The sequence below is a fragment of the Trachypithecus francoisi genome, unplaced genomic scaffold (genome assembly GCF_009764315.1).
Source record: "Trachypithecus francoisi isolate TF-2019V2 unplaced genomic scaffold, Tfra_2.0 Lachesis_group8, whole genome shotgun sequence".
NCBI lineage: Eukaryota > Metazoa > Chordata > Mammalia > Primates > Cercopithecidae > Trachypithecus > Trachypithecus francoisi.
Genome location: NW_022681473.1, coordinates 99,787,967 through 99,860,055, shown reverse-complemented (window position 1 = coordinate 99,860,055; position 72,089 = coordinate 99,787,967). Strand labels below are relative to the sequence as shown.

The following is a 72,089-nucleotide window of genomic DNA, read 5'->3' as shown; positions in this document are numbered from 1 at the left end:
GTAGGGAAAGACATATCTATAGTGTTGAGTAGGCTCTTTGGCTTTGATTCTAGGTGGGCACAGTAGTAAAATCTTATGTAATTTCTTTAGCTGTAGTCAGCATCAGTGGTGTCTGTGAGTTCCACAGTGGCTTATGCTATGATTGTTAGTGGAGGCTGTGGTGAGGCCTTGCTGGAGATGGGGACACCAGGCAGACAGATCCTTGGGACCAGTGATGGCAGTGATAGGCTGAGCATGCTGCTCTTCAATCCCCTGAGTGGTATACATGGGTGTTAGCTATGGCAAATCTGTGTGGGCCAGTCCTTGGGCTTCCAGGTCACATGCTCGGGTGCTGTTGATGACAGCCGCAGGCCATCCTTGAACCTCTGAGTGGTGTGCATGGTATCAGCAGTGGAAGTAGTGGCAGCAGGTCATCTTTTGGGCCCTTGAGTAGTGCATGCAAGTTCCAGTGGTGGTGATGGTGGACTAGGTAGGCTGCTTCCCCAGCTTCTAGGTGGTGTACATAGGCAGATGGAAGTAGTGGCAGTAGCAGGCTGAGTGCGCTGGTCCCATGGCCTGCCACCACCCTGGGAGAAAGACATGCATGCTGGCAGAAGGCGAGATAGGCTCATCTTTATGCCCATGGGTGGCACACATGTGCACCAGTGGATGATGAGGATGGTCAATTCCCAGGCGCCCAGGTGACACATATGGGCACGAGTGGTGGCTAAAGGGGTAAACCTTTCTTCAGGCTCCCGGATGGTACACATGGGCACCAGCAGTGGTGGGTGGGGTGGATCAATCCTTAGGCCCTTGGACAATGTGTGTGAGCACTGGTGTCTGTGGCAGCAGGAGGGCAGTCCCATCCTCACGTCCTCTAATGGTGTATGTGAGCACCCACTGTAGAAAATTGGGCAGTTCAATTCCTAGATCCCTGGATAGCATGCTTAGGGGCTGGGGGTAATGGTGGAGGGCAGGGCATGCTTATCCTTATGCCCCTGGATGGTGCACATGGGGACCAATGGCAGTGGGAGGGGCAAGCCTGTACTCAAGCCCCAGGACAACATATGGGTAGGCCAGTCCCCAGGCTTTCTGAAAGTGCATGCAGGTGCATGTCAGCCCTGTTGCTGGGGTGGGGGTGAGGGATTGCTGCTGTGGCTGTGGCCCCAGGCAGGTAACTAGCAGGCTCTGGAGTCCATGTATTTTGGCTCCCTTTGTCCTGGGAGAAACCACCCTAGTGTGCCATCCCACTTGGTCCCTGGGGTATAGGACATAGCGTAGGCTAGAGTGCTGCGGACCCAGCGACACCACTGGGAACAGCTGGCACTGCAACGTTGCAGTCCTCTGGCTGGACACGGGAATGTCAGTAGGGCTCCAGGGATATGGCGCTACAGGGGCTTTTGAGACCCAGAATATGATGTAGTCTGGTCTGAGCTGGAGTTTCAAGATGGTGTTACGTTGCAGCTGCTTGGGTCTCAGGGGGTGCCTGGGACCTGGTGCGAATTCCCTGTCTGGAACAATGCTTTTTTTGGGGACTCCAGGTAGCTCTCTATACTTATCTTAGGGTCCACAAAAGTTAAGGGGTTCCCTGTGGCTAGGATTGCAGGAATCCATGGTGGGAGTTTGAGCTGTTGTATATCTATCACTTACCTTTTCCCCACAACAGGGTGTGGCTCTTGGCTCTGAACCCTGACAGCTGCTTGGTTTTCCTTTCCTTCTGTGCTTCAGACGGTCCCTGTCACTTCCCTGCTGAATTCCAGTGTTCTCTGTTAGATGCTCTGTTTGACATGTGGTTTTCTCCTCACTGTTTTCATCCTTCGTCGTTGAGGGGGCAAGTACTGGATGCCTTTAGTCAGCCATCTGGAAGACCCCTTCTGAACTCGATGGCTTATTTTCTACCTTTGATACTTTTAGTTTTTACAGTATGCATTTTTCTACTAAATTTTTGCCCTTTTAAAATTCTTTTAGTTCTAAATATTCTAAGAAAGCTTGTCTAAATATGGGTCTACTTCTACTGCCTGGCCCAGGAAATATACTTTAAACATATTTATATAGAGATAATTTCTCAAAGCTAAAGGACTTGAGTCTCCAGAATGAAAAAGCCCATCAAGTGCCCAACAAAATGAATTCATTCTGGAGACTTTTATCTATTATCTGGGAAATTATCTGTACTTTAAAAAGACTTTCTGTTTTCTTACTTCTCTTTATCAGGAACTCCTGGATTTGGTCTCCTAGATCTCCTATGAATGCGTTTCTTATATTCTGTCTTTGACTTTTTGTTCTACCTTCTGGAAGATCTTCTTGGTTTTAATCTTTAAACCTGTAGACGATGCTAGCCTGTAACTTAGGACCCCCACCAGACTGAGGTATTCATTTGCTAGGGGAGGTTGATGCTGAAGGCTCACAATTGAGCCTCACCCCAGGAATTGCCCCCGTTGACTTTCCCAAAGTTATGCCCCATTTTGGGGGCAGCCTGCGTCCATCAACTGGTCAGTGTAGGTCTCTAAATACCAAGGATATTGCCTCAGTTGGAACCATTCTAAGGGTCATGTCAACTATAAAATTCTCTGAAGCCTCCAACCACATCTATTGGACAGGTCTTTCTCTCTTCCTGGTCCCACTTTCTTCACCCCTCAAAGGTCGTCTTCCCAAAAGTATTCCCCAGGAAACATGCTGCTTGTGAATTTCAGAGTCTCAGTGTCCATCTCATTGGGAAGCTAACATATGACAAAACCCTTTTGTAAAATCTTCCAATTTCTTAGTTTTCTCTTTCTAGGTATTGAATGTCCTGTGTTGATTTCCTATGACTTTCACATTTGTTTTTCCCACATTGTTTGTATTTTTGTTCTCAGTTTTGGGTGATTTCCACAATTTTGGATTTCTAGTTCTTGATTTTTTTGGTGGGGGGGTGGAATCATTCGTTTCCAAGAGCTCTTATTCATTCTCATTATTCTTTTAAAAAATAATACTTTGCCCTTGTTTTATAGTTACACCGTTTTGTTTTGTTTTGTTTTGTTTTGTATTACTTTAGTTCTCTTATCTTTATGATACCATTTTAACTCCAATGCCTCTCATGTTGGAGACATTTGTCAAATGTTTGGTGACCCTTAGTTTTGCAAGGAAATACACACAATTGTGGGCTTCATTTCTTGGCATGTTTTATTTTTAAAGAGAGGCAGGGATGACTTTTATTATTGTGCACTCTCAAATGTTAGGAGTTTATTTTCCTCTGAGGTCATTTAATCTCCAGAAGAACCCTCTGTCTTCAGCCTAATGATGATGATATGTGGTCAAGTCTTCAGCAGAGGGGAACAAGCTGAAGAGGGGAGTATGTGTGGGTCTAGTGTTTCATCTATTGAATTTTAACCTTGCATTACATTCTTTTCTATTATTATTGTATTCTTTTTGTCTGATCACTGTAAGGTCTTCTCATGGTTTTATTTTTTAATAAAAACTTTAAGATAAAGTTCACATAAAAAACTTTAAGATAAAATTTACATATCATAAAATTCACTTTTAAAGTGAACAATGAAGTGTCCTTAATATATTCCAAGTTATACAACCATCACCATCATCACCACTATCTAATTTTAGAGTATTTTCACCTCCCCCGCCTCCCAAATTACCCATGTGTACATTACCTATGTACGTTAACATTCACTCCACATGCCTTTGTCTCTCCAGACCCTGGCAACTACTTATCTGCTTTCTGTCTCTATGTCTATTCTGGATATTTCTTATAAATGGAATCATACGATATGATGTCTGTCTTCTTTCACATGGCATAGTGTTTTCAAAGGTCATACACATAACAGCATGCATCAATACTTCATTTCTTTTTTCTGTTACATAGAAAGAAATGAAGAATGTTGTATTTGCTTTATCTATTCATCTGTTGATATACTTTTTGGTTATTTACACTTGAACTATTATGATTAACACTCATATGAACATTGTATACAAGTTTTTGCATGACATATGTTTTCATTTTTCTTGGGCATATACCTAAGAATAGAATTGCTCGGCCACATGATAACTCCATGATTAATATTTTGAGAAAATGCTGCACATTTTTCCAAAGTGGCTAAACCATTGTACATTTGCACTTGCTGTATATGAAGGTTCCAATTTCTCCACATTCCCACCAACACTTGTTATTTTCAGTCATTTTAATGGTATCAGTCTTAGTGTGACATGGTATCCCATCATGACTCTGATTTGCATTTCCCTAATGATTAATGATGAGCATCTTTTCATGTACTTATTGACCATTTATATATCTTCTTTCAAGGAATGCCTATTCAAAAGTTGTCCATTTTTCATTGGGTTGATTATTTTATTAAGTTGTAAGAGTGCTTTATATATTCTAAATATGTCTATTAACAGATATATAACTTGCAAACATTTTCTCCCATTCTGTGGGTTGCCTTTTCACTTTATTAATGGTGTCCTTTGAAGGATAAACTGTTAATTTTGCGGATGTCCAGCTTTCTTATTTTTCTTTTTCTTTTTTTTTTTTTATTATACTTTAAGTTCTAGGGTACATGTGCATAACGTTTATATCATGTATAACTCCCCAATGCAATCCCTCCCTCCTCCCCCCTCCCCATGATAGGCCCCAGTGTGTGATGTTCCCCTTCCGGAGTCCAAGTGATCTCATTGTTCAGTTCCCACCTATGAGTGAGAACATGCCGTGTTTGGTTTTCTGTTCTTGTGATAGTTTGCTAAGAATGATGGTTTCCAGCTGCATCCATGTCCCTACAAAGGACGCAAACTCATCCTTTTTGATGGCTGCATAGTATTCCATGGTGTATATGTGCCACATTTTCTTAATCCAGTCTGTCACAGATGGACATTTGGGTTGATTCCAAGTCTTTGCTCTTGTGAATAGTGCCGCAATAAACATACGTGTGCATGTGTCTTTGTAGTAGAGTAATTTATAATCCTTTGGGTATATACCCAGTAGTGGGATGGCTGGGTCATATGGTACATCTAGTTCTAGATCCTTGAGGAATCGCCATACTGTTTTCCATAATGGTTGAACTAGTTTACAATCCCACCAACAGTGTAAAAGTGTTCCTATTTCTCCACATCCTCTCCAACACCTGTTGTTTCCTGACTTCTTAATGATTGCCATTCTAACTGGTGTGAGATGGTATCTCATTGTGGTTTTGATTTGCATTTCTCTGATGGCGAGTGATGATGAGCATTTTTTCATGTGTCTGTTGGCTGTATGGATGTCTTCTTTTGAGAAATGTCTGTTCATATCCTTTCCCCACTTTTTGATGGGGTTGTTTGTTTTTTTCTTGTATATTTGTTTGAGTTCTTTGTAGATTCTGGATATTAGCCCTTTGTCAGATGAGTAGGTTGCAAAAATTTTCTCCCATTCTGTAGGTTGCCTGTTCACTCTGATGGTAGTTTCTTTAGCTGTGCAAAAGCTCTTTAGTTTAATTAGATCCCACGTGTCAATTTTTGCTTTTGCTGCCGTTGCTTTTGGTGTTTTAGACATGAAGTCCTTGCCCATGCCTATGTCCTGAATGGTACTACCTAGATTTTCTTCTAGGGTTTTTATGGTATTAGGTCTAACATTTAAGTCTCTAATCCATCTTGAATTAATTTTCGTATAAGGGGTAAGGAAAGGATCCAGTTTCAGCTTTCTACTTATGGCTAGCCAATTTTCCCAGCACCATTTATTAAATAGGGAATCCTTTCCCCATTTCTTGTTTCTCTCAGGTTTGTCAAAGATCAGATGGCTGTAGATGTGTGGTATTATTTCTGAGGACTCTGTTCTGTTCCATTGGTCTATATCTCTGTTGTGGTACCAGTACCATGCTGTTTTGGTTACTGTAGCCTTGTAGTATAGTTTGAAGTCAGGTAGCATGACGCCTCCAGCTTTATCCTTTTGACTTAGGATTGTCTTGGCAATGCGGGCTCTTTTTTGGTTCCATATGAACTTTAAAGCTGTTTTTTCCAATTCTGTGAAGAAAGTCATTGGTAGCTTGATGGGGATGGCATTGAATCTATAAATAACCTTGGGCAGTATGGCCATTTTCACGATATTGATTCTTCCTATCCATGAGCATGGTATGTTCTTCCATTTGTTTGTGTCCTCTTTGATTTCACTGAGCAGCGGTTTGTAGTTCTCCTTGAAGAGGTCCTTTACATCCCTTGTAAGCTGGATTCCTAGGTATTTTATTCTCTTTGAAGCAATTGTGAATGGAAGTTCATTCCTGATTTGGCTCTCTGCTTGTCTGTTACTGGTGTATAAGAATGCTTGTGATTTTTGCACATTAATTTTGTATCCTGAGACTTTGCTGAAGTTGCTTATCAGCTTAAGGAGATTTTGGGCTGAGACAATGGGGTTTTCTAAATATACAATCATGTCATCTGCAAACAGGGACAATTTGACTTCTTCTTTTTTTTTCTTTTGTTGCTGTGCTTCTGGTCTCAAATCTAAGAAATCATTTCCTAATACAAGATTATAAACATTCTTGCCTATGATTTTTCCTAAGAGTTTTGTAGTTTCAGCTCCTACATTTAAGTATTTGATTCATTTAAGTTTCTATATATAGTAGGAGGTAGGGTTTCAACTTCATATTTTTACGTGTGGATATACAGTTGTCCCAGCTCTATTTATTGAAAAGATCATTCTTTTGTCATTAAATTGTCTTAGCATTGTTGTTGAAAAATCAATGGACCATAGATATATGGGTTTATTTCTAAATTCTCAATTCTATTCTCTTGATCAATATGTCTATCTTTATACTATCACCACACAGTCTTCATTTTACTGTAGGTTTGTAGTGAGTTTTGAAATGGATGTGGGAGTCCTCCAACCTTATTCTTTTTCAAGATTGTTTAGGCTATTCCAGGCCCCTTGCATTGTCATATGAATTTTAGGATCTATTTTTCAATTTCTGCAAAAATGGCAGCTTGGATTTTGATAGGTCAAATGGGGTTTGCATTGAATTTGTAGATTAATTTGGAGAGTATTATCATTTAAACAATAGTAAGGCTTCCAATCCATAAACAGAGGATGTCTGTCTATTTATTTGGTCTTCTCTAATTTTTTCAATGATATTTTATAGTTTTCAATGTAAAAATCTTACACTTCTTTTGTAAATTTATTCCTAAGTATGTTATTTTTATGCTATTTCCATGGCACTACTTTATTAACTTCATTTTCAGGTTGTTCATTGATAGTTGTAGAAACACAACTGATTTGTGCACATTGATCTCGTATCCTGAAAATTTGCTGAATTTGTGATTTATGTATTGGCTCTAACAGTGTTTTTTTTGTTTTTTGTTTTTTGTTTTTTTGGTAAATTCCTTAGGATTTTCTAGATACAAGATTATGTCATCTGCAAATGGAACTGGTTGGTTGTGCTGCTTCTTTCTAATCTGAATGCCTTTTATTTCTTTTTATTGACTAGTTGCCTTCCCTGGGACATTCAGTACAATGTTGAAAGAAGTGGCAGAGTGGGTATCCTTGTCTTATTCCTGATCTTAGGAGGAAGGCTTTCCATTTTTCACTATTAAGTATGATGTTAGCTGTGTGTTTTTCATAGATTCCATTTATCAGGTAGAGAAAGTTTCCTTTTATTTCTAATTTGATTCATGCTTTTATCATTGCATCTCATTCTTGCCCTCTCTAATAACAGGGGATGCAAAATTCTATTAATGTCTAGGGTTCTGTTAGACAAATAGAGCTCCTCTTAATTACATTCTCTTCTTCATGCACTTTAGGCTGTGGAATTCCCTGCCTTGCAACTGCTGTCATCTTTAATACTGTGTAATGTTGATGTGAACATGTGGCACTTCAAAGAATATCACAATTATTTATCAGTAAACACACACATCACATACTAACAATAGGCACTTTTGGGGGGTTTCCTTTGATGTTTCTTTGTGTGTTTTTATTTTTCCTTTTTGAACTTTTACATTCAGGGGTACATGTACAGGTTTGTTAAATAGGTAAACTGGTGTTACGAGGTTCGTTGTACAGGTTGAGTCTCACCACACAGGTATTAAGCCTCCTACCCATTAGTTATTTTTCCTGATCCTCTCCCTCCTCTCATCCTCCACCCTATGATAGGACCCAGTGTGTGTTGTTCCCCTTTATGTGTCCACGTGTCCTCATCATTTAGCTCCCGCTTATAACTGAGAGTATTTGGTTTTCTGTTCCTACCTTAGTTTGCTAAGGATAATTGTCTCCAGCTCCATCCATGTCACTGCAAAGGATATGATCTCATTAATTTTTATGGCTGTGTGGCATTCCATGGTATATATGCACCACATTTTCTTTAATCAGTCTATCATTGATGGTCATTTAGGTTGATTCTATGTCTTTGCTATTGTGAATAGTGCTGCAATGAACATATGTGTGCATGTGTCTTTATTAATAGGACAATTTATATTTCTTTCGGTATATACCCAGTAATGGAATTGGTAGGTCAAATGGTATTTCTCTCTTTAGGTCAATAGGCACTTTATTGTTCTTCCTCTTTTCTATAGTGTTTTGACTTGATGCGTCATAGTTTGCCTAACTTACTACCTTCTAAAACTAACTTAGTCATGATTCTCTTTTTAATTTGCCTTTTAATCATTTAAACTATGCATTATCCTACTTTTTCTCTTTCTTACATCTTAATTTCTTCATCCTAGTTTTTTTCTTAGCATTTTTTGTTGTTGTTGTTCAGCAGTTTCCCATTAAACAACATTAAAAAGAACCCTTGGCCCTTCATGCACATCATTGCATTCTGAGCTTAAAATTTAAGTCCTTTCTGGACTATAAATCAGAAAGTGTGGTGTTAAGACACAACTCTGCCACTTAAATTTTGACCATGCGTGACTCAAGAGTCTCTGAGCTTCACTTTCATTATCTACCTCACATGGCAGTTGCAGTAATTGAAAGGGCTTTTATTTACAAAGTTTCTATTACACTGCCTTCCATGATCAAGTGCTCCATTAAATTCTAGCTTTCTTCCCTTTTTTAACTGCTAGCATCCAATATGGACTGGGGTGGTGTTGTATGCTTCTCTCTCTACTGAGTCATAACTGCAAAATTTAGATGCATTAATTTATCAACTTACTGTTAAGTTAATTTAGCTTTTCTCTAGGAAAGTTTAGAATGTTTGCTACAGCTATAACTCATGTAAGGAAGTAGCAATAATCTTGATGGTTGGAAATAAATTACATTTGGGACATTTTCTGAGTTTAACATTCATGGCTAATTCTAAACTTATTATATCCAGGGTGTGTTGCTTGACTTAGAAATTCACATGAATATTTATCTTATAATGTGTTCCTTGCTTTTGGTCCTTTTATTAAAAATGTAAAACAATCTTTTTTTTAATTAAAAATGCTCTACTTATTTATGGGAGAAAAGTGAAAATATGGGTAAGTAGAATAAAGTACGGACTTTTAAAAATCCACCATTAATCCTACTATCTAGTGCACAATCTTCCCAGATGTTTTTCTATGGTTTTTCACTTGCTTGGATCAAGGACTGGGAGTCTCACACATCTGTGTGGATACCACCTAAATATGATATGTAAATCAAATTATCTGCCAAATATTCAGAAGATTTGGTAGAAGGGAGTTTGAGACTTATTTTTCATATACTTTTCAATACATAGGTAAACTGAGAACTCTGCTACTGTATAGTGTGAATCAGGTTGGCTGTTTAAGATTCTTTTCTAATAATAATGTGTTGTTTATAACACATTTAATGGGTTCTCAATGTTCCAGTAAAATTCCTGTAAATAATAAATATTATACTTGAGAACGTTTATAGCAGAATTCTCAAATTAGGCTTACATTTCACGAATGTGGAAAAGATCAGAACTGTGGACTAGACATTTGTATTAACTACTGGGACTTGATTTGTAGAATCAATATAATGGAGTATTTCTTTCCTCCAAAGCACCATTCTGCTAGCAGATGGATAGTAGAGCCTGGCCCTGTAACACAATGACAACCCTCTTGCAGGTGTAATGATATGAGTCAATCTGATTCCATTGAATTGTTATGTTTTCTATTAAAATACTGTGTTGGCCGGGCGCAGTGGCTCACACCTGTAATCCCAGCACTTTGGGAGGCTGAGGTGGGCGGATCACGAGGTCAGGAGATCGAGACCATCCTGGCTAACACGGTGAAACCCCATCTCTACTAAAGATTAAAAAAAGAAAGAAAGAAAATTAGCCAGGCACAGCCGCGGTCGCCTCTAGTCCCAGCTACTCGGGAGGCTGAGGCAGGAGAATGGCGAGTGAACCCGAGAGGCGGAGCTTGCAGTGAGCCGAAATCACTCGGCTGCACTCCAGCCTGGGCAACAGAGGGAGACTCCGTCTCAAAAAAAAGAAAAAGAAAAAAGAAAAAAAAGGCTGTGTTAATCTTCAAAACAATGGACATTACTATATATACATTTGAATGCTATGTGCTGTGTATGTGTCCTATTTTGAGCATGATCTTAAGAAAAACACCTAGGAACATTTAGCTTTAATCTGCACTAAGTTACAATATTTTTTCATCACTCTCTAATTCCCTTGACTTTTTTTCTAAGACTTAGGTAGGAAACTGCCTTCTTATCTGCTTCAAACATTTGGAGTAGTGGGTCTCGACTATGGCCCTGCATTAGAATCACTGTACTTCAAAACCCTTAGGCTATGCCACAGAACAATTAAATCAAGGTTTCTGGAGGCCAGACACAAGTGTATTAGTTTCCTAGGGCTACCAGAATTGCCACCAACGTGGTGGCTTAAAACAACAGAAATGTATTCTCTCACAGTTCCAGAGGCTAGAAACTGAGATCAAAGAGTCAGCAGGGCCATGCACCCTCTCCAGCCTCTGATAGAGGATCCATTCTTGCTTCTCCCTAGCTTCTGGTAGTTGCCAGCAATCTGAAGCATTCCTTGGCTTGTAGTCGCATCATTCCAGTCTCTGCCTCTGCTGCCACATGGCCATCTTCTCTATCCCTGTGTCTCTGTATCCAAATTACCTTCTTTCTCTTATAACTAAACCAGTTAGATTTAGGATCCACCCTAAATTACCCTGATGACATTGCAAAGACTTTATTTCCAATCAGATCACCATCATAAGTACGGGGGTTAGGACTTGAACATAAGTTTTTTGAGATGACACAATTTGGCCCGCTACACCAGGCTTAAGAAATTTTGAATTCCTAGGTGATTCTACAGCACTGTAGCTAAGGCAGAGAGCCGCGTCTTTCAGAATAGTGCTTCTCACATTTTAATAGGCAAATGAATCACTGGAGGATCTTATTAAAATGTAGATTTTCATACATTAGTGTTAAAGTGAGGCCAGAGACCCTACATTTCTAACAAGCTCCTAAGTGGTGCCAGTGCTTGGTCCAAACCTCAAGGAGTGAGTACTTAGAGTAAAGGCTTTACCACCTTCTTTGTGGCTTCACCTGTGACTTCCCTTGTAGACTCAGGAGGATGTTGGTATAAAAAGCCTTTGCAAGAAACTTCCATTAGGTCAAACATTCAGTGCCAGGTGAGGAAGAGATGAATTTTTCCTTCTAAGTTACATGCTCCAGCTCCTGCATCCTCTCTCTTCTTTATGGCAAGAGGAGAATTTTCTGGGAACCAACTTGCAAATCACTCTGACTTCACCCTTCCTTCCCTTATCCATTTCCATAATAAGAATCAAGATGTTCCAAATTAGCACGTATATTTTAAAAATAACAGCTTTATCAGTATTTCAACCTACCATCTAATTTTTAACCAGACTTTTATGCTCAGGCTAAAAAATTTAAAAACACATTTAATCAGAACAAAATGCAGCTTTATGAAAGATACAAATTGATGAGAACAAACCCTGCTGGGATTTGCTTCACATGTCCTTTTAAAATAAATTTAAACTTTTCTAACTGGGCTTTAAAAAAACTACAAAGTATCATGACTTGCTGGGCACAACAAAGACACAACATAAAATAATATTTTGACAGTTTTTTTTTCCGTTTGGATCACAGATGCCATTTTTCTCTTGACTCTTCTCTGTTATTTAATCAGAAACAATCTTGTAGGTTAATTAAAAACAACTTTGGCCAATTAAGGAGAAATCACAAAATCTGCTTAAGTGTCTTGTGAAGGATGCTGACACATAGTATTTTTTCGTGAGCTGAAATATAGCTTACCATAATGAAGAGTTGAGAGTTATTTCCTCTTTTTATTTTGAAAAATGTCAAATCTATAGACAATTTCAAGATTAGCACAATGAACATCCTATACTCTTCACCTAGATTCCCCAATTGTTAACTTTTTGTCACTTTTGGTTTTTCTTTCTCTTTTCCTTTTCATTTTCATTTTTGCTGGGCCATTTGAATATTGCAGACATCATAACACTTCACACTGAAATGCCTATTCACCTAAGAACAAGGACATTCTCCTAAATAATCACATTACTATCATTGCACCAAAGAAATGTAACATAGATAAATATTATCCAAAATACAGTCCATGTGAAAAATTCCTTTTCTTCATAGTTGTGTTTTTCTTTCTCTTTTCTTTTAATTATTGTTTTATTCTTGTTTATCCAACCAAGAATCATGCATTACCTCAGGTTGCCATGTTATTTTACTACCTTTAGTCATTGTTTTAAAGCTTCTTGTAGGTTCAGGGATACATGTGTAGGTCTGTGATACAGCTACATTACATGTCATAGGAATTTGGTGTACAGATAATTTTGTCACCCAGGCAGTGACAAAATAAGGTAATAAGTACTTGATAGATAGTTTTTCAATCCTCACCCTCCTTCCACTCTCCATCTGTAAGTAGGCCCTGTTGTTTCCTTCTTTATGTCCACGCATACTCAATGTTTAGCTCCTACTTAGAAGTGAGAACACGTGGTATTTAGTTTTCTGTTCATATGTTAGTTTGCTTAGGATAATGGCCTCTGCTCTATCCATGTTGCTGCCAAGGACGTGATCTTATTCTTTTTATGGCTGTGTAGTGTTCCATAGTGTGTATATACCACATTTTCTTTATCCAGTCTATCACTGATGGGGATTTAGGTTGATTCCATGTATTTGCTATTGTGAATATTGCTGTGATGAACATATGCATGCATGTATCTTTATGGTAGAATGATTTATATTCCTTTGGGGATATAGCCAATAATGAGATTGCTGGGTCAAAAGGTAGTTCTGCTTTAAGTTTTTTGAGAAATCGCCACACTGCTTTCCACCATGGTTGAACTAACTTAAATTCCCACCAGCCTTGTATAAGAATTCCCTTTTCTCTGCAACCTTGCCAGCATCTGTTATTTTTTGACTTTTTAATAATAGCCATTCTGATTAGTGTGAGATAGCATCTCATTGTGGTTTTGATTTGCATTTATCTGATGATTAGTGATATGACGGCTTTTCTCATATGCTTGTTAGCCACATGTATGTCTTTTGAAAAGTATCTGTTGATGTCCTTTGCCCACTTTTTAATGGGGTTGTTTGCTTTTTGCATGTTAATTTATTTAAATTCCTTATACATGCCGGATATTATACCTTTGTCAGATGCATAGCTTGCAGATATCTTTTCCACTCTGTAGGTTGTCTGTTTATTCTGTTGATAGATTCTTTTGCTGTGAAGAAACTCTTTAGTTTAATTAGGTCCCATTTGTCCATTTTTATTTTTGTTGCAATTGCTTTTGGTATCGTTGTCATGAACTGTTTGCCAAGTCCTATGTCCAAAATGGTATTTTCTATGTTATCTTCAGGAGTTTTTATAGTCTTAGGGTTTACATTTAAGTCTTTAATCCATCTTGAGTCAATTTTTTTATATGGTGTGAGGAAGAGGTCAAGTCTCAGTCTTCTGCATGTGGCTAGCCAGTTATCCCAGCACCATTTATTGAACAGGAATCTTTTTGCCAGTGCTTGTTTTTGTTGACTTTGTTGAAGATCAGATGGTTGCAGGTGTGTAGCACTATTTCTGGGCTCTTTATTCTGTTCCAATGGTTTGGGTGTATGTTTTTGTATTAATATCATGTTGTTTTGGTTACTGTAGACTTGTAGTATAGTTTGAAGTTGTACTGCCCTTTTATTCTAGAACAGTTGACATTTTTAAAGATTCTAGATCAGTGGTCTTGTAAAATGCCTCCAATTTTATTCTTCTGATTTTCCCTCATGAGCAGATTCAGAATTAAATTTTCGTTATTTTGATAAAAATACTATAAACGATAACATACCCTTCCCATTTAATCATATCAGGAGACCTATAAGTTCAGTTTGTTTTATCATTGGTCATTTGGTAACTTGGCCATCTCTATCTATATCTCACATACCTCCCCATTGTAAAGGTACTTTCACTCTTTGTAATTAATACATAATTATTATTAATTAAAGTAAGGTGATACTTTGGGATTAAGTGAATTCTCCAGTAACATTGTACCAAATAGTTTTAGGATCCATCAATGTTCCTCACTTGACTTAATTATTATATTGTTAATTACAGAATGTAGATTTTCTAATTATATTATTTCTTCTACATGTACTACTTGACACTTTCTTTTTTTAAAGAAGAGCTGTATGACTTGATACTTTTTTTAAAGAAGAGCTGCTTTTTTTTTTCCCTTTCCTCCTAATTTTTGTACTGTAAACTCACAAATTCTTCTTTTACTCAAAGTTATCATTCCTTACAGCCATTATTCATTTTGGTGCTTGACTTATCCCAAATGTGGCTTGTGGGAGCCCCTTCAAGCTAGCTCCAGTCCTTTTGATATGTCCCCATAATTCTTTAAGCACTACCTTGCTTTTTGGCATTACATGAGATTTGGTATTTTTTCTGATACATACCTGAAATCAGCCACTTATTTATCCAAGGAACTCTGCTGTGGAAAATAATATTTAGAAATTAAGATCTGACTGCTAGGGGCATGCTCATGACAACCATAGTTTTATTTCCTTTAAATCCTGTAAGTGGACAGAACTGAAGAAATATATTTTAAATAAATATTAACATTGACAATTTATACCTTAATGTAATATTTGTTTTCCTCACATTACCCCATGGCATGTTTGTATTTTTCTTCTCCTACTGTCAGAATCTTAGTTCTCCCAAACATCAATGTATTTAAGTCATTTGTTCTGCTTTATCATAAAATGGTTAAACAAAAATGGTTTATACACCAAATGGCCTCAGAATTACTACATCAAGACCATAATCAACAAATCAACTACATATATAATACTTTAAGATGTCTTTACTATCCTTTTTATCTTTACAATACATCCCACTAAGTATCTACAGTCAAGAGTATCATGTTCAATAGTAGAGGTAATGCTTTTTTCTTTGTGGTTATGTTATAAATTTGATATAAAGCTAGATTTACTTTGTTTTGTTTTTATTCAATGTTTTTCTTTGTATCTTAAAAATCTTTTGGCTTAGTTTTATGTTTTGGGGACTATGTATTATATATAATTGAAAAATTAATTATAGAGAAGTATGTACTGAGATAGGTTTCATTCCTATTCCTAACTCTTTTAGTCTATTTCTATCCATCTCCTATAGGCAATCATCTTATTGGTTACTGGTTGATTTTTCCTACATTTCTTTTTACAAAATTATTTAAGCATTTTATTGATACTAAGTATCATTTTATTTTGTGATTCTTTTCTTATTTATTCCATGAAAGGTCCTGGACTCTTATTTGAATCATTCTTTTTTCCACAAGTTTTATATCCTATCCCTGTCTAGTTCTGCTCTCAGATAACATCATATTTCTTCCATATATATTTTCTAAATGAAAACCAACACAGTATTTTGGAGCCTATTAAAGAACAGAAATATTTAATTCATAAAAGACTTTTGTTAATGTATTACAGAAGTTACGGCCTCTCTTAGGAATAAATTATGCCCATTGCTGTGTTCGTATCAATCATCGCAAGAAGCCCATGACTCCCAGGTTACTCAACTTTCAGTCCCATTCCCATGAAGCTCTTTACAACCCCAGTTTGATCTCATCCTATCTCTCTCAACTCCTAAAACCAATGAACTGTGCTTTCTGAAACTCAAGGTCAGTTGTCAGCAAAATTTCCTCATCTTCAGAACTTGCTCTGAATGTTCCTGTCACCTTCCCTAACCAAAGTTTGGTTCTGAGTTCCACAGTCCTCTTACCACTAGGTCTGGAGGTGGTGTAGGTGTCTTCCTCACCCTTTCACTGCCAGACCTATTCTCCCTTCTCCCTAAAACCTACCAGCATTGAGAATCATGTTATCTGTTGCCTCTTGTTGTAGTTATTTGTCTACAAAGGCACTCTCTCTTGTTCTTTGAATATGTTAGCTCCTGTCCCATCATTTTATTCCTGCTTTTTAAATGTATTTTAATGGAAAAAAATCAAGGCTGGATCTGTGTTCAACAAATACATATATATTTTTGGAAATTGATTAAATGACAGTTATTGGCCAGCCACTCAGGAGGCAGTGTATTTCATTATTTTAAAAGCTGAAGTAATGAGAATAACTGTCAAATCAATTTGGACATTTAAACAGTAGAATTGGATCACTTATATTATAATACATAAAATTGCTTTTCATTTGAAGATTGAATAGTAGCAGCAAAAAATAGTTACTTGAGATAAGCAGAATCAATGGAATATAAAGAATTGACTGCAGGTAAGCACTTCTGTTTTTAGTCCTTACTGATACAAAAGCAATGGGAGAAATTGACGAAGACCCAGAGGTAAATATGGATAAGTAAATGTAAGAAGACCTCAAATGTCAGTTATTCTTATAAATGTGTATGTCTGTGTGTATATTTTCTATGTGTGTATATCTTCTACATATGTATACAGGCACTATTTCACAACCTATTGTCAAGGAGTTTAGTTTGTGTTCAAAGACTAGTTACATTTTCTAAATTCAGGAAAGTTTCAGGCCTGAGAATTCATATTGATTTAGAGAGAAAACTTTTAATTTCTTCTCTGAAGAACTGATTCCAGTAAAATCTATACCAGCGAGATTTCTGTAATATAAATTAGCTCAAATATTTCTTCCTGATCAAGTATGATAGGCACGTGAACGACTCGTAGCCAGCTTACCAAACAGATTTAAAGAAGCTGCTTCTTATTTGAAGACTTTTTGAGATGAGCAATATACTACTGGACTCTATCTGAGATATATTTATTCTAGAAAAATGAAAATCTTGCTGTATCAGAATGTGATGCCTTATGTAACTATTTTAAAAGGTTTATTTAGCACATTAAAGACATGTAGAAGTGTTTAATTTTCCTCTCATTACTCACTGTACTACATAGCACAGTGTACCATACAGTACATGCACAGACCAGAGTTCCTAATCCCCAGCCTGGCCCCAGGATTATTCTTTATGGTGACTGCAAGTGTGTACAGATTGGGATATAAAGTTTTAGGGTGTTTATACCATAAAGGAAAATATGAAAATTTTCTTTCTTCAATATGATAAGACAGATATGGTCAACATAAATGAATAACTTCATTTGCCAGACTGGATAAACTACTGAAAATCACCCAAACCAACATACACAGGCTTGTATTTCATACTCTATCCAAAGAAGGTGTTGGAAAATGCACTGTATCCAGATTTCTACTAGGTTTATCTTTTTGAGAGTGGTTGAAGGCAGTTTTAAGCTCTTCTAGCCCTAAATTGTAGGCCAAGACATTTAAGTCTCCTCAAGGTAAATACAACTTCTCTGAAAGCTAGTTTTCTTTGATACTTGGGTGGGAAGATAATGTGGTGGCACCAAAGGTAAAATTCGTGTCTTATAAGGGATCTGCGTTTTATATCCTTCATGTAAGATTGGTATTTGTTGATTGCAAGTAATAGAAAGGCAGCTCAAATTCATATAATAAATAAAGGTATTGTTGGCTTATGTACCTGGAAAATACAGTGGTGCATCTGACTTCAGGAATGATTGGAATTAGAGGTCCAAATATTGGCATGGAAACACTATCCATTTCTAGCCTGGCTTTCTGTTCTGTATCTTGGCGTCATTCTGAAATACTTTTTCTTTTTTTATGGTAACCACCAGCACCTTCAGGTTTATAATCTTAGTTGTTAAAGAGTGGGAAAAGAGATCTCCTTATTATCAACACTTATAGCAAAAATTTCAGGTATAATCCTACTTGGCCCAGCCTCAATCATGTGCCCATAGCTGAACTAATTACTGTGATCAAAGACATGGTGTCCTCATAACCTAGGGCTAAATCATCACATTGATAGATGTGAGAGGAAAGGAGTTCCCTGAAGAGGGGCATGGCCAGCAAAAAGCATAAACTTTTAAATATACTGCAACATAAAATAAGTTGGAGCTACTCTAATATAGGGATATTTGAATTTCATTTAAGGCAAATCGCATAGTCACTTTTTCAAGAAAGTAGCTGTTGACTTGACCAACGTAACATATAACAATCTTTAACATTCAGAGATGCTATAGGAGAATGCCTAAACTTTTGGCTGAACCATGAGTCCAGACTGCTGACCTTCCATAGAAGTCAAAACTGTAAGCCACATAACAAGAAAAATTTAAATATGTAAATGTACAAATAAATAGATGGATATGCGCACTCACATATACATATATATTACTTGAAATAAACATTTTGCATGTTTTATAGTTTAATAAGACTGTTGATATATATAATCCCTTGCCAAGTTGTTGGCTCACATGATTCAGAAATAAACCCTATAAACACACTCAGACTTCTTTTGACTTCTGTATTCTGTTTCTTATACTTTCTACACCATCAGCATATATTTTGTCCCTAACTATTAATTCTTCTAAGCTATACTAAAGAACACTTAGTGTTTAATGTTATCTATGCCCTGTACTTTACAATTATTTCATTAGTTCCTTTTACATTGTAATAAAAAGTATATGCTTGATAGATATTTACATATTGTCTTCTCAGACAATCATTAAAGACCTCCACTAGCCCTGAGTTACATTCAGCTTTAGGTAACTATAAAATAAAATGTTCTTGCTCCCCTATCTTGCTGCCACTTTCTGCAGATCTTTGTTAGTGGCATTCCTAAGCTTCTGCATTATAGTATTTCTCATAGTTGTATCCAACAACATCTGTGTACGTTTAGACGGTCCAACATGGCTTCCTTGGAAATCTGCCCCTTCCTTGGATGCCTTTCTTGCTGTCATTTCTATTAGTCGTAAATTCTGCCCATTATTTTTCTGGCTGCTTGCATTGTTGCTCCTTTTCTCAGTATGGTTTTCTAGACCAGCAGAGGCCACATAGTCACTAAGATGCTGCACTGAGAGAGGAAATGATAAGAGCAAGAGAGTCTCTCAAGGAAGAAAGATCCCTTGTGCAAAGGGTGAAAGGTACTATTACTCAAGATGAAATTAGGGTGCCGTTGAAATGGAATTTGGCCAGGGTCCCAGGAATGCCAATGTTCTGTCCTAAGCCAGAACTATTCTCTCAAAATGACCTCCAAGGGAAACATATGAATGAGACTGTGAAGAATAAGGCAATTATAATAATTGCTATAGAATATTTAACAACTTTATGGAGGGATAGCTGATATACTACAAACCACACATATTTGAAATGTGCAATTTGATAAGTTTTATTATCTATAAATCCAAAAAATCTATCACTGTGATCAAGAGAATAAACAAATCCATCATCCCAAAAGTTCCCTTATACCTCTGATTAGTAGGAATCGCTCTAAGAAACAGACACTCCTCTGCGTTTTGCCATGTATTCCTGGCCAAAGATAACTCTGCAAAGTGAAAAGTAAAAGAGTCTTGATTTGGGTATGCTTCCTTGACAACTTAAAGGGGCACAGATATCCACAGCCTAGCTGAGCTGAAGCTGCATGCTCAAATGAGTTTATCCCCACATGACCTTACCTTGACTTACTCAGGTACACATAATTCCTCTTCAACCATTTTTTGATCTTTTAAAAGTTTACTTGGTTATATTATAATCTTTCTTTTCTTCTGGGCTTACTTCCAGACACTGTCTGTGGAATTGGCTTCAAATGTTAATTAAAAGTATCTTTCGTTTGGGCCATAAATTAAAATGTTCTGTGTTTCTTTATCCAGGGTCAGGCTCAAGGAAGTCAGCCAAATGTGATGCACTAGGGAAGGGGTAGATTCTCTGAACTCTGTATATGTCTCTCTTCACTGTAGTTACTGATGTAGAACATAGTTTCATGAGCTATTGGAGTTAGAAGGCATCTTCTAGAGCTAGTTGATAAGACAATGATAAAGCCAACACTCAAAAAGGACAGGTAACTTTCCTAGGGTCACAAAACTATTTAGTGGCACAGTATGTATTAAAACCTGCTTGTCTTAACTTTTAGCCTTATGAACTTTCCACACTGTGTCTTCTCTTGCCTGCCATGTCTCAGGACTTTATTCTTTAGGGTAAAGATGGTAAGAAGTAGATAGAGACGATGGATGCTAATGAAAGATCTTTGATTTTTTTGCAGCACAGAATGCTAGAGATAGGACATTCACTTTATTGGATGTTATTTGGCACCCAAGAAATACTACTCTCATTACTACTACTACTACTACACATTTATTGAATGATTATTATGTGCCAAGAAACATTTTGTGCACATGTACCCTAGAACTTAAAGTATAATAATAATAAAAAAAGAATACTTGTATCTTACAAGAGAGTCCCACTCTGTGAACCTGACTTGAGAAGCTGAGCAATACTGTACCCTAATTTTTTATTTTAATATATGATCATCTAGAACATTTGAATAAATATACATGATGTACTTAAATTAAATAAAAAAGAATTCTTTACATGTATTGACTCATTAAGTAATTACAAAAGCCTATTGCTGAAGCAGCGAGGTCAGATAATTTTCCCAGGGTCATGAATCTAGCATCAAAAGATAAGCATGACTTTTAGAGGTGTATTTTTGTTATCATAGCTGAATAAAGCCAATTCTACAACTACATTATATGTAGTTTCCTGTTACCTTTGAAAAGGTGTTTGGAGGAGGAGTTCTTAATCTGGGGAAACAGGCAGGCTTCAGATAATCTGAGAGCTTCCTAAAGTAGTAGGCATCTGCTTCACAGGTCAGAAGGGTGCACATAGATGGAGAGGGTAGGAACAGCTAAGGTAAATAACATCATTCCAACTCTGGACCAAATATCCAAGTAGATTATTATCCTTATTTATTTTTTCAGGTGAAAAGCCTGAAGTTCAGAGTGATTAGATAATATGTTTAAACCACTCAACTAGGAGAGATATAGCTGGGATTCAAACCTGTCTACTTGAAATCCTCTGCTCTCTCTATTCCATTATTTTGGGGATAAGATGAAGAACAGGAAAGAAAAGAAGGAGGAGGAGAGAGGAAAAAAGAAAAGGCAGTAGCAGGAAAGCCAGATGCTTAGGACATCCTGCAGATGGTATTTTAATTTCTCATCCCAGGAAGTGATTGAGGAGGGAGAACCAGGAGCTGTTCAAACCAGAGACCCATAGAAATTGAGAAATGGGAGTCAGGTGAAGGGAGAACACTCAAGCTATAGAAATGGGCCTCCTTGATGAAAGAAGGTGCAGAAGCTAGGAACTTAGGCACTTGAAGATGATTTGGAGCTATGGAGCTTTTGTGTAAAATGCATTTATTTCAAAAGTGCCAAGTATTCTCACTACAATGGTATCTTGCCGTTTGAACAGCAAGGGATATTTTAAATACTTAGAAAGAATTCACAACCTTTCTCTCACCTCATAATCTTCAAGCCCCTATGAACATGTAGGTAGTATCCCTCCCTAAACTCCTTCTCCATGCATCTCTCCCCATCTTCCCCACTAAAGACAGAATCACAGGCTATGATGAAGCTGGTGTTAGAACTCACATCTCTTAAGACTCTGCTCCTACTCCAGGCTAAAGCAGATGCATTCTACCTTCAGTGTCTCCTACCTGGAGCTCCACAGTTGCTTATCTATTTTTGGTTTATGTAATCAAAACATTGGCCAGGTTCAAGGAGGTGCCAATTCCCAGAAGACTTTGCATTCAGCACTTAACTGTACTCAGTTAGGGAGATGAAGCCTTCCAACTGGGTTACCACTGACTGACTGAGGGAGAAATGGCTTCATCTACATGGTGGACTATGCTCTCTGCCTGTTGGGCAGCGCCCTAGAGGCAGGATGTTGTATGTGATTTTAGGGAGTAAAATTAGAATAGAAAAACCCTCTTTCTTAAATATACTATACTTTCTCCAGTAGTGACTTAGGAGGAAGATAGTGTAGAAGGTTAAATTCTCATGTACAGACTCAAATGTGCTGTATTTCTAGAATTTATATAACACACGCTTCTTTGGGAATTTTCTTTAGCTCAGACTTGTGTGCTGGAATCCTGTTACCCTAAAAACCTGCTCCATATCTATATATCTCTATCTATATATACATTTCAGCTTAAAAAATAGACTATTTAGAGCCGTTTTAGGTTCACATCAAAACTGAGCAAAAAATACAGAATTCTCATGGACCTCCTCCAGGACACACACATTCCCTCCCTTACCATCAAGATCCCATACCAAAGTGCTACATTTGTTACAACTGGTGAACAGGATCATCACTCTGGACTCTGAATCCAGGTATAATTTTTGACCATTCTTTTCTTATTACCACTCTTTCTATTCTTCTGCCTCTGTGTTTTATTTTGTTTTTGTTTTTGATTTTTGTTTGTTTTCTTCCCGTGCAAAGCCAGGAGCAGATGGAGAGGAATTGGCTGTGAAGTAGTGGCACCTAGTCACCCTCTGTCGTCCACGCCTTAGGGCAGGCTTTGGATTAGAACCTTTATATATCCACCTAGTGAGAGGCAGTGGTTGCTCAATAAGCATTTGTTGAATGTGGACATCTGAAAATCATGCTATGTTTTCCTGCCTTTATTCCCTGTCAAAGCTTACCAATAAATAATACCTCGATGGGAACAAGTGTATTAGACTCTTCTTCAAGGACTGTTTGGAACAAGATGAGAATGAATGCCCCAAGCACCCTGCAGTGGAGTGCTTACAGGCACTTGGAGCTCTGAAGATAAATTTTGCCAACTTTAAACCTTTTCCTGGACTGGCTCATCATTGGGTCAGTCGTCTCACATTTGAACAAAAGAAAACAAATGTGATATTTAAAACTAGAGATATATCTATATTGGAAGAAAAAGGACAAGAATAACTACCATGATGAAAACCACCCTTGTGTAAGAAAATGTTAAGGAAAGGTCTCAGACCAATCTGGATGAGAGAGGTCAAGACCCAGGAGAAGCAAAATTGCTCTGGTAATAAAGCGACAATCTTTTCTACCAGCCATGCAGAGAAACGAGTGTAAGAGTGTATTCTAGCAACATGTCAATGGGCTTGGGTCTAAGGAAAGAAACAAGAGAGCCCCCCTGAGTGAGGCGATGGACAATGGATTTAGCAACAGTAGAGTTCAGATTTACTCCTAGTTTTCTTTCATAATTACTTTCTGTTACATCAATTATGAGCTGATCTTGGATCATTTTGTCATGCACAACTCTTAGGCTCTTTTTTGTGAATAACACTAGCCTCGAAAGAAGTTTAAGTAAAGGTGAGCTACTGCCCCATAACCTTGCTGTAATAAAGGTAAACTTACTAGTAGTGAAAACAAGTCTCTGACCAGATCCGACCACACATGGACATTAACTGAACAAACATGCATTAGTAAACAAGCCCGATATGGTGGAGTAAGCCTGTTCTTTAAGGTTAATGAAGTCCCGGCTCGCTCTCACTGCAGGTGTTTTGTACATCATTTCACATGAAGGGTCACTTGAGATATTCAGGACAAAATTCCAGAGGCAGGACCCAGTTACTTTACACTTGGCATCAGCCAACAAGAAATCCTATTCACTGGCTGGATGAGGGGTCCGAGCTACCAGGCTTGCTACAGTCTTATGTTTTCTTCAAGCACGTGTGAAATATTTCTAAAATGTGTAAGCCAGTCTACATATATTGAATTCCTGTAATTTCATTAACACAAAAATCCATTTCTAACATTTATCAGGGTAATTGACAAGCCACTATTTTCACCAATAATTAAGCCATTTCTGTCCTTGGTTGTGTTAATTAGCCAAGGCTTAAGTGTTGAGTGAGACCTGGATAACAGATGCAAGTGCAGTTGTCTTAGCTGCCTCTGGAGGGTGGCCTTTTTGATACATTACTAGCTGGAGACTCTTAGAGTGTTCATTTTCAATTAAATCAACTACTTGCTTCTAGTGTTGAAGATTAAACAGCCTATGGCATAAATTATATCTGGTCTGTAGACCCCAAAGTATTTTAATGTAAACTACAGACACATAATAATTTCTAAACTTTTATCGAAAAAGTGTTACAGGCAATAGTTACACATCTTTGGAGCAGGAATAGAAAGAAAGAAAGAGTGGTAATAAAAAGGAAATGATCAAGAATTGTACCTGGATTCAGAGTCCAGAGTGCTGACCCTGTTCATCAGTTGTTACAAACGTACCACTCTGATATGGGATGCTGACGGTAGGGGAGGCTATGCGTGTGTCTGGGAGGGGATCTATGAGAACTCTGTATTTTCTGCTCAGTTTTGCTGTGAACCTAAAATGGCTCTAAATAGTCTATTTTTTAAATTGAAAAAACTGTATTTGAAGCAGGATTTTAGGGTAAGAGGATTCCAGCAACCATCCAGAGAATAGAAATGTATTACCCCATCCCATTAACTAGCTGTCTTATTTACCTCAGCTCTCAATGTCCTCAGGTTCCTCGTCTGTAAAATATAGATAATAGTACATACTTTATAATATTGCTATGACAATTGGTGTGTTAATATTTCTACGGCACTTGGAATGGTGCCTGGCTATATACATTTTGCTAAATAAATCACTAAAGAAAATATAACTTGGTTGGCAGTCTTATGATATTGATCCTGGCTTTAGAAAAGTGAGGTTTTTGTTTTGCTTTGCCATTACTAAAATCAGATGAAAGGGAATTTGTTAGTGAACTAGATACCAAATATACTTGGCTTTCATGGATCAACATGTTAAAAATTTAGTGTCTATCACTGATAAAGCTTATTTGATGTTAAACTCAGTAATGTCAAATTCAGGTAACTTCGTACCCTAGGAAAGAAGACAGGAAGATGATGGCTATGAATATTATTTTCTTCCAATGTCTGGGGACTTGGAGATAAGATATATAGGCTTTAATGAGTGCTGAATCTGCCTTCTTGAACAGAAACCTAAAATTTCTTTTTTGTTTGTTTTCCAAAGTTTTTATGATAAGCATGTATCACTTAAAAACAATGTTTTATTTAGAGGTTAATTTTTAAATTACCCAATTCCTAGTGTTTATTATTCTCTTGGAGGGATAAGGGTAACCCATTGGTTTTCTAGATTACTATTTGTTTAAATAGAATAAAACATTAAACAATTATTATTTCAAAGCTTGGTGTTAAAATCTGTTTACAATCACCTTTAAAAAACTATATCTGTCAAAACAGTTGTGTGTCTGACCCAAGTGTGCAGAAGTTACAAAAGCTACTGTTCTGCTCTGGGAAGTGGATAGGCTATTTCTATGGAAATAATTGTTTCAGATTATTAATAAAATAAGTTTGAGCACAGAGGGCAAGGAGCTAAAGGTTGGAAGAGAGTAAGCATATCTTTTCTCTCTAGGAAGAGAGAAAATGGAAGATTAGAGGAAGAGGCATTTTCTTAAAATGAAATTTTATTCTCACTGTTAGGTATTGCTTTGTTTTGCTTGCTTCAGATACCATGGGCATGTATCTATCACTCAAGTCATTCAGGCAAGACTTGGATGGCTCAAAAGGCTCAACTTATAAAAGCTGCTGCTCTTCCTATCTCACTCAAAAGATCTGCAAATTCAATAAGGAATAAATGTATGCAAAGGCTATCAGTGTTCTCTAGGATAATTCTAGGAAATTATTCATCCATTTATTCGTTCATTTGTTCACTATTTATTGATCCCTGTTATGCAAAAGTCACTAAGCCAGGCCTAGAAATAAAATGTGTGGTGCCTGTTCTAAAGGAAGTCACTGACAAGTGGGGCATACAGAAAATTAAACAAGTTATACTCCAGGGCTAATGGGTTTGTGCATAGGGGCATCAAAGCCCTGCACTAGCATAGAGTATTTTATGAAAATGCCATGGAAGCAGGGAGTTTGTTCACCACCACATATACAGAAATTGGCTGACATCTGGAATATTAGTAGACATTCAATAGTTAAATGAATGAACAAATGAACAAATAAATGGAACTAGTTAGTCTCAAAGTGTGAAAGACGCCAGCTCACTGTGTACATCCTAATTGTGTTACCATAGGATGCTGCCTGTTTGCAGAGCCCCTCCTCCAAAACAGTAGAAAACACACATAGGACTGCTGGCCATCTGGTGTAGTCATCATTCACTCACCATTCAGTGTCTGGTCAACATCTAGGGAGCTGCTGCAAAGGGAGTACAAGGGAGGCTGATGACATAAAGACAGTAAGAAGGAACTGCAACCCTCAGGATGTTTATCATCTCTGAAAAAGAAAAGAGACACTGACAGCTATAACATAGAGTTGTATGTTATTAATCTATTGAATAAAATTAAGAGGTTTAAAGAATGATAGCAATTGTCTCTCTCTCTCTTTTTTTTTTTTTTTTTGAGACCAAGTCTCACTGTTCTCCAGGCTGGAGTGCAGTGGTGAGATTTCAGCTCATTGCTATCTCCGCCTCCTGGGTTCAAGCAATTCTTCTGCCTCAGCCAGTTGAGTAACTGGGATTACAGGCATGCACCACCACACCTGGCTAACTTCTGTATTTTTAGTTGAGATGGGGTTTCATCAGGCTGGTTTCAAACTCCTGACCTCAAGTGATCTGCCTGCTTTGGCCTCTCAAAGTGCTGGGATCATAGGCATGAGCCACCTTGCCTGGCCACCAATTGTCTCTTGAGTGCTACGTCTTGCACACTGTACTAGATATGTTATATCTCACAATTCTCACAACACTGATTGGATTGTATCTTCATTGTCTTTTTATACATGAAGAAACCAAGTCTTAGCAATATGCCCCAGGTCACGTAATTATGTGGCACAACCAAAATTCAATCCCACGTTTTAACTTTTACATTCTATTAATCAATACAAGTCAAGTAAACCCTGAATTGTTTACATTGGGTCATCAGACTCCAAAAGACTTGTTTCAAAAAATGATACAAAGATTCTTTTTTGAAAAATTCCTACAAACCTTCTTCCCCTGGCAAGATTACAAGGAACTCTGTTCATCCTAATGACATAGTTCATTCCACTTCTGTGGAGAACACAGGATTAGAGCATGACAGTCTCATGGAATCCAAGAATATGGAAAAAGTGAATTGCTTCCATCACATCACCCTTCCAGCACGGAGAGCCCTCTGTGCTGAGTCCTCCAACACTCCATCTTCCAAGAATTTCACTCCTTCTGGAAACTCCCCTCCGCCCCCATGTACATGGCCACAGGGACCCACCCTGTGAAATCTGACATGACTTTGCCCCAGTGGCCATGGTGATTGATCCAGGCCTGAGCAACTGACCCAAACTGTGCCCATCACAGACATGGTTAGGGTTTAAGGGAGGCTACCTTGCCCAAACAGGACAATCACTGTTGTTCCTGTGTGAAACTGGAACTGGCAAAAACAAGTTAGACTCTCTTTGAGGAAGTAGACTATAAAAAGTAAATCCAAGAGTATTTGCTGCTACTTGGAGCGCACAATTATAAGTCTCCACAGCCATGACCTCAGCAAAACAGACACCAAAGAAAGAAGACAGAGTTAAGGACAGGGTCCAGGCAGCCCTGGTAACTCCCTTGTTGCTCTTCGCAGCTCTGTGTTGCCTCATGGAATAAGAGAATCCTACTCAACAAAACAAAGCAATGGGTTCCTAGGCTTGTACTTCAAGTTATTCCTGAGGCCCAACTGCATTTCTCTCTTTGTATTTCTTTGAGACACTCCAAAGTCTTTAAAATATCCCTTCTGCCTTTTCTAGTTACAGTTGGTTTGGGTTTTGTCATGGTTATTTGCCCTGTCTGAGACGTGGATGCTCTGGAGCATGGATGGATAACAGCCACTCTGCCTCTGGGGCCTTTCTCCCCACTTGGGAGGAAAGTTACAGTGGTTTTGAGAGGAGAAACACTTTCCCTTTCCTTGGTAGCACCTATGACACCCAGCCAGTGAATTACTGAGTGCTCACTCTGTGCTGGGCATAGTGATAAATACCTGATAAGTATTTCCTTTAACCCTCACAAGTGCCCTTAAGCTGAGGAATTATTACAAAATTCATTTTGTCCCTAGGAAAAATTAATTTGCTTTAGATGAACAGAAGTAGCAAATGATTAAGAATGACTAAGCTTCGATTTGAAAATAGGTCAGTGTGATACCAGAGTCTGCAGCTGTTCTCCTTTAATATGTGACAAGGCTGCTCAGAGCACTCCTTTCCCAAGCCATCTCACAGCCTCCCTCTTCTCCAGTCCCAACTTGCAGTTTTCCCTGGAGACCAAGGGATGTTGCCAACAATAATGGTCTTCAATGTGCTGTTGCAAAAATTATAACTGAGATAATTGATGCAGAACTTTTGCTTTTTAGTTTAGCTAAAACTGGGTTCTTGTCACATGACTAGAAAAGATTAGGCATATGGACACATTGAAGGGTGAGGAGAACAGAATTTATTGGGCAAAAAGGAAAAAAGAAAACACTCAGAAAGCAAGAGGGAGTGCTGCCAGCAGCTCCCACCTCACAGATTGAATTCCAGGGCTGAAGAACCCAGGCTCCTTCCCCATGCACAAGGTGCAAACTTCCCTTGGCTCCACCCAGTTCCCTCATTGTGTATGTGTGTATTACTCAACGAATCAGTCAGGAAAGGGCAGGAAACAAAGGCAGTTCTCCCTCTGCGTTGCAGGTTTCATCTGGGACCAGCAGTCTGGTCTCTTAGCCTTCAGGCTGTTTTAGGCTTAAAGATGGGGTTTCAAAGGGGACCCTTGGCTGTCTCCTGTCTCTGTTACAAATATGACAGTCAAAGAGATCTGACTTAACCAGCTCCATCTTGCTTCTAACCTCCCAGCTGCCCTTGTTCATTCCTGGATGTAGGCTGAACTAGCTTTGGGAGAAACACCCTTTATAGTTTAACTTTGAAACAAAGATGACAACAGCACTCTCCCAAAACAAACCCTCCCCAAATGGCTCCTGGGGACAGCACCACTATTGTAAAACTTAAGATCAGTGCTTGAGATATTTTGCAGATCCTGCACTAGATGTGTCAGCTGGCACCACCCAGATGATAAACTGGCTCATCTGGTCTTGTTCCCACCCAGAAACTGACTCAAGTGCAGAAGACAGCTTCAACTCTCTAAGATTTCATCTCCTACACAACCAATCAGCACTCCCTGCTTGCTGACCCCCTACTCACCAAATTATCCGTAAAAACTCCTATCTCCAAAGTTTCAGGGAGACTGATTTGAGTAATATAACTCTAGTATCCCGCATAGTTGCCTTGGCATGAATTACTCTTTCTCTATTGCAATTCCCCTGTCTTGACAAATTGGCTCTGTCTAAGCAGCAGGCAAGGGGAACCTGTTGGGTGGTTACAGTTTGATCCCATCCACAGTGTGTCTTTTTCTTCTCTCCTTCCCTACTGCTTCCTTGTTCAAGGGGAGTGTCTGATTTTTACCTATCCACAGGGCTGCTCCTCTGTGATTCAGTCAAAAACTTGCCAAACAGGCCCATTTCCTGGGCCAGGTTGTTCTTCACTAACTTAACTCTGTACTGCTTCCTGAAAGAAAGAGGAAAAAATCGATTCACTTAGACAAAGTAGTTGGGACCAGTACCCATTTTAAATGGATTTTCACTAGAGTCTAAAACATCCCTCCCTGAAACACAGAGGTATGATCTCTCCGAGGCAGGAGCAACAGTTACTTAAATTCTGCAGCTTCTGAATGTGAAGTTGCTACCTGGATTTAAATCTCACATGGCCAGATGCTGTGAGGTAGAAACTGTAGTTGATTCATAGTATGATAGGGTACAACGGTATCATTTGGTCTTTCTCTTGGCTCTGTGGATCTGCATATAAAAGTGAGCCTATCTGAAACCACCCATCATTGTTACTGGATGCCTTCTCAGCCTTGCAGAATGAACTCTTCTGGAATCTGCTGGCCCATCACACAGAGTGGGTCTTCTCAGTTGCTCTGCTTCATCCAGCTGGGTCCTTTCCCCCTCCCAGTGGCACAGGCACTGATTTACCTTTCACTTCCTGAAAACATGCTGATGCATCTCATTAGCCAAAAACATTCTCTGTTTTGTTAAAATGTCCATTCCAAGCAGGAAAATATTATTAAGAGCAAGTCGTATAAACTCTTAAACTCTGTGCCACACCTCCATCTGGGCTTTGTCATAGAATTACACAAACATGATGCAGTTAATGCTCAATTACACAGGAATTGGGAAGCCAGACCTCAATTTTCTCTATTCTTTTACTTCCTGCATCTTTCCCACCTGTCATTGAACAAACTTAGCTTTGCCATCATCTCTGCTGGATAGTGGAAAGTAGAAATAAAATTTAAACCTATCAATTGCATTGCTATCAAGGCAGTTCTGATAAGAGGTTCAGGCAGAAGATCAAATGACTAAACTGAAGAGCAGGGATTTCAGTTGTTGCTCTTTTTCTTATTTCTGCCTCTATATTTTTATGAAGAATGGCAAAGGCATTTTATTTCATTGTGTGTTTCCTCTCAAGATGGAGCTTTCAGAAATCCAGTTTATTTGTGTTGCTTCAGACTTAGGAAATATGTTACTTTGAAAAGGACGGAGCTAGTTATTAAAAAAGGCCAGCTGAGGTAATCTTGCAGATCTCAGCCTTGCCTGTGCTGAAGGTGAAAATCTGGCTGCTTTGGGCCATTAACAAGCTTCCTAGGGCAGTGACACCTCACCTCTGTGGGCTCCTCTGGAAAGTTTCTCAAACCTCAGGGAGGGGATTGCCTGAAGTCAGGAAAGGGAAAAAGCCAGAAAGAGTAAACCACTCCAAATAAGGAGTTGTTTTCCACTAGATTAATAGGGAGTTGTTTTCCACTAGATTATCATGGAGCAAAACAACCCAAGGTAAGATGTCATCCCATTCCGTGTCTGAGACCACCTCCCTTTTAGCAGATTTAAGCCTCTATACTCTGGTAAGAGAGCTCCTCCAACTGGAGGGAAGTGAGGTGAGAGGATCTGGGGTCAAAATTGAGCTTCAAGATTTTCTGGCCACACTGAATGATTGAACCAAGTCTCTCTACTTGAAGTTTAGACATGCATGGTGTCTATATTTTAATATTCAAGAAACTGCTTTGTTTCACATTTTGGAGTGGCATCGTTGCCTGGAGTAATACCCAAGGTTCCTTGCCGCATGACAAGGAAATTAAAGACGCGGACACACACAAGGGGTGAGTTTAAGAGCGGAGGTTTAATAGGCAAAAGAAAGAGGAAGGAGAACAACTCTTTCTCCTGTGTGAGAGAGAGAGACAGAGGAGCTCCCGAGTGGGAAGTTCAGTCACAATGTAGTGCACTGGATTTTATAGGCAGGTTTGAGGAGGTGGTGTCTGATTTACATAGTGTCCACAGATTGTTTGGTCCAGGTGTGACGTTTACATAGCATGTGGGGAAGCTGGCCACCCGACCTGAATTTTATTATACAAATTGGGTCTTTGCCTGGCCATCACCATGTTGCCTGCTCCTTACTGTACACATGGCTGGCAAAGAGAAGGGAAGATGGAGCCGCCATTTGGAACATGCCTAGTTCCATGTAGCCTTTTCCTACTGGCACAGCTGCTGGCATTCACCTGTGCAAGCTTCTAGCTCACTTGTCTATGTCTCCAGCTCAATTTTACAGGCTTTTGTTAGAAAAGAAAATTATTTTGGGGCTGCTTTTTATTAAAAGAAAAACCTTACCAATGACCCCCATGCCCTCACTATCTGCCTGAATAATTTCTTTTTAACTCCTGTATCAATTTTATTTATAGACTGAAGCAAAGAATGCAAGAAGGGAAAATATAAAAATCAAGTATTTAAAAAAAAGGATATAGAAGGACTGGGGATCTAAGTGTATTAGATACTAAAGAATTAAACAGTTTATTCAACTGTATCTTCAATTTTTAATTGCTCTAGGTACAATGGAAAGTTTTTTTTGTTGTTGTCGAACAAATAATCCAATGACTTAGGAGTATTGTCAGTAAAGATGACAGAATTAGATGTTGCCACACCTTTAAGCTTATAAATCAACTACACCAGTTAAAAAAAATTCTCAGTGTAAACATTAGTCGGCAGATAATTTGTTTTTAAACTCCTAATAACTATTTTATCCTTCTCTAAAACTTACACTTTAAATTTATAATATAAACATGGACATATATTTTAAAACGATATACATTTTCATAGTTTGCTTTGAATGACATTTGGGTTGGTTGCTAGAGACGTATTTGTTCCCTTCCCAAACAAAGCTTTAGGCTCATCAGGGGTTTGGGAGACTGAATCACCCAAAAATAATGGCCATGGCCAACAGCTGCAGCCTTCCCATTTTCATGGTATAGAATCTCCTTGGGCTGAATTAATTTTTCTAGCTTTGTCGTTGTACATAGAGTCATTACTGTCAGCATTTTCTCCAAATACAAGAGCCAGTCATTGCATTAAAAATAAAAGTGTGTAATTTCTTCAAATACAAGAGCCAAAGTCATTTCATTAAAAACTGATAAATTTTTGTCATTTGCTCTTTTGTATGGTGGCCATTTCATGTAATAGAATGAGGATGGGATTTGTGAATAAAGGACTTGGGTTTAAGTGTGGACCCTGGGCTAATCACTTAACATCTGAATCTCAGTGTGCTTATTTTGAAAATGGGATAATAATCGTAACATTATTCTAATAACCAAAAGAAATAGGAATTTTTAACAGCCAAAGGGGGGGAAACACATGTCACAGAGTAAAGGAAGGAGATGGATAATCCCTCTGCAAGAGAAAGTTTTATGTTTTTTCCTATATGTTATATTTGGGACAATAATTGGATAATAATTATAATGATTAGGGTCAGGTACTGTTCAAGGTACTCGACATGAATTATTTCATGTTAATACTGCTATCATTGTTCCCAATTTGCAGACAGAAAAAATGAAGCATAGAGAACATAAATTACCTGGTTATGCTTATTCAGTCAGGAAACGACAGAGACAAGATTTAAACCCAGGTAATTTAGCTCTAGAGTCTTGTTCTTAACTATTATATTTCCCATTATGTAAATAAGAAAGACTTAAATTTTCTGTAAGATATAGATAGCAGTTTCTACTTGTTGAGCAAAGTTTCCTAAGCTATAGACAAATGAGATTCATAAAAGTGATTAAGGAATACCCCACATAGAGCTGGACAAATGCTGACATGCCTTATTGCATTTTGTGAATTCCTTTTCATGTATAACATTAAGATTCATTGAGCAAATGAAAGTATTACACAAATACTTTAGTATTTGGGACCTGGGACTTAAGATTCCTGTTTCAGAAACATTGAGCTTAACCAGCACTAACCTGGATTTCAAGTTGCTTTGCAACAATAAACAAGAAAAAAAAAAAAAGAAAAGAAAGTCATAGTAATTGTATATATATTTTTAAAATCTGATTTTATTACACTAAGTAATGCATAAGTCATCCCCATTTGGACACTGGATATAATAACACTTCAGTTCAACAGGTGGAAGAGAAGGGTAGCAGCTACAGATTGTTACCAATCACAATTTTTCGTACATTTAATGAGGTATTTGAAACTATAAAATATTTACACTTATAATTTAACACCATTTATGTTTCTGCATTAAAGGACACTGTATTTGGTGCTTGACACATAACAGAGGCTTAAAGAATATTTGTCGAATATTTGTTGAGTAAATGAATTCAAGAATATCTACCAGAATATCAAGGCAATTTTGATACGTACCAGATATTAGCCCTTCTGAATTGAATTATCTTGTTCTGTGTCTGTCATGAATTACTATCTGAGAACATTAAGGAAACACCCTTTTTGAGGAAACTGCTGCAAAATGTGCCCCGTAACACCAGAGACTGTGCTAAGAAAAGAAGAAAAAAAATAGAATCTAAAGATCAGAAGATCAAACTCAAGGTAAAGACAAAGGAATACCCAGGTTAATGATGAAGGAAGACCTCAAGAAAGCTGCTGTGAAACGTAGAGACCACATTTCACACCGGAGTAGGACAGAAAGCTATAAGAAAATGCCTCTAAGAAGATGAAACTGATAAGATGCCTAATGTGTCTGCATATATTGAGAGCGTTTGTTGATGAACTGATCACATATAGGTACATAGAAAACTAAACAAACAGTTAAATATAATTTTTAACTCCAGGAAAACAAAACACAGAAAAGTGAAAGTTATTTTAGTATACTACAAGGCTCGGCTGTGAGTAATGTTTTCTTTGTCATATTAAGATAAGTACTGAATGCTGGTTCTATCATAATTACGATATAATCATTTCAGAAAAATGGAGCACAAGAAGTGGTAGTGAAAGAGAACAAAATCCTTTCCATAGAACTATAATTGTTAATACCAAAACCTCCCTTAGACAAAGAAGTGGGGCAATAACCATGTTAAGTAGAGATATGGAGGTAAATACTAAAATTAACAATCAAACAAATTTAAAGTGGTTTTCTCTGAGGAGCAGAAAACAGGCAAGGATTTTGATAGAGGACAGCTGTTTTGTTTGGTTTAATTTTGTTTTAAATAATCCTCATGGAAATCTTAATTCTTCTTTAATTCTTAAATCTTAACTCTTTAAAGTATGTGCATGAATAACTTGGATTAAATAATTAGGATTAGAAAAAATGAGGATTAGCACAGAATCGATAAGACTCTAGCAAATAGTAATATGTCCTGGTCTTGTGCAGTTTATTTAGAGTCTGAATCATATATAGGCAGAATGCTAGCTCTATATGCTTTTTAGATACAGAGATAGAGAAACATACACCATATTAAGATGATTTCACTAACTTACTGGCTCATTAAGCAATATATAAAACTGGTCCCTAGCTTAAGTAGCTGAGTAAGATTAGGTTCAGAGATTAACTAGATGGAGAAACATGGGCTCCACGTGCTCAAAATATTCTTCTAGGAATCTCAAGACTGGTCAATAAACCCCAAGAATCTGTATAGGTAGGATGTCTATGAAGGGCTCAAGGGGTATACATATGAGCAGGGTGAAACGGGTGTGGAGGCTGAGTAAGTCCTAATGCCATCACCCAGGATTTTCAAGTTACTGTCAAGGAAATTTTGTTGTAGAAATTGTGTTGCAACTAGGTCAAAACTAGTTAGAATTATCTCCAATGCATAGCCAAAAAACATCTGATAGTGAAATATCTCATTTTTTGATATAAGCAGTTTGGTTTGGGGTTTGAAGGTAGTTTTGTGATCTAGCAAAGAGTGAGGCAATTGTATCAATTTTAATAAACCTAACCTGTATTACTTTAAATGTTGCTAATACTCTTTAAACTGGGAATGATCACATGAGTGGATGCCAGCCTAGGAGTCAGATAAATATCTTTCCTGGGAGAAGTCTCATTCCTTAATGCCAATCTCTGAGTTTCTGTCTTATGTGACTTCAATCAATATCTCAGGGTTAGCCATAATTTTTAAACTACACACATTCCTGTATTGTATGAAAGTTTTTTCCTAGCTGCTAGCCCTTCTCAGTATCTTTGTTTCACATTTTGAAAGTGATGCACAAGACAAACTCACATAGGAACCAGGCTGTTCTATCCATTGACATTTGTTATTAACTTTATATCAGATGTCTTTCAATTATATTAAAAACACTTGTGACAGGACTATTTTTTTTCCAAAATCACAGAGCAAAAGTAAGCTCAATTGTTTCTAGATCATTTCCTATACTATCATGCCAACTTGCCAAAAAGACAAGACATAGGACGTGGAAATAATTTTTTGGATGTTAATGGTAAACTGAATGATTCTGCTGAGGAGAAGTAGGGAAGACAGTGGTATATCCTAAGAATTCCTTCTCTTGCCAAGAAAGAATATCCAATCAGATAGTTCTCATGGTATGAAGGTAAAGCTTTTCTTGAACTGAATTCCACGTGGAAAAAATACTCAAAGGCCCTCCCTCCAGTGGCCACCTTCCCTACAGCTGTTCCTCCTAAGCTGCCATGAGTTACATTAAGTTACACCAACCACACAACTTCTCTACTCACAAGGTCAGATCTTCTGCCAGCAGAAGTCAGATTCAACTCTCTATTAGAATTTAGTTCTCAAGAGGAAAGAGAATTCATGAGGGAATTATAATTTAGGATTTGTAGGTATCCTATAGTTTACCTGGTTCTGAGGAACTATTCTCTTGTACCAAGAAAATAATTTGGCTGTAGGTTCTCAGAGGGATTGAAAATGTCCTTCAGTTCTCTTTCTTTTCCCATCCTCTCCATATGACCTGACATACTTAAGATCAAGCTCGCTTGGATGCTTGAAATGTCAGTGTGTTCTCTACTCACTTGGCTCCGAATTTTTCATAATTCAGCAAACAAAAAAATCTTTCTATTATGCCTCTTTAGATAGCTGGAATAGTAGGCGGGGCTCCTTCACAGTCTTAACTTCTGAGGAAATAAGGTGGAAGAAGTTGCAACTAGTTTAGAACAAGATTAAGGAAGGTGGTATGTATCTATACTGTTTTGTTTTGTCTGCCCCTTACATCCATTCCTTATAGGAGCTGATCCTCCCTTCCTCCCTATCATTCTGTGGAGCCATTGATCAAGGGAGCTTTCTTCTTCTACCGTAATAATGGTAGACATGTGACCTAGCCTGGCCAGCCAGAATATTTCATCCAATTTGGGCAGAATTTCTTAAGAGTGGGTGCATATTCCAGCCCCATTCAGTATCTGTTGGGATTAATACAGACGTTGGAAAAAAGTAGGTCTCTTGTGGAAGCCTGGAGCTACTGAAATCCACTTTTGCTGCCACTCAGGGACAACCTGGCAGAGAAGAAAACTGATGAGAGAAAGACAGAGCCAGAGAAGTAGAAACAAATTCCCATGTAAGCACTTGGATCTGATTGTGCTTTTTGTTAAACTGCTAATATATTATCTTTTTTATGGTCACTGTCACTGTACATTTCCTCTCTTGCAAATGTATTGTAGTCTAGATTGCCTTGTAACTCCCCAAATGGAGCACATATCTTAAAAGAATTATGAGAGGCAAGTACATTGAAAATAAATATCATACCAAAATACCTGGTAAAACCTATTGTACTTCTAAGTGGGTTCTCAAAGGAAAAAGTCAGAAAGACTAATTTTTACAAGCCTTCAAGATAAAACCAAACAGATCATTTTGAAATAAAAGCCACAGGGAACTGTAGTCAGCAGGGGGCACATAGGATAAATGAACAAATCTCTTCAATCTCTACTTTCAGTAATTCTATAATAATTGTCTGATGCTATTGTTAATTAGACTCAATTATGGGATTAGTTTGAATTATATTACGAAGCATTGATTTACAGACTATAGCCACTGAAAAGCCTAAGTGCCGAATGTAGTAAATGTTTCTAATCTTGTGTTACAATATAGCAGCAGGGAGCAGAGAGGAATATCGATCTACTTATAATAAATGTATTTCCAAATTAATTTTTATTTCCAGTTAATAAATGTAACGTGGCTAGGGAATAATTTTTTTTTTTTTTTGGAAGAGGTAATCCATTTATCAGGGAGGAACAGAGAAATGTACTGATTCGTTGGACTTCAAGGGGCATCAGAACTAGAAGGTTTCTGAAAAGGCAGGCTTAAGAGAGAGAATTGGGGAAGATGTAAGTCTCCATTTCCTTTATGAATCTCGTATTGCTGTAATCTTTAAGAAACTTCTGAGTTGGCATATGTAACAATGGACTAGGAGGCATATATATGGCATAATCTGGAAAGCTCATCCAAGGCTAATTCCTAGGATGCATGATGGTCATGGTCCAAGTTTGAAAAGTCGAGAGAGCCCAGCGTGGTGGCTCACACCTGTAATCCCAGCACTTTGGGAGGCTGAGGTGGGTGGATTACTTGAGGTTAGGAGTTCGAGACCAGCCTGGCCAACATGGTGAAACCCCGTCTCTATTAAAAATACAAAAATTAGTCAGGAATGGTGGTGCACAACTGTAATTCCAGCTACTCGGGAGGCTGAGGCAAGGGAATTACTTGAACCCGGAAGGTAGAGCTTACAGTTAGCTGAGATTACACCACTGTACTCCAGCTTGGGTGTCAAAGTGAGATGCTGTTTCAAAAAAGAAGAAGAAAAGTCAAGAGAAGTATTATATATTTCAATCCTATGCCCAAAGTAGTAATATTGATAATACTACCTTTGTCAAGTGGGTAATATGTGCCAGGCTCTGGGCTAAGTAGTTTATTCTTTTCAACAATCTCATTATCTGACGCATTTTACAGATAAGGAGACAGATAATTTATATGACCCATTTCCTGGGGCATCTGTTTTACATTTGATTGTAGAGGGAAATGTTGTCAATTTGCCTAGGTCATTTAAAACATGTTTATATTCATGGTGGTTTGCATTAATGCAGTAAATAGAGTGTATTTCCTGCCCTTGATTTTGCTTAGGTTTGGCCATGTGACTTGTCTTGGCTGATGAAGTGTTAGTGGACAGGACATGAGCAAAGGCCTGAAAACTACTTACCTAATTGGGCTTACTTCCCTGAATCTCCGTTATAGTTCTGCTTCTTCACTGATCCCAAGAGGAGGATGAGAGACATGTGGATTCCCATTAAGCCTACCCAGTAAGGACCCGACTACATGGGTCAACTCCTATCTGCTTCAGATGTGTGAGAGAGAACTCAGCTGAACTGAACAGTCACTCATCTGAGCCCAGATGACCGCAGAGGCATGAACTAAATAAATGCTTATTGCTGATGCCACTGAGAATTTGTGGTTGGCTGTTATACAGCACTAGCCAAGTGATACAATATTCAAACAAAAAAGACATTTTTAATTAAACCTTGCTTGACTTTCTAAGACAAGATAAAGTAAAGGGATTTTTTACTTTTGGTGGGTGAATTATTACTACACAGGAAGATACGTTTTATTCCACTGCAGACCTTTTAAAAAATCGTGTCTTCATTTTGTTCTTACTTTATTCACTATCCTCTTTCTCTTTTTTATTTTGAGACAGGTCTTGCTCTGCTGCCCCAGGCTGGGGTGTAGTGGCACAATCACAGCTCACTGCAGCCTGGACCTCCCAGGCTCAAGTGATCCTCTTACCTCCACCTCCCAAGTAGCTGAAACTACAGGCACATACCACTACACCTGGCTAATTTTTAAGTTTTTCGTAGAGATGGGGCCTCTCTATGTTGCCCAGACTGGTCTAAAACTCCTGGGCTTAAGCAGTCCTCCCACCTCAGCCTCCCAAAGTGCTGGGATTACAGACATGAGCCATTATGCCTGGCCCAATACTCTTTCTTTTTTGTCTTTCTTGACTAAACTTTTAAAAAAAGATCTATACTTCTTTACCTTCCATTCACTCCTCAATCCATCTCATTCTTGCTTTCAAGCTCTAACAAACCATTTATCACTGCCATTTAGGGGTATTTGGTAGAAAAATCTGAGAAGGATTGGTGCAGGGTTTGAAGGAAAGGGGTAACCACGGATTACACTGAGGTTTCTAGTTTGTAAGAGTTGGTGGACGCTGATGTTCCAACAGAGATAAAGAATATGTGATGAGAGGTGAGTTTGAATTCCCTATTTAATATCTAAATAATATTGTCCAGCAGATACCTGGATATATTTTGAATCTAAATTTCAAGGGAAAGATCTAGAAAAGGATGTGTAGTTTTGGGAATAGTATACAAATATGTTGACTTTGAGGTTAATATGAAGAGTCTTATAGATATGATCTATATAAATGTATATTTGACTGTGATTATCCTGTATATAAAACTCACCATTTATGACATATGACCCAACACTTTAGCAAGGCATAAAAATCCCTCCTTGATCTGACTCTTGCTGTCCCCATCTCTTGCTGTTCTCTTACTTGGACTTTGGCAATCACAAAACGTGGAGTTTCTCAGACACACCAGCTGGTTCTCCCTCCACGTCTTTGTTCATGCTGCCCTTCCCTGGAATAGCTTCTCACCTATCCTTTACGTGATCTCCCATCTACCCTAACCCCTGCCACTCTACTACTGAAGTCAGCGGTCATTCCTTCTAGAAAGCTCTTTTGTAATAATTTCTGCCTTTTCAGACAACATAGGGATACCTCCCGGGTGCATTTTCTCCATGTCTCTGTCAAGAGATTTTCTGTTTTATAATTGCTTGCTTGTAAGCATGTCTGCCTTCTCAGACCCCAAATTCCTTGAGGGCATGGACTGAAGCAGTGTCTTGTGAATATTTGGTTGCTCAATATTTTAACTTTGAGTGGACAAGTAAGTGAATAAATAAAACCTAGTTGGGGTAGAGTTACAGGATTTAAAGTCACATACTAGACAGTAATTGAAGTTGTTGCAATGAACAAGGCAACTCCAAAATGCCATTTTGGAGAAGGGAGCAGAGGAAGAGGACCGACAAAGGAAACTGAGGAGGGGAAGGAGAATGTGGAGAAAGAGAGCCTTCTCTTCTTTCCAAGAGAGGAGGCAGAAGGGGCAGTGGCTACAACGTAGTCAAGAAGAAAGGCTCTAGTTTTGACAGGTAGTAATAATTATTTCAGTGAGAGCAGTTTCTGTGGTTTGATAGAGGTTAAAGGCAGAGTGAGGGAGACTGAGAAGTAAATGGGAGATAAAGAAATGTAGACATAGAGGAGTGTAGACTGATCTTTTAAAAAGTTTGACCATGAAAGACAAGATAGTAACTAAAGTAAGGATAGAATGAAGATAGGATTTTTTTTTTAAGGAAGGAGAAGTAGGATTGAAATAATAGACACTGTAGAAAGGGAAAGTACTGTAGTGAGAATTGATAATCCATGGCTCAAAGTCTCAAAGGAGTTAGAAAAGAACGGTGTTGAACCGAAGATTTCTGGTATCCAGTGCAGTGGCTTCTCAAGATATATTGTCATTCTGGCACAGGGAGAAAAAAATTGCAAATGCAAAATGAGATTGTTGTATTTGAGTCCATTATGGAAATAGACATCTCTGTTAGCAAATACAAAGCCCAGAGCTGGCATTTAAGATTGCATGGGTAAGCCTATGTAGGGGTTAGACTACAAAATTTGGCATCAGATAGACTTGGATTCAATTCCTGGCTCTACCATTTATTAAACTCTGAGGCCTCCTGTAAGTTACTTGAACCATTAAGTTTTCTCATGAAAAAAGTGGGGGTGGTTATACTTACCTCATGGTGTAGTTGGAAGTAATGCATGAGTTACATGTGTGAATTGATCAGTCAGAGACTGACACATAGTAATATTTTTGATGAATGTGAGCTGTTATCATTATCCTTATTATTTGAGATAAGCATAAAAATCTATATTCATGCAATCCCATAATCAACTTTTCACACCTGCTGAGATGTTTAACATACACCCTGTAACCCTTGCTAGGACAGGGACATGTTTTCTGGCACACACACTTTAACAAGACAGATTTTAATATTTTTGCTTTCCCATCCTGAGTATGTATAGGACATTACATGATCATTCCTGAGAGTTGTTTTCATGGAAAGGGAGAAATCAGAAGACTATTTTTCCAAGGTGATATGGTTTGGCTGTGTCCCCACACAAATCTCATCTTGAATTGTAACTCCCACAGTTCCCATGTGTCGTTGGAGGAACCTGGTGGGAGGTGATTGAATTATGGGTACGGGTATTTCCTGCACTGTTCTTGTGACCATGAGCGAGTCTCATGAGATCTGATGGTTTTAAAAAGGGGAGTTTTCCCGCACAGTCTCTCTTCTCCTGTTTGCCACCATGTGGGACACACCTTTAATCTTCCACTATGATTGTGAGGCCTCCCTAGACACTTGGAAATGTAAGTCCAGTAAACCTCTTTCTTTTGTAAATTGCCCAGTTTTGGGTATGTCTTTATCAGCAGTGTGAAAATGGACTAATACACAAGGCCATTTCTTTTCTTCTTTTTTTGCTAGCAAAGCAGCAAGGAAGGAGTAATTGCCTCCTACTCTTCAAACCTATGTCCCTTTTAGGCAATTTCTCTAAGAAATAAACTTAGGCTCTTTATCTCCCCTCTATCATACCTTTTAACTAAGGTTTGTAAAATAATATTTCCAAAGCCCTTGGAAGACATGATCATCCCTCATGCCTAGCACATCTATTGAATACAGAGAAACCTGATTTCCTTCCCAAAGTTGACTCAGCAAGAACACTTAGCACTCAGTTAAGGCCCGGGAAGGAAAGTACTGAGATTTAATGCTTTGCCCTTGGGAAGCAAGCTCCTCTTGCCTATACTATTAGGAAATAATTCCTAGCTGGAAAGAGAGTATAAAAAAACCCCAGGGGCCCATCATCCTCCATCTTAAGAAAAGAAGTTGGAATGGAATCAACACTAATGCTACAAATAAAAGCTGTTATTCAATGAAAGAAAAATTGGAGGTTTGAATAACTAGTATTATATCCACTGCTTGTTCCCAAAAGCTTATTCATACTGGGCAGAGACTGATTACGGCAACATGCTGTATTTGTGTAATCCAACAGAAGAAAATTATTGATAAAGGAGAGAGAACAGATCTCAGAAAACAAGCACCGGTGACATGTTACAACTTTTCTTTCTTTTTCTTGGTTTAGCACATTTTTAAGCTGCCACTCTATAATAATTGACAAAACAGTACAGGAATTTTGCTTTTTAGAAAGTTGGATGTCATATGTCATGACTAACATCCATTGGTGATCAGTTAAATTGGGCTTGTGGTAGCATGTTTGTTCTCAGCCTAATGGTTTGTTTATTTAACTGTTCTTGTTAGAGAAAACAACATCAAAAAGAAGATGTTGGTTTTAGAAATTAATCTGGAGAAGAAAAGAGTAAAATACAGACTTTTTTGTCAATTCATTTCTGTTCTCAATCATTGCCATTTTGAAGCACTAACCATAATAAAGACAATAGACACTAATAAACAAGATACACACTAGTATAAAAAATTCTGGCCGGGCGCGGTGGCTCAAGCCTGTAATCCCAGCACTTTGGGAGGCCGAGACGGGCAGATCACGAGGTCAGGAGATCGAGACCATCCTGGCTAACACGGTGAAACCCCGTCTCTACTAAAAAATACAAAAAACTAGCCAGGCGAGGTGGCGGACACCTGTAGTGCCAGCTACTCGGGAGGCTGAGGCAGGAGAATGGTGTAAACCCGGGAGGCGGAGCTTGCAGTGAGCTGAGATCCGGCCACTGCACTCCAGCCTGGGTGACAGAGCAAGACTCCATCTCAAAAAAAAAAAAAAATTCTAAATATGCTCAACCTGTTAATTTTCTGTTAGATTTAGAACAACAGCAACAAAATTAGTTTTCTTCCCATCCATTGAACTCTTTCCGAGGCCATTCCTTTTTTTTTTTTTTTTTTTTTTTACCACTAGCAAAGCAGCCAGAAGGGAGTAATTGCCTCCTACTCCTCAAATCGTTATCTCCTTTAGGCAGTTACTTCCAGAAATAAACTAAGGCTCTTTATCTCATTTACCTCTATCGTACCTTTTAACTAAGGTTTGCAAAATACTGTTTCCACAACCTTTGGAAGATATAATCTTCTAACTTATAAAGTAGGCCATATAAATAGCCAATACTTGATAATTATACTTCTTGAACAATAACCATCTTTTAAACATTCCACTTCATAAAGTCTTTGCAATCAAGGAGGCCTCTAGAAATTAGCCTTCTCTTAACTGTCCTATAAAACATTGTTTAAAATCTCATCTACTAATAGTGAATGCCTTCTTGCCCTTTCTACATCTAAAGCATCAACACCAGTGCTCTTCTCATCATTTATGGTTCCATGCTGATTCCTCTATCTGACCATGCCTATGCACTCAATCTGACATTAACCTGTGTACTTAGTGCTTGTGCTTGGGTAAGAATGTGCCTTGCCACAATCAATATCAACCTAGGCACTCACTGGCTGGAAGCTTGCAGAGGTAAGAATGAAAAGGACCATCCTTCTTTTGTGGGCCCCTTACATAGCAGACACTTTGCTAACCAGGTAGCATATGTTATCTAATCATCATTTAATTCTTATAAACCTTTTAGGTAGGTGTTATCTTTAATTTTTTAAATGGAGAAATTGAGGCTTAAAAGGGCAAAGCAACTTGATGTAAGTCATAAATAGACAATTGATAGGGCAGAGATTAGAATCAAGGTCTCTATACTGGGAAATCTTACTCTTTTTACTATATTAGACAGTCTTCAGATAGCGGGAGCTAGGTCTGTTAATTCAGTGTCTAGTATAATACTAAATTCTTAATAAATATTATCTTTGTTACTATAATACAGTAATAGAAACCTAATATATAACCATTTATTTGTGCCAGACTTACAGAAGTTAAAAAGATATCAAGATCACACAGCTATGCCACATATCTGTGGTGGAACAGGGATTTGAACCTTTGACTGTCTAACTCAGAAACCCATATCTTCCATTTCTATGCCATAGTGCTCCCCTAAAGCCCTAGCTATATAAATTAATGTCCTCAGAAGAAAGACTTATGAGAAGACCAGCATGCTTCATAAATGCACTTTATTTTTTTCTAAATACTGAATTTTTTTTTTGCCTCCAAGAGCTATATATCTCATGATGATATAGAATCCAAACTTTCAGTGAACCCCGTTATCACTTTGGCTGGTTTGCCCTGCATGTAAAGGTATCAGCCCTTGTTCCCATTGTGCCATTTGTTCACGATTACACATCCCATTTGGTTGATTTCTGAGCACTAAGCATCCTGTGGATGCTCTATCAGAACTACCAACTAACCTTATAAATGCAGGGACTTCTATTTGTTTTGTAACTTTCTCTGTCCACAGAAGTATTTCCTGTCATTCTCCATTAGCTACTTTCTCCTCAGTCTCTGCTTGTACATTTTCTTCTTATTTGTAGGACCTTGCAAATAAGATCTTCTCTCTGTTTATCTTTTATGTTGGTCAGCTCATCATGGTCATACTCAGGCTATCATTAATGATGTGGCCTTTAACGGTGGAAGACTCATTCTGAGGAACTAAAAGTAGAAGTTAAAATCATTTGCCACTCTTAGTAAAGGAATAACAGAGGTAGCTTAGAAGGGCATCTATGAAGTGAGCTAACCTTTTTTAAAAAATTTAATTTTATTTTATTTTTTATTTTTTTGAGACGGAGTCTCGCTCTGTCGCCCAGGCTGGAGTGCAGTGGTGCGATCTCGGCTAGAAGTGAGCTAACCTTTTAAAAGTCTCTGTATATTTTGAATTAGGAAAATAAATACATCCACGGGCAATCATACAATAAACTTGAGTTATGAAATCTGACCTCTCCTCCTACCTGACCATGAACACAGATGCACAGAAGAAGCACATGTAAATGTGAATTTCTTTTTTTGCTTCTACAACTGAATTTGGCAGAATTGCTAACAGGGAGAAAAATATCCAAAGAGGTTACCTTAGGAAGACAAAGAGGTAAAGAGCCTGTATGATGATCCTCACAGTGAATAATTATATCTCAAAGAATCCGATGTGTGGTATGTTGCCTAATTCTAGGAAATAACCAATTGAGATAATAGTAATGAAATATCCCTAGAAGATATCAATCTGACAATGTCTCAGAAATCTGTTTCTTTTCCAAAGGCTGCCAATTCTTAGCATGTGGGAGATGGGAGAAGAATATCAAGTTTTAAGTTTCCTGATAGATCAAGGAAATCAAACCCAATGGACAAGAAGCTGCTCTCACCTGGGTTATGACACTAGTTGTTTAAAGAGAGCTTTCTAATTATTGGTACAGCTACTTGTTCCAAGATTGTTTTGTGTTTACATGTGACTGATATGGAGAAGTTTTCCTGAGCACTACAGTTAATCCTTTTCCTTTCCTTCCCTGGGTATATAGCTGCTATAACGAAAGTATGTTATGTTCCCTATTAGAATTAAAGAATAAGAGGGCAATGAGTATAGTTCTAGAAACTATAAAGGACCCAAGGATACGTTTCAGATTCTGAGACAGAAAGATTCAGAATTAAGGTCTGAATTAATAGCATGCCCTAGAAAATTACTCCTTGTAAAAATGGTCAGGACTTCCATAGAACAGAGGTTAAGACAGCAGTCCAGCCTGCGAGAGCTCCAATGTATAATGACTGAAAGGAGTTTTGAGGTTGAGAATCAACCTTGTCTATATACTACAATCTGCTAGGGAGTCTTTAAAAGTACTCGTGCTTAGGCTCTACCCCAGACCAATTACACTATTAATATGATTCTTGAAGTGGTTTTAAAAGCTGTCTAATGTGTAGCCAAAGTTGACTGCTACCAGATGGAGGTCTGCAATATATGAACAAGTAGAATGCAATGATTCTTGACTCTATTTGAGATTCTCATGAAAGTCATGTTATTCATGTCACCAGACTAATCAACATAGATAGATATATGATAGATAGATAGATAGATAGATAGATAGATAAGTCACACAACCGGTTAGTCACAGAATTGGAATTACTAGATCTTCCATTTATTAATTCAGTGTTGTTTTTTTTTTTTCAACGTACTATCTTTCCTTTCCTTACATCAATTTTGTTAGGGAAAATATGCAATAGCATTTCTTCTCAACTCTGCCAGAAGAGCCTCTAATTTCTAGACAGCTAGATAGAGTAAACTAGGATTCATGAATACTGTGAAAGAGCACTCATAGACTCATGGGGGCAATACACTTCAGAATAATAGCTACTGATTAGGAGTCTAGCAAAGCTAGAGACTTAGATGGCATAGTGAATTAATCAGCAAATGTCTTTATTGTTTGTCTTCTTTGTTAAAGGCCTTGGCGTGGAAACCCTTGGAGTAGGAAGATCAAAACATAGTTAGCAGGTCCTTTAAATGTTCACAATCTACTACAGGCAATCGGACTTGTACACAGATACTTCATTACAAAAAAAGAGAAAAATGCCCAGATGGTTCACGCAGATGAGATCTTTTGTAGTAGCTCAGAAGAGCAAGAAATTCTTTCCAACTGGGGAAATAAAGGAGAATTACACCAAGAAGATGGGATCGTCATCTCAAAAGGGCGATGTCAAATGCACCAGAGTTGTTGTAGACCCTTATCACTGTGAAGACTCCTCCAGGCACCTTTACTGGCCCAGGTGAGGAAAAAGGCCAGGCACAATGAACACTGTGTGCCTTCTAAAAAAATCTAATTTTTATTTTCACACTACTGTCACATTATCTCACCCCCAGATAAACAAAAATGCACAATTATATCTAAGCATTAGTATAAATAAGATAACCAGTACTGATGGAAAGTTTTTATTTCTTGACCCTGAATCTGCACCTCTTCAAGCAGAGCATGAATTTGAGAACTCATCATAGTATGCCACATCCAATATCAAATAGATTCATTACCCCCTGTCTGCTACAGTCTAACACTGCAGGTATGAAGGCTTCATGATACTTCTAAATGTGGTTGTTTTTCACAAGTATTTCTTTTAAAAAATGAAATAGTACCACCATTTTGTACACTTAAATGCATTTGCTTTTCATTAGAGGGAAATGAGTTTTCTTTTCTTTTTTTCTTTTTTTGAGATGGAGTCTCGCTCTGTTGAGCAGGCTGGAGTGTCATGGCACAATCTTGGCTCACTGCAACCTCTGCCTCCTGGATTCAAGCGATTCTCTTGCCTCAGCCTCCTGAGTAGCTGGGATTACAAGTGCATGCCACCACACCCGGCTAATTTTTGTATTTTTGGTAGAGACGAGGTTTTACCATGTTGGTCAGGCTGGTCTCGAACTCCTGACCTCGTGATCCACCCACCTTGGCCTCCCAAAGAGCTGGGATTACAGACATGAGCCACGGCACCAGGCCAAGTTTTTGTTTTAATTTCTTTTCAGTTCATTTAATGAAAGTCTAGCTCATTTGTCTTTGAACACTTTTTTAAGAGCTGAAGTTTTGCTAAGTCACTCAATGTGAGTTGGAAATTTGGACAACTTTTTTCAAGCTATGAATAAATTTGCATCTTCTGATAATTCTTGAAATGTGTATTTTCTCCTTCACCCTTAAGTTAATATAACACTTTATATTTTTTAAAGTACTTTTTTGTATTTTATTTCACATGCTTTTTGTAATAATTCTGCCAGGCAGGTAAATCAGGTCACATTATCTGCATTTTACAAACAGAAAACTGAGTTTCAGAGGGATTAACTGGCCTACACAAAGTCACACAACCGGTTAGTCACAGAATTAGAATTACTAGATCTTCCATTTATTAATTCAGTGTTTTTTTTTTCAATGTACTATCTTTTCTTTCCTTACATCAATTTTGTTAGGGGAAATATGCAATAGCATTTCTTCTCAACTCTGCCAGAAGAGCCTCTAATTTGGTTCGCATATGTTTTAGGAGATCAAAGCTAGATTCTTAATGTTAATGCCTAGTATGCCACAGGCACTGGGGGATGGTTACCAACCTTATTTTAAATCTTTATAATAACACCATATTTTACAGCAGAGAAGATAAGGTTTACAGATGTTAATTTACTTGCCAAAGTCACATAACTGGCAAGTTACTGCTTTGCTTGGTTTTCCCTTAGGCTACATGGCTGTATTGGTAAACCCACCTAGTCTAGCATAGTCCCTGGAACACACATGACCAGAGATCTTATCAAATTACCTCTAAATGTTTTCCAACAACATTATCATTGCTCTCACTATCAAGACAAACATTTATCTAATGTTTATACCTAGTAAACACCATGGTAGACACTCAAAACACACTAAGTATATGTATATATTTGCCCTTCAGAAGTTTGCCACCCAATAAAGGGATATGTTACGTATATAACAGCATAGTAATCAAGTGATAAAACAACAGAGGTCTGCTGTCCTCAAGCATGAAATGAATGTTTTAGAGTCTAGGCTGTAAATCCATCAGATTCAGAATAGGAAGAGAATCAATGTGGGCCAAGATAATAGAATCTCTCAGAAGTAAGACTTAACAAAAAGCAATTCAGATAAGTGGAGAGGAAAGAATTCTGCATAGGAGCAATTCTAAAAAGAGTTATGAAGTCAGAAATGTTCATGAAATATGTGTCAGTCTGTTCTTGCATTGCTTTAAGAAATACCTGAGATTGAGTAATTTATAAAGAAAAGAGTTTTAATTGGCTCTTAGTTCTTCAGGCTGTACAAGCATGGCTGCAGCATCTGCTCCTAGTGAGGGCCTCAGGAAGCTTCCAAGCATGGTGGAAAGCAAAGTGGGAGCAAGCAAGTCACATGGCAAGATAGAGAGTAAGAAAGAGAGAATGGGGAGGTCCCAGACTCTTTAAAAAACCAGATCTCTGGTGAACTGAATGAGAACTCACTTACCACCAAGGGAATGGTGCTAAACTATTCATGAGGTCTCTGCCTTCATAATCCAGTCACCTCCCACCAGGCCACACCTCCCACACTGGGAATCACCTTTCAACATGAAATTTGGGAGGGGACAAGCATCCAAATAATATCAGCATATTGGGGGGGCAATTCTGCTGTCTTATTTGTGATAAGGGGGTAATTTGCTGTGAAACTTGAAGTAAAGTATGTTCAGTGGATCCTAGGATAACTTTTTTTGTTTGATTTATCAGTTAGGGTTAGATTTGGCTGCAAGTAACAGAAATCCCAATTTATAGTGACTTAAGCAAAGGAGGGATTGTTTTTTCTTAGATAACAAAATATATAACCATTAGAAGGTAGTTGCTGGTGCTATTTCAGCTGCTCAATAATGCTATCATTTTGCATATTGCTTTCATTTTTTATGCAACATCATCGTGGTCACATGAAGGCTGTTGCTATTCAAGATATCAGTCCTTATTTGATGCAGGGAAAAGGTGGTGGGAGAGATCACATCAGCAACATCTGTCCTTTTTTTTTTTTTTTTTTCTGGGAAAGGCAAAGCTTTCCCTGAAACCACATCCAGATAGGTCTCATTGATCAGAATCAGGTTATATAGGCCTCTCTAGCTACAAGAGAGGCTGTGAAAATTAAATTAGATTGTCATGCTTGATTTAGATCCTGTAAGCACATTCATATGCCAACTAAAATTAGAATTTTGATAGTAAGGAAAAAGAGGGAATGAATATTAAGTAGACAAATAACAGTTCTGTGGCAGTTATAGTCTCTTCAGTTGCCAATAAAAGAAATGCACTCAGATTCCCTCAGTTAATAGGAGTTTATTCCAAGAAATCATGGAGATATAGAAGGTCTGAGTAATAGTCTAAGCAGAGCCTCACTAGATCTGAGGGGCTGAGATGTTGCCTAGAGGTAGCATAGCATCTTCTTGGCATGGCAGCAGCTCTAATGACTGGGTAACTTTAATTCCTCCCAGCAGTAGGAATTAAAGTTACTGTAGCTTACTGTTCATGAACTTCATTCATCTATGACTTCTCTATTACTGCAATACTTTGTCTTGAGCTCCAATCTGACTAGAGCTGTCAGGTAAATACAGTGTGCTCAGTTAAATTTTAATTGCAGGTAAATGGGAAATACCTTTTTCTATAGATATGACCCATACAAATTAGCAACATACACTAGAAAATGATTCATTATTTATCTGAAATTCTAATTTAAATGGGAGTCCTATATTTTATTTGCTAAATCCATCAATCCTAAAACTTACTGATTAGGCTGACCATCAGTGAAGAGTGTACCTGCTGATAGACCTCTAATGCCAAACTATCGGAGAGACCGCTGGCCAGCCCACAGATAGCAGCCTCTGACTTAGAAATCCATTCCTGGCCCAATGAACTGAGATCACTGTGACAAGGTCACAAGGGCAATGTATGAAAGCATATACTTAAGGAATTCCCTGTATCACCACTCTATTTAAGGGGGTAGGTGGAAATAGCATTACCCGAGTTCTGGGACTGGTTTAACAAAAATATTTATATCTATCCTATGCTGTTGTCTTCACATAGTGGGTGCAGGTTTACCTCTATCTCTTTCATATATCTCTGTCCCAAAGATTCCATAGCATCTTCTTTTCTAGGCACAAAATCAGTTTATATTCCACATGCATTTTAATGTCCACAATGGGTAGGTATGCACAGAATAAAAGGTTTCTTTTGCATAATGCTCATAATTCTCTATCATTTCTTCTCATTTATTGGAATTTTGTCTTTTGTTAAGTTTTATCTCCTTTTAGGAGATTGTTTGAATGTTTACTGTCTTCTATGTCTGAAGAATAGGTGGTAGGTGCTGAATTGGACAAGTGGAAGATTAAGACATGATCATTACACTCAAGCAATCCTAAAATCTAACCTGACTGCTTTCAGTTTTACAATGTAATATTTGCATCTAATCCTGCCTTTCTCCCTGATTCCTTTTGTTGATCTAGAAGTATGGATTTCTAAACTCCTGATTCTTTGTTTTCAAGAATATCTAATGTAAGAAGACAGCATCTTTAAGGATTCCTCTTCTTACTTGCCTTTTTGACAAAAGCATTCCTTTATTCATGTTCTTTTTTGCTGCTCACTTCCCTGTATCCACTTTCTTTGGGCTCTAGGACTGCTGATACCAGTAATACTTCTACACCAAAAGCAAAGGTCATGCACTGCTCCTAGCTCATACAGGATTATAATTTATAGCATAAAAGAATAATGGTGAGATATACAATAGAGGTCATCTCATTTAATCTTCTACCCACTGCAGAAGTCCTCTCTTCAGCCTCTTAGATGCAAGATTAAGTCTCTGTGTCAGCACCATATGATATAACCTGTTCCACTTTAAAAATTCATCTAATTATAATAAATCATTTCCAGTGCTGGGCTGACATCCACTTCTTTCTAACAGCCATCAGAATAGCCTTCCCTGTGTAAGCCTTTCTTATCTTTAAGATGCTCACTAAGTTCCTTGATCATCTACACTTCCACTCTTTCTTTGGCTTTTCTTTGTCATAATGTCCAAATTCCTAACCATCCTGGTTACCTTTTTCATGATGACCTTCAGTTTATTCATTCCCATTGTACAATGTGAGGTTTCAAACAAATATTCTGCCATAGGGATGGTCTCTATCCATCTCTTACAATTGGTTTCGATGAGGAAATGAATCATTCTCATTTTCCTTATCTGGGAGCATGATATAGAGGAGAGAAAATGGCTCTGAAACTAGTCTAATCTGTGTTTGTTTTTAAACTCTGCTATGTTTTACAATCTTAAACCATGCATAAGTGTTTTTGCCACTTATAACTTCAGTTTCCTTTTCTGTCAAATGGAAGTAATCCCTATGTCCTATGGGGATAAAAGTATGTAAAGTGCCTTGGAAAACACTAAGTCAGGGGCTCTGTCAAGAATTCTTTTTTTCCTTCATTGTCACTCAGAGGAACACAGAATAAAATGGCACTTTCATGGAATATCAAGAAAAAAATTCCTAGCTTTTCCTTAATCCTGATCTACATGGAAACATTCAAGAGCAATGCCTCTCTACTTATCCATCTGATTTTCAGACCCTTAAAAGGCAGGTTTGGGGGTCTAATGATCACCTCTAATTTGCCATTCTGACTTCCTATTTATGGCCACTAATGCAAAGTGCCCCACTTGGCTTTGAATGCAGATATTCTCCAGTCCTTCAGAAAATAATGCAGTTTCTCTTCTTCATAGTTCAGTTCTCAACTTCTTCAAAAAGAATTAGTCTCAATGAGCATGAACTACAAGGAAGGAGGATAATCATCAGTTTCCCTGTCACTTAAATAAACAGTGTATGATACTGCCACACAAATTGATCATTACAGATAGTAGAAGCAGCATCCCAGTAACTAGATAATAATGAGAAGACAGTATTAGCTTTTCAGATGACTGTGAGAGCTCACCCAGGTTATTATTTTAAAGGAATGAGATGTCAATATTCTAGCTCTTGTTTTACACATTTATGTTGAACCCAATTCATTTTTTTCCCTGAATTTCTTTTATTATTATTATTATACTTTAAGTTCTAGGGTACATGTGCATAACGTGCAGGTTTGTTACATATGTGTATTTGTGCCATGTTGCTGTGCTGCACCCATCAACTCGTCAGCACCCATCAACTCATCATTTACATCAGGTATAACTCCCAATGCAATCCCTCCCCCCTCCCCGTTCCCCATGATAGGCCCCGGTGTGTGATGTTCCCCTTCCCGAGTCCAAGTGATCTCATTGTTCAGTTCCCACCTATGAGTGAGAACATGCGGTGCTTGGTTTTCTGTTCTTGCGATAGTTTGCTAAGAATGATGGTTTCCAGCTGCATCCGTGTCCCTACAAAGGACACAAACTCATCCTTTTTTATAGCTGAATAGTGTTCCATGGTGTATGTGTGCCACATTTTCTTAATCCAGTCTGTCACTGATGGACGTTGAACCCAATTCATTTTTAAGCTAAATCCATTTCTTACTGCATTTTTTTCCAGTGAATCAGTCTCATTTTTTCCAGATATAACATAGCTTTAAACAGTTGTACATTGTGCAAAAGAAAACCATTATTCTCTGCATGCCCTACCCATGGTGGAGTACGGTAAAAATCATCCCAGAGACTGTGTTAAATAAACAGTATCTGAAATGTTTCTAGAGTCCCTAGTGATGAAATTTGCAAGCTCTATTTTGTTATCAGTGAAATTTATTTATTTGCTCTACATCATCTCTCCCTCTGGGAAACAATGTAGAGCTCCCGTTTCAATTCAGAACAGATCCTGCTTTCACTATGCCAAAGTGGAAAGAGTTTGAGGGTTGTGGCGGCCACATGGTGGCTCTGGGATCTGTGCCAAAGCTATGCCTGTCATGAGCCTCTGACAAAATCCATGTCCATTTGGGATTCAGGAAACAGGAGCAAGAAGACGCATTTGCTCTCAGGCTGTTCCTAAGTGACATCAGAACAGCTAGACATCAGAACAGGTCCAATAAAAAATGTAGCCCTGATGTTTTCTTGGCAACAGGTCATCCAAGCCCCTGTCACATTAGAGCTGGGCTTGGAAGATACTTAAAACTTGCATATGAACTATTAGGCACAGGAGGCTATTTTCTGGCTAAATATATTGTCTTAGTGACTTGAATGACTCAGTAATGATCAATTTAAAATTTTGTGCAGACTGCAAAACACTGCATGCATATTTTCTCTTGCCTCTTCTATCTTCTAGTTGTAAAGCAGTATGGATTACGGACAGAATTATGTCTGAATCTTGACTACTTTCGCAAGCAAACTTCCTTAATCTGAGCATCATTTTCTCAGTATGTAGCACAGGCATAATTATGCCTTTGTCATAGGTTTTTGTATATATTGGTGTGTATCTGTAAGATATATATGGGTGTGTGTATATATATATGTCTTATAAAAACCTATGAGAAGGGTACTCACCACATGCTATATCTATACCGTCTACATCTATCTGTGCACACACACATGTAAAGAAGGCCTAACAATTTTTGTAGCCCATTTTAGATACTCAGCAAATTTTAATTCCTTTCCCATTCCTTCTCTCATATATCTCTCATATATAAATTAATTCATTAGTGAAGTATAGTGAGATTATGTCAAACATAGAGTTGATTTTCCAAAACTTAACTATGTGTGCTCAGAAAAAAAAAAAAAATTGAGAGACTGAGAAAGAACAACACGCACACATGCACACAGGAGAGGAGAGAGAGAGAGAGAATTATTTGTCAGTTTTCGTTTCCCTTCTCATAGTGCAGGACACCACTATGCCTCACTTAAAAGCACTTGATTTCACTAGCAGCAAGGGAATGGCCATGTTCTGATAGTAAGATGTCTATAAAAGTCTCTAAAGAGGGCAGCCTTCATAGTCTCCCTGGGACACTTTTCTTCAAACTTACTTGCTCTTCCCTGTTTTCCATCTAAGATGTGAACATGAGGCCTAAGTAGTCATCTTGAGACCACAGGCCTATAAGAATGTGGACAAAGGCCAATGTGCTAATGACAAGGGTGGTCAGATAAAGAGATAGAGATGGGTCTTTGGTGGCATGGTTGAGCCCCAAAGCCAGCAGTAGAGTGCCTGTATATGCTCTTCTTATGACATAGATCAAATCAATCCCTATTTGCTTAACCCTTTGGAGTCTTTTTGTTCTGTGTTGCCTTTGTGGTTAGTTGCAGGCAAACACAATCCTAACAGATATAGCAAATGATTCCATCTGTCAGTCCTTCCAGTGATCATAGGCTCTGGAGTGAGCTAGGAGATATGGCTCTGTGTTTCATAGCACATGCATCTCACTGTGCTGCTGTGAATCTAGTTTGTAAGTTTTCATGTTTTTCATACACCTGGCCCAATACAAACCCAGTGACTTCTTGGGTTGCTCATTTGAAGGACAAGATCTATTCTGATCCTGGAGGAAACTCTTCCTTTTTTGAACTTAATGAAAGATAATGTGTCAGACTTCAGCATGTTGCTTTCCCCTGGGACTTTTCATTGGTGCTTTTCTCCACTGGGATTTTGACATCATGTTCTGATCCTAGACCTAACCTTTGGGTAGAAGTGACAATAGTGTGTCAAATTGGGGAGCTGAGGTGGGATGGCAGTGGCCCAAGACAGGACAAAGCTAAGGGGTGTGTGTGTGTGCATGTGCATTTATTTGGAACCATCACTCTTAGAAGTGTAATTCCAAAATACTAAATGAAACTACTTATTTTTTTTATTATAAGAGAAAATTAAAAAGAAGTTTTTTATGGAGTCTTTCTCTGTTGTTCAGGCCAGAGTGCAGTGGCACAATCTCGGCTCACTGCAACCTTCACCTCCAAGGTTCAGACAATTCTCCTGCCTCAGCCTCCCAAGCACCTGCGATTACAGACATGCACCACTATGTCCGGCTAATTTTTGAATATTTATTATAGATAGGATTTTATCATGTTGGCCAGGCTGGTCTCAAACTGCTGACCTCAAGTGATCTTCCCACCTTGGCCTCCCAAAGTGCTGGGTTTACAGGAGTGAGCCACTGTACCTGGACTAGCCATGTCCTTTTATACATCAACACAAGAAGTAAATAGTTTGGGAATGAAGCAATAATATGAAGATGTATGCTGAAATAAACAAAAATGTTACCAAAAATACCAACTGATGATGCAGAAAGCATTAGTATATAATTCTTAACTATGTTATTTTCTACCTTCTCTGTTAAAAGAAGACCCGATTAGGTTCCATGTATGTGTATATTCTTCATGTTCAGAATGTTGGAAATCAATCACTTCCCTAACCCTGAAATTTGTTGAAATTCTTTTAAAAAATCTTTTATTCAGGTTAATGCTCCTGTATAATCGCTACCTCTAGATCAGTGTTTTACAGACAGCACGTTGTTAACCATTATTGATCACGAAACCAGTTCAGGTTGTTATGATTCTCATTTAAGAATTAAATGAAATACAACGTCACATGTAATAAGGGTATTATTTTGTGATGTTTGTTTTGATTTTATACAAGCATGTCGTGTTCACTGGGTCAGAATGTAAAGTGTGTTCCCTCAGGAAAAAGTTTGAAAGTTGCTATTCCAGGGGGATCAGCATGTACCCAGTTGGGAAGCGACCTCTAGAGGTGGTGCTTAGGCTAAGCAAGAGCATCATTAGGAGCTGTCCAACTGCTGACATGAAGACGATGTTGCAGAGAAGCAATATCCCAGAAGGACATTGCTAGAGCATCTAGTAGCTGACCCTACAGAGAGTAGTTGTGATTGCCACTCTGGAAGTTACTACTGATTGGAACAGATGTAGCTAAAATAGTAGACTAAAATCCTTATCTTTGGCCTCATCCCTATTAGTCACCTCAGAATAAGTTATCAGTGAGAGAGGGATCAGACCCTCAATCCTTTCATTATCTGAGAAACTTGTTATTCTTATCCAGTTACACATCACAAAGAGAGAATCACTAATTGCACAGGGAATTTGATTCATTTGGATCCTCAATACTCACCGCTTTTAATGTTTCATCATAGTATATTTATCCAAAAATCTAAGCTAAAATTATAAAGTAATTTAAAGGTAGAATAAAATAATTGAGACAAACAGAATCACAACTCTGACAACAAAATGGATTCCTAACATCAGTTCTTGGTATCTAGGTTTAATGGTTTATTCCAAAACCATACTTCTATAATCTTTTAAAAAATAAGCTACAAAATTAAATTATATTATCTATAGTGCTAACTTAGAATTAAGCGGCTAGGAAAGGTAAACCACTTAAAGTGATCCTAAGCAATGCCTCAGTACTCAACTTTCCATCCAAAAGTAATCCGGAACTGTGCTGCCACACATGAGCCACCCAATAAGGGCTGAATGAGTATAATGCATTATTATATGTAGGATAAAACTCTTTTCAACTCCAAATTTATAAATTATAATCGAGAATTGCAGGCAATATTATCATTTCATGATATTGTTTAATTTTTAAAAAATCATGGCAGTATAGTTTTAGACTAAACCATGATGCTTAAATACTAAGACTTGATATCAGGATTCTATTTTGTTATTTAATAAGGCTGTGATTCTTGTTCAAATTTACCTCCAATATTTTATTTTACCTTTTTAAATGGTTTTATAAATTTAATCTGAATATGTTGTTATTTTTGATAAGTATGCTATGATGTATTATAAAATGTATTTGAATTAGGATGGGAAATTTCTTTTTTTCCCCTTTGAATACTACCTTTTTATTTTTTAGTGACTTTGGGGAAGTCACTAAAAAACCACTTATCTGCTGTTTAGTTTCCTCATCTGAAAAGTAATGGTTGTAGGATTTTATTTTTTTTCTGAGGCTTTTACTTCTGGCTCAAAAATATTCATTAATTTGAGAGACAAATCATATTTTCACAGTTAATGATAAGACAAAGCAGAGATTTTACAGCCAACTGTAGATCATAATTTTTTAAAATTTAGGTGAACTATTAATATTTTAAACATACAATTTGATAAGTTTTGATAAAGATGTACAATAGTGTAATCAGCATCTCGATCCAGATAAAGAATATCTTCTCAATTTACAAAATTTTTCCTCCTGGTTGCTTTAGTCAACTCCCACAGCCCACACAACATACCACCGTAGTTCTGATTGCTACTACCTATAATTAGTTTTGCATATTCATGGACTTGATATAAATAGAATCATTGAGAATGCAATATTTTATATATAAATTTTTTCACATAAAATAACATTTTGAAATTGGCCTATGTTATGTATATTACGAATTTGGCCGGGCACAGTAGCCACACCTGTAATCCCAGCACTTTGGGAGGCCGAGGCAGGTGGATCACCTGAGGTCAGGAGTTCAAGACCAGCCTGGACAACATGGTGAAACTCCATCCCTACAAAAATTAGCCGGGCATGATGGCAGGTGCCTGTAATCCTAGCTACTCAAGAGTCTGAGGCAGGAGAATTGCTCAAACCCGGGATAAGAATAAGACTCCATCTCAAGGAATATATATAAAATAAAAAGGAATTCATATGCTTGTTGTTTTAATTTTAGCCATTATAATGTTTTGTGATAGCTCATTGTGATTTTAATTGTAATTTCCCTGATGACTGATGACACTGAACACCATTTAATTGCTTATTTTCCATTAATATGTCTTCTTTACTGATACATTTGTCCAGATCTTTTATCCATTTTATTCAATTGTTTACATTTTATTATTAATATATAGAAGTTCTTTATACATTCAAGTTACAAATTAATATGTATATACTTTTCTTTGAATATAATCCTTGCTTTATATTTTTAATTGATGTTCCTTAAGAGGAGAAGGTTTAAAATTTTATAATGTACAATTATTTTTTTTCCTTTCAAGGTTATTGCCTTTTGTGTTTTCTCTAAGAAATCTTTGCCCCGAAGCTTTCTTTTAGAACCGTGTAGTTTTATGGCTAGCCATATATAGAAGATTAAAAAACTGGACCCCTTTTTTGTACCATATAAAAAGTTAAGATGGGTTAAAGACAAAAGGAAAACCCAAAACTATAAAAGCTCTGGAAGACAACCTAAGCAATACTCTTCAGGATATAGGCATCGGCAAAGGTTTCATGATGAAGATGCTGAAAGCAATTGCAATAAAAACAAACTTATCAACAAAGTGAACAGACAACCTACAGAATGGGAGAAAATTTTTGCAAACTGTGCATCTGACAAAGGTCTATTATCCAGCATTTATAAGGAACAAATATACAAAAAAAAAAAAAACCCATAAAAATGTAGGGAAAGACATGAATAGACACTTTTCATAAGAAGACATACATGTTGCTAATTATATGATGAAAAGCTCAACTTCACTGATTAATAGAGAAATGCAAATGAAAACCACAATGAGATACCATCTTACATCAATCAGAATGGCTAGTAAAAAGTAAAAAAAAAAAAAAAAAAAACAGTAAAGTTGCGGCAAAAAGGGAACACTTATACACTCTTGGTGGGAGTGTAAGTTAGTTCAATAATTGTGTAAAGCAGTATGGCGATTCCTCAAAGAGCTAAAATCAAAGCTACAATTCGACCCAGCAATCCCATTACTGGGCAATACCCAGAGGAGTATAAATCATTCTGCCATAAAGGCACATACATGCGAATGTTCATTGCAGCTCTATTCACAACAGTAAAGACACAGAATCAACCTAAATGCCCATCGATGACAGATTGGATAAAGACAATGTGGTACACATACACAATGGAATACTGTAAAGAATGATATGTGTTTTGTGGGAACATGGATGGAGCTGGAGGCTATTATCCTTAGTAAACTAATGCAGGAACAGAAAACCAAATACTACATGTTCTCACTTGTAAGTGGAAGCTAAATACTAACACAAAGAAGGAAACAACAGACACTGGGATCTACTTGAGGGGAAGGGAGAGAAGAGGGAGAGAAGCAGAAAAGATAACTATTGGGTACTAGGCTTAATACCTGGGTGATGAAATAATATGTACAACAAGCCCCTGTGACATGTGTTCGCCTGTGTAACAGATGGTCACATATACCCCAAACCTAAAACAAAATTTAAACCCCCCAAAACAAATATGTTCTGGTAAAATCAAAATTCACATTCACAAAATTAGCATGAATCTAATAATTTTTCTTTTTTTTGCATAAGTATGGACTATCTTCTGGATTTTTTTTTTACAAGGGTCAGGAAGAGAGAGAAAAACTAGAAGCTGAAAGAAAATTCATTGCATATAGAGTTTAAAAACAATAGAACTGAAAAAGTTTATGGTGATTCAGATAAAGGATTTGTTATTTATCAAAATGGAATTGACCTCTTTTGCTTAGGTGCTCTTGAAAAAGAAGGCATAGTTCTGCACAGTGCTAAAAGGAGAAATATAGAGAGGCTGACTCTTGTCTAGTGATGGGGTGACTCTAATTCTTTTGATGACCTAAATCCTGACTGTGTAGGATATGCAGGACTTCTCTGTGAATATACATTGGGAGAGGCAAAATTCACCTTTATTGAGAAATATAACAATCCTGGCTCTGTCACATTATTGGTCAGAGGACCAAATAAGCATGCATACACTCAAAGATGCAGTAAGAGATGGCTTGAGGGATGTCAAAAAAAGCTATTGATGATGGCTGTGAGTTCCAGGTGCTGGTGCAGCAGCAGTGGCAATGGCAGAAGTCCTGATTAAATATAAGTCCAGGGCCCAGCTAAGAGTCCAAGCATTTGCTGATGTGTTGCTCTTTCTTCCCAAGGTTTTTGCTCAGAACTGTAGTTTTGACTTTAAAGAAATATTAGTTTTAAAAATGGGAATTTTTTTTCCCGTATGTAAAAGGAAAGAACACTGGCACCTATTCAAATTCTGAAGTTATGAAATGATAATCACAGTATTTTTTAATTGCACTGACTTGAACACGTATAAAGCAGGCCTTTTTTATCCAGTGAACAAGATGTTTTCTTTTGCTGCAGTAACATATAATTATATATTAGATAAGCATATGTTGTAAACCTTGTTATTAAATATTCATTGACGAAAAAACAAAAGTACACTGAGTTTTACTAGACATCAATCTGCTCTTATTCCAGCTCAATTCTTTATTAGATTGAGGGTATCAGACTCTGCCAGAGGAAAGACCAAATCATCCATATTAGAAGATAACATCATACTCAGATTCTATGGTTCTTTTATTGTTAATATTTGATGTAAAGCAAAAAAAGTTAGTAAACATTCAAGAGTCAGAAAAATGTGATTGATAATAAGATACAAATATGCACCAAGGAACATCAGCAAGACGGCAGAATAGGACTCTCCTGCACTCCTCCTGCCATAGAAACATCAATTCAAACAACTATCCATGTCCAAAAAACCTTCAAAGAGCTAAGAAAACAAGGTGACGGATTATAGCACCCAGGTATAGCAGAGAAATTTTTTAAAAGACACATTGAAGAGCGTAGGAAGGACAGTTTTACCTTGCCCACATTGCTTCTCCTCGAACTCCAGACAGCACAACATGGAGAGAGATACTCTTTGCAAGGGGAAAAGAGAGGAAAGTGAGCACCAGAATTTGCTTCAGACCCCCAAAACCTCAGCAAAAATCAACACTGAGCAGGCCCCCATGGCTCCAAACTCTAGGCCAATATCTGCAGACTGAGCTTCCTGATCTGTCCCAGCACTAGGCTATATCCTGCAGCCCTAAGCTACAAGACTGCATAGCAGACTTGGCCTCTGCCCCACTGCCAGGCTGACTCCAATGGCACAAGGCCCTAACTATCCACAGCACTAGGCTGGTCCCCACAGCCACAGGTTTTAGGCACACTCTAGCACCAGACATCAGGCCAGCACCAGTGAATCCAATCTCCAGGACAGCCCCTGGAAACATAGGCTCTAGGCCCACCCAGCACCAGATCAGCCGCTGTGAATCCAGACTCCAAGCTGATACTCAAGACTGAGTCTTTAAGTTCTCCTTGACCCAGACAGGATCCTGCAGGCCCAGGCTCCAGGCCTCCCTGGTGGATTGGGTTGCTGGGCCTACCCTACCACCAGGCTGACCTCAGTAGCCCCAGGATCTGACCAGCCCCAGTGCCAGGCAGGCCCAAGTGGCTTCTGCCCCTACACCAGTATAACTCTTGCAGAGTCTGGCTCCAGGCCTGCCCCAAAGCCAGGCTGGATCACTGGCTTCAGGCTTTCAGCTGCCCCCAGAAACAGACTGGGTCCCAAAGGACCAAGGCTTCAGGTCTAACTCAGTACCTGTGGACCTTGCCTCCAGATAACCCCTGTAGATACAGAATTTAGGTTCACCCATTGCTATGTCAGCCCCTGTGGACCAGGCGCCAGGCCTTCCCAGTGCCAGGCTTGTCCCTCTGTCTTTACCCTCCAAACCAGTCCTTACACCCTCATGTTCCAGTAGATTCATAGCTCAGGTAAGTCTCAAACACTGGAGACCCAAACACTGGAGAAGCCCCCCATATCCGGGTCCCAGGACTTTCCCTATGTGCCCAGGTATCAGATCAGCCCCTGAGACCCTAAGAACCAGGCCACCCTCATGGACTTAGCCTCTTGTTCAGTACCTACACACCCAGCCTCTAGGCTGGCCCCAGTGGATGCAGGCTTCAGAACAATGCCTGTTGTCTCAGGCTCCAGGACAGCCCATTCAGGAACCAAGACAATGCCTTCAATAATGGCTCCAGATGAGCCCCCACAGATTTAGGCTTTATGTTGGCCCAGGGCTCCAGGCCAGGCCCCATAGATTCAGGCTCCAGAGAACCCAGAGTCAAGGCTCACCACAGTAGACTTGGAGTTCCAGGCCAGACCATGGACTGAGGCTCATAAGAACACCTCTGAAGACTAAGGTTACAAGGAAGCCCCCATGGAATAAGGCTCTGGGTCTGTCCCATCGGAGCCAGGTGCCAAGTCTGCCACACACCTAGCCATCTCTTATAAACTCAGGCTCAAGGCCTATTCCAGCACTAGGTCCAGTGCTGTGGACCCAGGCTTCATCCTGGCCTTTGTGTATACAGGCTCCAAGACCTCCCTTATGGAGCTAGGCTTCAGGCCCATCCCTGCATATCAAAACAACACGTCCACCTGTGGATCCAGGATATAGTACTAATCCTGTAGACCTAAGCATCAGGCTCATCCACCTGCCAACACAGGCACTGGTACAGCCTGCCCAAGGATTCAAATAGCAAGTCCACACTTAGACCGTGTCAGACGACCTGCCTGGAATCTCTAGACAGGTTGACTTGGAAAGGGGTTTCTTAGACAAAGCCAACCTGCAAAGTCTAGAATAAGTCTTGACTTCTTCAAATGCACAGACATCAATATAAAGCAATAAGAAACAAGAAAAACCAAAGAGATAAAACAATACTCAAAGGTATAATCTCCCAGTAGCCTAACTGAAAAAAAATTGAGATATGCAAACTATCGGACAAAGAATTCAAAATAATTGATTTAAGGAAGCTCAGTGAACTTCAGGAAAATACAGAAAAGCAATTGAGGAAATCAGACAAACAATAAAGTACCAAAATAAGAAATTTAACAGAGAGATTGAAATAAAAACCAAAAACAAATTCTGGAGCTGGAAAATGCAATAAATGAAATGAAAAAATGCAATAGAGAGCATCAATGGTAGAATTGATCAGGCAGAAGAAAGAATCTGTGAACTTGGAGACAGATTATTTGAAAATATACTGTCAGAGGAGAAAAAATAATGAAAAACTAAAGCTCATGAGATTTATGGAATGGCATCAGAAGAGCAAATGTATAAGTAATAGAAGTTAGTGAAGGAGAAGAGAAAGGCAAAGGTATAGAAAGCTTATTTACAGAAATATTAGCAGTAAACTTTCCAAATCTGGGGAAATATTTATAGAGGTATAGGGAGGTTAGATGTCTCCAAATGAGTTCAATTTAAACTACACTACACCAAGACATAAAGTGTGTTACAGAAGCAATCGAAGTATAAGGGAGTTCTAATATGGCTAGCAGCAGATTTCTCAGCAGAGACCTTACAGGCCATGAGAGAGTGGAATGACATATTCAAAGTGGTGAAGTAAAACAACTGCCAAAGAATTATACTGTAGCCAGCAAAGTTGTTCTTTAGAAATAAAGAAGAGAGAAAGATTCCTAGACAAAGGAAAACTGATGGAATTCATTGCCACCAGACCTGTCTTACAACAAATGCTAAAGGTAGTTCTTCAAGATGAAAAACAAAAGGATGCTAATTAGTAACAAAAACATATGAAAGTGTAAAACTTACTAGTAAGTACACAGTCAAATTTAGAATAATACTGTAATGGTTGTGTGTAAATCACATATCTTTAGTACAAAGGTTAAAAGACAATTATTAAAATGATTACTACAATATTGTTACAAAATATATAATATGCAAAGATGTAAATTGTGGCATTAAAATTTAAAAGGCTGAGGATTTTAAGTAAAAGTGTAGTGTGGGATTTTTAAAAATCAAAATTAAGTTATTAGCTTAACCTATTATATCTAAGATGTTTTGCAAGTCACATGGTAAGCACAAAAGATAAACCTACAATAGATACAAAAGATACAAACTAAGGAATCAAAGCATATCACTAGAAAAATATCACGTAATCACAAAAGAAGAAAGAAAGAGAGGAACAAAGAATCTATAAAACAATTAGAAAATTAATGGCAGCAGTAAGTCCATATGTATCAATAATTCCCTTGAGTTTACACTCAATGGATGAAATTCTCCATTCAAGAGACAGAAAGTGCCTGGATGGATAAAAAAAAAAAAAAAGAAGATTCAATCAGAAGCTCCCTAAGAGGCTCATTTCACATGTAAGGACACATATACACTGAAAAATGAAGGCGTGGGAAAAGATATTTCATGCGACTCGAAACCAAAAGAGAGCAGGAGAAGTTATGTCAGATAAAACAGACTTAGTCAAGAACTGTAAAACAAGACAAAGAAGACTGTTATATAATAATGTGCCAATTTATCAAGAGGATATAAGTATTATATATATGCACCAAACATCTGAACATCAAAACATATAAAACAAAATTAATAGACCTGAAAGGAGAGAGAGATTGTAAGACAATAATAATAGAAGATTTCTTCAATTCTCAACTTTCAGCAATGGACAGATCATCCACACAAAAAGTCGATAAGGAAACATCAAACTTAAACTACACATTGGATCAAATGGTCCTAACAGGCATATGTAGAATAGCCCATACAACAGCAGCAGAATATACATTCTTAAGTCTACACAGAATATTCTCTAGGATAGATTATAAGTTAGGCCACAAGTCTTAACAAATTTAAGAAGATTGAAATCTTATCAAGTATCTTTTCTGACTACAAAATGTGAAACTAGAAATCAATAACAGGAGAAATTTCAGGAAATTCATGAATACATGGAAATTAAACAACCTGATCCTGAATAACTAACAGGTCAATGCAGACAGTAAAACTATCATGAGACAAAAGTAAAAACACAGCATACCAAAACTTATGGGATGCAGTAAAATCAGTTCTAACAGGGAAATTTATAGCAGTAAACACGTACCTCAAAAAAGAACAAAATGCAAATAAACAATATTACATCTCAAGGAAGTAGAAATACAAGAACAAACTAAGCCCAAGTTAGCAGAAAGAAAGACATAATAAAGATAAAACTAGAAGTAAATCAAATAGAAATGAGAAAAAGCAATAAAAAAAAATCAATGAAACTAAGGGTTGATTTTTTTGAAAAGGTAAACAAAATTGACAAACCTTTGGCTATACTAAGGAAAAAGAGAGAACACTCAAATGAAATTAGAAATGAAGTAAGAGACATTACAACTGTTAGCACAGAAATACAAAGGATTGTAAAAGACTACTATGAACAATTTTATGCCAACAAATTAGATAACCTAGAAAAAATGAATAAATTTCTGGATGCAATCTACCAAGACTAAATCATGAAGAAATAAAAAATCTCCACAGATCAATAACAAGTAAGGAGATTGAATCTGCAATTAAAAGTGTCCTATCAAAGAAGAACTCAGTACCTGATGGCTTCACTCCTGAAATCTACCAAATATTTTTAAAGAACCTAACACCAATCCTTTTCAAACTCTTCCAAAAAAATCAAAGAAGCAAGAATACTTCCAAGCTCATTTTAAGAGGCTTACATTACCTAATACCAAAGATGGACAAGAGCACTACAAGAACACAAAATTACAGGCCAATATCCCTGATGACATAGATGCAAAGATCCTCAATGGAACACTAGTAAACCAAATTCAACAGCACATTAAAATAATCATTCACCATGAGCAAGTGGGATTTATGCCAGGGATGCAAGGATGATTCAACATGTGTAAATCTATAAATGTGATATACATTGTTAACAGAATGAAGGACAAAAATTATATGATCACCTCAATTGATGCAGAAAATTCATTTGTCAAAGTTCATCCCTTCGTGATAAAAATTCTCAACAAATTAGGTACAGAATGAATACAGTAAAAGCCATACATGACAAACCTACAGCTAACACTATACTAAATAGTGAATAGTTGAAAATATTTCTTCTAAAATCAGGGATAAGACAAGGATGTCCATTCTTAACACTTCTGTTTAACATAGTACTGAAAGTCTTAGCCAGAACAATTATTCAAGAGAAAGAAAAGAAGGCATCCAAATTGGAAAGGAATAACCTAAATTGTCACTATTTGCAGATGACATGATTCTATTCGTAAAAACCCAAAAGACTCCACTAAAACTTCTTAGAATAAAAGATTTCACTAAAGATGCAGGATATAAATCAACATACAAAAATAAGTGCATTTCCGTATGCTAGAAACAAACTATCAAGAAAAAAGATATCAAGAAAAAATCTCATTTACAGTAGCTACAAAAACACTTTGAAATAAATTTAACCAAAGAGATGAAAGACCTGTATACTGAAAACTGTGAAATATTGAAGAAATAAATAGAAGACACAAATAAATGGAAATATATCTCACGTTTATGGATTGGAAAAAAAATTAATTTTGTTAAAATGTTCATACTCCCTAAAGCATTCTGAAGATTCAATGCAATCCCTATCAAAATCCAATGACATTTTTTGTTTTGTTTTGTTTTGTTTTGTTTGAGATGGAGTCTCACTCTGTCACTCAGGCTAGAGTGTAGGTGCAATCTTTGCTGACTGCAACCTCCATCTCCCTGGTTCAAGCAATTCTCCTACCTCAGCCCCCTGAGTAGCTGGGATTACAGGTGTGTGCTACCACATCCAGCCTTTGTTGTATTTTTTTTTTTTTTTTTGTATTTTTAGTAGAGATGGGGTTTTGCCATGTTGGCCAGACTGGTCTCAAACTGCTGGCTTCAGGTGATCCACCTGTCTTGGCCTTCCAAAGTGCTGGGATTATAAGTGGGAGAGCCACCATGCCCAGCCTCAATGAAATTTTTCAATGACAGAAAACAAAATTTCAAAATTCATATGAAACCACAAAACAGACCCTGAATAGCCCAATACAGATTGATCAAAAAAGCACAAAAGTGGACATTAAACAACCTGATTGAAAATCTACTACAAAGCTGTAATAATCAAAACAGGGTGGTAGTAGCATAAAAATAGACATCTAGATCAATGGAACAGAACAGAGAGCCCAGAAATCCATGCATTTACAGTAAATTGATTTTTACAAAGATGCCAAGAATGTACAATGGTGACAGAACAATCTCATCTATAAATGATGTTGGAACAACTGGATATTTATATGTGTAAGAATGAAATTAGACCTGTATCTCATGTCATGTAAAAACTCAAAGTAAATTAAAGACTTCAATGTACAACTTAAAACTAAAACTGCCAGAAAAAACATAAGTGCAAAGTTCCAGGACATTGGTCTGGGCAATGAATTTTTGGATATGAAGCCCAAAACACCTGCAGGAAAAATAAAAATAGACAAATTATATCAAACTAAAAAGTTTCTGTACAGCAACGAAACAATGAATTGAGCAAAGTGACAACCTACAGAATGGGAGAAAATATTTGCAAATCATACATCTGATAAAGAGTTAATATTCAAAATATACAGTAGACTCAAACAACTCAATGGTGAGAAAACAACCTGATTAATAAACAAGCAAAGGACCAGAAAAGATATTTCTCAAAAGAAGACAGACAAAAGGTCAACAAGCATATGAGAAAATGTTTAACAGAACTAATCATCAGAGAAATGTAAATTAAAACCATGATGACGTATAACCTAACAGCTGCTAGAACTGCTATTATCAAAAAGAAAGAATAATTGTTGGATGTGGGAAAAAGGAAATCCTTACATACCTTTCGCAGGAATGTAAATTAGTACAGTCATTATGGGAAATCACATGGAAATTCCTCAAAAAACGTGACAATGTAATTACCATATGATTCAACAATCTCACCTCTGAGTGTATCTCAGAAGGTAATGAAATTGGTATGTCTGCACTCTCACATTTGTTGCAGCATTGTTTACAATAGGTAAGATATGGAATCAATGTAAGCGTTCATCAATGGAAGAGTGAATAAAGAAAGTGCGATGGGAATATGATTCCACCTTAAAAAATGTAATCCTGTCATTTGCAACAACATGGATGGAACTGGAGACATTATGTTAAATAAAATAAGCACAGAAAGACGAATATTGCATGATCTTACTTATACGTGGAATATAAAAACTCAGAAGTAAAGATTAAAACTTCAGTTAGGAAGAATAAGTTCAAGAGTTTTGTTGTACAATGTGGTGACTACAGATAGTGATAATGTATTCTTGAAAATTGCTAAGAGAGATTTTAAGTATTCTTATTGCAGGGAAGTAAGTATGTGAAGTAATGTATATGTTCATCAGTTCAATTCAGCCATTCCACAATGTATGTTCTAAAACAAATTGTACATAATAAGTATATATAATTTTTGTCAAATCAAATGTTAAAATAGCCATCAAAAGAATATATGTGTGTATATAATATATATGTCATATTTGAAAAATACTGCCAAGAAAATAGAGAAAAAGATAAAGGAAATACATATGTGGATAACTAAACAGAATTGGATTCTTGAAAAAAGAATTTGGCATTCTATGATTTAAAATTACGAAATAAAAAGTAATTGGCTAGGTTAAAATCCAGACTGGACATCGCTGCAGACAAGGTTAATCAATTTAAAGACAGACTAATAGAAAAATCCAAACCGTAGCACAGAGAGAACAAGAATGGAAGGAGTAGAAGAGAGCATGAGAGACATACAGGGCATAATCAAACAGTCTAAGTTTGCGTAACGGGAGTGCCAGAGAGAAAACAGAAATGGGAAAGAAGGAAAACTGGAAAAGACAATGGACAACATTTTTCAACAAGCAATGAAAAACATTATTGCTGACTTATCAACAGAAATGATGGAAACCAAAGACAATTGAAATACATTGTCAAAGTGTTAAATAAAACAATACTGCTGCCTATCTAGAATTCTATAAGCAGCAAAAATTACTTTTAGAATAAAGGGACAATAGAAGTATTTTAAGGAAAAAAGCCAAAATATTTTATCACCAGAACACTTATTATTCAGAAAAAAACAGATTCACCTATTTATTAGAAGTATTAATTAAAATTGTATTAATAATTATTAATTATTAGACTAATGACTTCAAAACTACTGGAAGAAATAGATTAGTAATTACCAAAATAATTAAATATATGAGTTAATATAAATAAATCCTAACTATAAGAAAAACTAGTGTCTTCTGAGTTTACAACATATGTGGAAGTAAGTTATGACAACAATAGCACAAAAACTATAAACAATCAAATGGGGTTAATCTTTTCTTCACGGATTGAGATGTGGTAGAATTAAGAAGGCAGACTGCAGTAAGTCATTGATGCATTTTTAAAATTTCTGGGTTAACCATTGAAGGAATTATACATGAATGTATAATTAAAGTTGGTAGAGGAGAAATAATAAATAAGACATATGCAGTTAATCTGAGAAAGACAAAGACAAAAAAACACAGGATAAAAATTAAGAAATTTAAGAAAAAATAAGATAATACACTTAAATTCAAATATGTCAGTATTTATATGGAATTTAATAATGTATCAATTATTTGTTTAATGGAAAAAGAAATGTTACAATTAAAGACAAAGATTGGAAATTCTGTTTACAGGTACTACGTGCATTAATAAAGATTATACTTAACCTCCAGCCATAAACAACTATGGAACAATGGTTTTCAGGTATTGATTAGGTACTGCAGGACTGTGAATGACAGAAATAAAATAAATGGAACGAGTTTTATATTGTACTAGATTTCTTCCTTGAGGCAATTTTTTGGACCATAACGTAGAGATGGAGATCATAAATGGAGGCTGATTTCAATTGGTTTGTTAATATGGTTTATGTTGGTTTTTGAAAGTTATACCAACCTTGCCTTTGTTTGTTTTGCTAATATAATTTATATTGGTTTTTGAATGTTATACCAACCTTACTTTCCTGGAATAAACTTCACTTGAGATATATATATATGTGTGTATATATGTATATAAATGTGTATATGTATGTGTATATGTGTATATATACACATACATATACATATATACATATAAACATAGATATACACACATATATACATATATACATATATGTTCCATATATATGGAATAAACTAATAGCTAGTTCTATTCTCAAAGAACTAGATTTTAGTTTTATTTATCTGTCTTTAATATGTGTATGTGTTTTGTATTTCATTGATTTCTATCTTTATTTTTCTATACTAATTCTAATTTGCTCTTATTTTTCTAGTTTCTTAAAGTTTACAGTATACATTTTTAACTTATTAAAGTCTACCTTCAAGGGATAATATGCCATATTCATTACAGTATAAAGCCTTACAGTAGTTACAGTTCTAATTATCTCCTCCTAGCCTATGTGCTATTGATGTGACACGTTTAATTTTATACATATTGCAAACTGCAGACTATGTTTATTGTTATTACTTTTCATTTAAAGAGTGAATTATCTTTTAAAGAGATATAAACAAAAGGAAAAATGTTGTATATTTTCTCTAGTTGTTATTATTTCTGGCGATCTCCATTCCTTTATACAGATTTGGTATCCTTTTCCTTCTGCCCAAAGAACTTCCTTTTACATTTCTTGTAGCACAATTCTGTTGGTGATTATTTCTACTTTTACATGTCTGAAAAGGTCCTTATTTCACCTTTATTTTTGAAATATATTTTTGCTGGTTATAAAATTCCTTTTTATCTTTCAATTTTTTCAGTTCAATTTTTTTTCTTAACGCTTTAAAAATGTTGCTTCACCGTCTTCTTGCTTATATTGTTTCGCATGAGAAGTGTGCTGTCATCCTAGTCTTTGTTCCTTAGTGCATAATGTCTTTTTTTCTAGTTGCTTTTAACATTTTTTCTTTATAACTAGTTTTTAGCAATTTGATTTTGATATACTTTGGTGGAGAGTTTTTTAAAAAATGTTTCTTGTGCTTGGAATTTTTTGAGCATTTTGAATTTGTTAGTAACAGTTCTCAAAAAGTTTGGAAAAGTTTTAGCTGTTACTTCTTCATATTTTCTCTTATATCTCCTGCCTTTCTCCTCTCCTTTGGGACTTCAATTATATATTAGGCCACATGAAATTGTTTCATCAAAGCATTGTTAGATTTGCAAACATTCTTTTTTTCTCTCTTGTTTTATTTTAGATAGTTTTTGTTACCATGTATCCAAGTTTGCTTATCTTTGTTCTGCAATGTAGTTAAATTGGGTTTTATAATAATTTTTCTGTTCTTAACTTTTCAAACTGAATTAAGTTACAGTTATTCTGCAGGTTTTAAGGTCCTGGTTTGTTAATTCTAATGTGTGTCAAGACTGTGTCAGTTTCAACTGACTAATTGTTCTCCTCATTAAGAACCTTATTTTCCTGCTCCTTTACATACCTGGTAACTTTCTGTTTGATGCCAAACATTGTTAATTTTACCTTATTGGATGCTGAATATTTTTCTTTTTTATTTACTTTAAATTTTACTTTAAGTCTTGGGATACATGTGCTGAACGTGCAGGTTTGTTACATAGGCATACATGTGCCATGGTGGTTTGCTGCTCCTATCAACCTGTCATCTAGGT

At 37.3% G+C, this 72,089-nt stretch overlaps 1 pseudogene; it reads left to right on the top strand.

Annotated features, from left to right (window-relative positions):
* The first annotated feature begins 31,055 nt into the window (after nt 1-31,055).
* Nucleotides 31,056-60,827, top strand: LOC117081359 (annotated as a pseudogene).
* The last annotated feature ends 11,262 nt before the right edge of the window (nt 60,828-72,089 follow it).